We start from the raw sequence: 72,089 nt of genomic DNA, 5'->3' as shown, positions 1-72,089 counted from the left end.
CTGACCTATCTTCACTTAGTGTTTAAAATAATTTAGCACTTTTAATAAATACTGAAAAATGCTCATAATAGTAATTTTTGATTGCATTCATTGCTATTAGTTAGGGGGAGTTTATGATTCTTGATGAAAAATTAATTTTATGTTCAAATATCGATTAAAGATTAATTTAATTGTTTGAACATAATTATTTTTCAATATATGAGTTGCCTATACCACTAGAGAAGATTAATTTAGCATTTTGTGTGCTTAAAAATAAGATTTTAGCATTTTTGTGCAGAGGGAATCGATCCCCCCCATGAGGGAACCGATTCCCCCTTTGAATGGGAACCGATTCCCCCCACAGGGGAATCGATACCCCCTGGGGTTCTGTTAAAATCGGGCAGAACACCCCAAAACAAAATCCTCTTATTTTTCTTCTTGCTGCCGTTCCCTCTCAACTCTTTCCCTATCTCCATTCTTGCCTCAAATCAACGATATTAATCGGAATTCGAATCAAATATCATCTTCTAAACCTGTTGGAATCATTAAAATCGTGCAAACAACATCTAAATCCCCTCAATCTTCATCTTTCAAGGTAAATTTTTCTAAACTCTCTATTTCATTGATTTTGAACATAAGATTAGTTTTTATTAGTTCTAGGTTGAAATAGTGATCGGGCATTGATTGTTTAGTGATTAGAAACTAGATGTTACAACTAATTTCATCAAAAACACAAGAATTTTCCAAAATTTTTTAAATTTTCGAAATTAAAAAAAATGTTAATTTTTAAATTATTGTGTTTTGATTAAATTATGTTGTTGTTATGAAAACTATACATATATTGTTTCTCAAAACCATATTTTTCAAAAGTTTTTCAAAAATTTTGCCCATTAGGATTGATTTAGAGAACCTTGAAATATTGAGGACTCAATTGAGTTTTAGGATTAATTGAATTGCATACATTTGTTTTTAAAATTGCAGGTTATCCAATCTATTCTGATTTCCTTCACCATGTCCAATCCTAAACGTGCTAGGTCTTCATCTAGTCGTTCTAGTCGTCAACCAAATCCACCTCCAAATCCTCCTATTCCTCAAAATCCTATTCCAAATCTTGATCCTAACTTGACTATCCAAAATTCTTGTTTCAATCAACCGGGTCCTAAAGATTATCGTTATTGGTTTTACCAATATTTTGACTCGTATAAGATTAGGGAAGAACGTATCCCATATCTTCAAGCTATGATTGCTATTAACTTTAAATATCTCCCTATCTTGCACGAATGGAAATTTGATAAACTTTTTGAACTTGAACCCGTTGCATATCATCAACTTGTTCGTATCTTCTATTGTAATGCCGTTTGTATCAAAAATCGTGACAAAACCAAAACCATAGGAGTACGTTCCTACGTTCTAGGTCAATATTTCCATCTTGATCCGGCTTACATAGCCAATGCCTTAGGCTTGGATAATGAAGGTTTATCAAATGAAAAACAAGTTTTAGGCTCTCGATATAAACGAAATGACAGTGCAAGTGTTCTAGATCTTCATGAGCATTTTCTTCATCTCATGATCACTTGGTGGTTTCGATCATCCGGGGGTCGTTATTCTACTCTCAGAGATTTAGATCTTTGGTGGTTGCATTGTTTTGAACACAATATAAAAATAAACCTTTCCGATATTATCTTTGTTGAGATTGTTGAAACCGTTAACCTAGTGCCAAATAAGAAACTCTGTTCTTCACTAGTTTACGGTTGTATCCTTAGTAATCTCTTTTCTAAAGCCGAGCTTCGAGTTGGTCTAGATGCCTCCTTTCCTCTTAAGAAACAAATCAATCTTCTTTCTTTAACAAGAGCGGGATGGGTCAAAGATAAAGAAACCGGTGAATGGGTTTGATCTTCTGGAACTACTCCGAGATCTAGTTCTTCACAAGCTCCACTCGAAGCTGACGAAGATCCAGAGTTTGAACAATTAATGAGGGATATCGATAAAGCCGAAGATGAGCCTGAGCAACTCGAGGAGCACGCACAACAATCGACTCAAATGCCTCCATATTTTCAATCCTTTATGGAGACATTTGATTTCCGATATGCGACCATGGATTCGCGCTTTACTTCTATAGAGTCCCATTTATCCACAATGGGAGCTCAACAATTAGAAATTCTTCGGGAAATGCATGCAAATAATGAAGCAACCAACGCACGTATTAATGAACTCACTAACGAAATGGCCGCTATGCGAGCTCGTTTTCCTCCTCCTAATCCGGATATGTGATTATATATTTTGCTTTGAACTACAAACTTATTGTTTTAACATTTGAATATTTTGGAATGTTTGAATTTGTGGATTGTGAATTTGTTTGGATTTATGGATGGTGTGAACTTATATGTTTGGTGTGATTTATTCATTATTGCATCATTTCCATCATTATTAGCAATATGACCAATTTTGCCATATCACATTGTTTATGAATATTGATTATGGAACTAATGGCTAACGTTTCTCTTGATTGTGATCTTTGCAGCTTATGCATACATATACCTAATCAATTGGCTAAATGATTTTCACGTTTCTTTGAATCTTTTTAATTTAACAAATAAGGGGAGAAGTGTGTGTTTTTAAAATGATAAATGGGAGAAGTGTTAAAGTAAGGGGGAGTAATTTCAAAACTTGATTTCAAAATCTTAAAATTACTAAAATGTTTTGTTATATCAAAAGGGGGGAGATTATTGAAAACATTTTTATATTTCGATATAACAAATTAAGTTAAATGAATTTTAATATTTTCCAAATGATTTTCTAAGTATATTCGATATAATTATTCGAATATCAAAACATTACTCCAAATATTTCAAAAATCATTTTTAATCCTTACTTAAGTGTAAAATTAAGTTTTAATCTTAAAACAATTTCAAAATAATCTTTCAAAGTATTTCGAACCATTTCAAAGCCAAAAATTCCAGATTGCTCAGAGGGAACCGATTCCCCCCCCAAGAGGGTACCGATTCCCCCCTGAATGGTTTGGCTCCGAGATTCCCAGAATGCTCGAAGGGAACCGATTCCCCCATAGGGGGTACCGATTCCCCCTGTTCAACGGTCGAAATATTTGAATTTTACACTTAGGGAATCGATTCCCTATGAGGAGGATCCGATTTCCCCCACGCTCCAAGCATTTTTATTAAATGTTTTTACACTTAAACGGCTATATTATCTTCATTAATCATCCCTAACGTTTAGAAGTGATTCAAGGTGTATTTAAGCAAGCTTAGAAGCCATTGATCAAAAACAAGAAACATCAAGCAACTAGAATCAAGAGAGAATCAAAGAAAAAGCATCAAACCTCAAGTTTGAGCATTTCAAGCCTATTTTCATTCAATATTCATTTTGCTTTCAAGAACACATATTGTGCTCAATTGTATTCAACTTTGAGTGTTCTTTTCTTTGTTCTAGAATTGTGCAAACAATCTACCTTGTGAGGATTTCCTTGTAAGTTTGTAAATTTGTATTGTTCTCTTTGGGAAAGAGTTTTCTCAAGAATTTGGGGTATAATTCTTGAGGGTTTGTAAGGTTACTCTTTGTCCTCAAAAGAAAGACAAATTAGTGAATTTGTGGAAAATCCTTAGTGTGGATAGCTAAGGTAGTGGACGTAGACTTTGATTGAGAAAGTCGAACCACTCTAAATCGCTTTGCAAATCTTTTCAATTTTCTGCAAAAGTTTCCACCGAAATTTTAATTGCCAATTCACCCTCCTCTTGGCCGATTCCGTCGATCGATTAACTCAACAATTATACACTTTGATTTGATAAAAAAAATAGAATTTTCATTCTTTTTTAAAAGTAAATGTTTTGAGAAGTCAATGTGATACCTCGGACTCGTATCTAGGTTGGGTACGGTTTGGGGGTGTTACACCGACAATCCATATTCACCATTTGGCACTGGTGGCAAAGCGTAGTTACCATCACAATGTTGAGCCATGTTTGCTCGATTAAGGGTTGTTTGTTTATAGTATTCTCGTAATGTATGTTCAATTTCAGGATCGAAAGGCTCTAGATTTTGATTATTGTTGAGGGTCATACACCAGCAACACTATGCTAGAAAAAATATACCTACAAAAAAAATAAACAAAATTAATAAAACAACTCTAAAGTAAAACAATTGTTCCCTGACAATGATGCCAAAAACTTGATGCTAAGATGTTATAGCAATCACGCAAGTATACATATCGTTCAAGTAATAAAGTGAAAGCTATAAAAGCTTCGAATATCAAACCCATAGAGAGAGTATGTCACAAAAGAGTTGTTATTAGCAAAAGCAAATATAAGTAATGTGTATATAAGAAGGTAACAAAAAGACAAAAAAGTAATAAAGCATAATGATAAAAACATAGGAATATTATAGCGAGTAATGGAATGATCAGATTGATGGAACATAGAATGTTGTTATTAGGTAGCTAATAGAATGGTAATGTTGTGGCAATAAATTTATGAGTTATGCAACAATTAAAATTTTAATCCTTTCCCAAGAATTAAAAACTCAATCAAATGGAATTAACTCCCATCAATACCATAGATTAAACGGTTAACAAATCATAACACTCGGCATCATACATCTCTATATGATTAAGTTTACTCTCATAAACATCGATGTTGGAACGAAGGTATCATGCAATCTCAATATTTTTTATCTCTAAAAACAAACAAGATAAACATACATGAAGATGAAATTATCTCTAAAAACATTCATTAAAAGTCATCTCATAAAAATATTATTTAAAGCAAAATCATAAGGTATGCATTTCATCAAACACCTTATGTTCAAATACGAATAACAACAAGAAAAGAAATAATTCAAACATAAAAAATGTCTATGTTGAAAACATTTTGATATTTCGATATAACAAATTAAGTTAAATGAATTTTAAGATTTTCCAAATGATTTTCTAAGTATATTCGATATAATTATTCGAATATCAAAACATTACTCCAAAATATTTCAAAAATCATTTTTAATCCTTACTTAAGTGTAAAATTAAGTTTTAATCTTAAAACAATTTCAAAATAATCTTTCAAAGTATTTCGAACCATTTCAAAGCCAAAAATTCCAGACTTCTCAGAGGGAACCGATTCCCCCCAAGGGGTACCGATTCCCCCCTGAATGGTTTGGCTCCGAGATTTCCAGAATGCTCAGAGGGAACCGATTCCCCCATAGGGGGTACCGGTTCCCCCTGTTCAACGGTCAAAATATTTGAATTTTACACTTAGGGAACCGATTCCCCCACGCTCCAAGCTGTTTTATTAATTGTTTTCACACTAAAACGGCTATATGATCTTCACTAATCATCCCCAACATTCAGAAGTGATTCAAGGTGTATTTAAACAAGTTCTGAAGCCCTTTATCAACAAGAAATTATAGAGAAACAAGAGAGAAATCATCAAACACCAAGTTTGTGTAAATCAAGCCAATTTTCCTTTCAATATTCATTTTACTTTCAAGAACACCATTTGTGCTCATTTGTAATTATCTTTGAGTGTTCATTTCTTGTTCTAGAATTGTGCAAACATCTTACCTTGTGAGGTTTTCCTTGTAAGTTTGCAAATTTGTAATATTCTCTTTGGGAAAGAGTGTTCTCAAGAATTGGGGTATATTCTTGAGAGTGTTGTAAGGTTATCTCTTTGGCCTCAAAAGAAAGAACAAATTAGTGAATTTGTTGGAAAATCCTTAGTGTGGATAGCTAAGGTAGTGGACGTAGACTTTGATTGAGAAAGTCGAACCACTCTAAATCGCTGTGCAATTACTTTCAATTTTCTGCAAAAGCTACCACCAAATTTTTAATTTCCAATTCACCCCCTCTTGGCCAAATCCGTTAATCGATTAACTCAACAATTGGCATCAGAGCCTAACTCATTTGAAGGTTTAATCGCCTCTTGAGTTGATCCGGGAAGAGTTAAATCGATAAAGATGGTGTCCACTTCCGGTTCATTCTCCATGGAAGAATCCAGACCTATTGACGTGCCTCCACACATCAATGGAACAAATTATCGTCATTGGAAGAGGTGTATGATGATATTCATCAAAGCATTTGATATGGAAGCTTGGATGATAATCAAGAAAGGATATTCCTCTCCTACTAAGAAGGCAAAGAAGTGGAGTGTTCAAGAACGAAAGGAAGCTCAACAAAACTCAAAGGCTATGCACATGTTGTGTTGTTCAATTGATCCTAATGTATATAAAGGAGTTTCTTCTTGTTCAAGTGCCAAGGAAATGTGGGATAAGCTTGAGGAGATCTATAGAGACAAGGAAGAACAAGAACCAATAAAAGTGATGTCTCTATTAGCTCTCACAGAGCCAAAGGTATCTTATAACTCAAATATATCAAATTCAAAATCTTTTAATGAGTTACAAGATGCTTATGATAAATTATTTTCGGAGTTTGAGACCATGAACTCCAAATACAATAAATTGATTTCTAAATTTATTGCTAAAAATTATCTTCTTTTGAAAGCTAAAACAGACTTGGAAAATCAAAATGAAATGTTGAGAAAGGAGTTAGAGCTTTCAAAAATAAAATCTGAAAACTTTGAAAAAGAAATTTTTAAATTAAACAAACTTCTTCTAGAAATGAAAATGGATTTTGAAAATCAAAATGAAATCTTGAAGAAGGATTTAGAACTCTCAAAAATGAAATTTGAAAGTATTGAAAAAGAAAATTTCAATTTGAAAGATAAGCTTGAATGTTTAACAAGAGAAAAAGAAATCATTCTAAATAATTCATCTAGTTCAATAATGACAATATGTTCACATTGTCATTATCATGGTCATAAGGAACATACTTGTCCTTTAAAGAAAGTAAAACGATTTAAAATTAGACAAGTATGGGTTCCAAAAGGAGCAAGAGGCATTGAAACTAATGTTCAAGGATCCAAAGCAATTTGGATACCAAAATATACTTAAATGTCTCTTGTAGGTGTATGAGAGCAATTGTGATAAAGATGATGATATTTAAGATGCTCTAAGCCACACATAAAAAGGGAATGGGTAACCTCTAAACTTAATGTTTTTATTATTTGGTTGCTCATTTAGTTTATGCATGCATGAGGTTTTAAAATGTTGAATTATGCTTTATCTCATGTATGTTGAAAAATATTGTATGATGAACATGGTAAATTTTGGTAATGTTTTATAAACTCTAGTTCATCATATTAATTTTTGGTCAAAATTGTTTTTAAAAGGTAATTGATATCTCTTTAACAATTGATATCGATTTTTCAAGAACTTTGGTTTTGCAAATTTTTGACCTAATTTTTTTAATGTTTATATAGATTTTTTTGTTTAAATATTATAAAGTTTTAATGCATAACATTTTCAAAAACTTTATGCATGTTCTCTTAATCTATATAATTAACATTGCATAATGTTTTATATGTGAATGGATTAAAGCATAATCTATTGAGTATTAGTCAATTATGCGATAAAGGATTCAATGTCTTATTTGAAATTAATGGTTGTAAAGTCATTGACATTGCATCTAATCGGATTATGCTTATTGGTCATAGAATAGGGAACATTTACATGGTGCATTTAGATTCTTTTGATATGACTAATTTATGCCTAGTTGCTAAAGATGAACATGATAGTTGGTTATGGCATAGAAGACTAGGATATACTAGTATGAGTGTTTTGCAACGGCTAATTCAAGGTGATTTAGTTCGAGGGTTGCCTAAGCTTATATTTGATAATGATAAAATATGTGATGCTTGTGCTAAAGGAAAACAAAAGCGTGTTTCTTTTAAATCCATTAATGACGTATCAACTAGTAGAGTATTACAATTGATCCATGTAGATCTTTTTGGGCCAACTAGGACTACTAGCTTGGGTGGAAAACAATATGCATTTGTCTTGGTAGATGACTATTCTAGATATACTTGGGTTCTATTTTTAAGTACTAAAGATGAAGCATTAGAACAGTTCATCACATTTTCAAAAATAATCCAAAATGAAAAGGGTTACTCTATAACTAGTGTTAGGAGTGATCATGGCACTGAATTTGAAAATCTTTGGATTTATTGAATTTTGTAATTCTAATGGTATTAGTCATAATTTTTCAGGACCTAGAACCCCTCAACAAAAATGGAGTTGTTGAGAGGAAAATCGAACTTTAGAAGAAATGGCTAGAACCATGCTTTGTGAAAATAATTTGCCAAAATATTTTTGGGCGGAAGCCACAAATACCGCTTGTTATGTTGTAAATCGAGTAATGATTAGGCCAATTTTAAAGAAAATCTTGGATTTATTAAATTTTGTAATTCTAATGGTATTAGTCATAATTTTTCAGCACCTAGAACCCCTCAACAAAATGGAGTTGTTGAGAGGAAAAATCGAACATTAGTTGAAAGGCCTAGTAATAAATCTACTATAGGTACTAGATGGGTATTTAGGAATAAGCTTGATAAGAGTGGTAATATAGTGAGAAACAAGGCTAGACTTGTTGCTCAAGGGTATACTCAAGAAGAGGGCATAGACTATGATGAAACATATGCTCCCGTAGCTAGGATGGAAGCAATTAGAATGTTATTAGCATTTGCATGTTTTCATGAATTTAAATTATATCAAATGGATGTTAAAAGTGCATTTTTAAATGGTTTTATAAAAGAATAAGTGTATGTGGAACAACCTCCAGGTTTTGAAGATTCAAATTTTCCAGATCATGTTCTTAAATTGACAAAAACTCTTTATGGTTTAAAACAAGCTCCTAGAGCTTGGTATGAAAGATTGTCAAATTTTTTAAATGAAAAATGTTTTTCAAAAGGAAAGGTTGACACTACATTGTTTTTAAAGCATAAAGGTAAAGATTTATTAGTAGTTCAAATTTATGTTGATGATAATATTTGGTTCTACTAATGATGTTCTTTGCCAAGAATTTTCTAAGCTAATGCAAAGTGAGTTTGAGATGAGCATGATGGGGGAGCTCTCATTTTTCTTGGGACTCCAAATCAAGCAAAGAGAAGATGGCATCTTCATTAATCAAGCTAAGTACGTCAAAGATATGCTCAAGAAGTTTGGACTGGAAAATGGGAAACCTCATGACACTCCAATGAGCTCTTCAACAAAGCTTGACTTAGATGAAGGAGGTAAATGTGTAGATGTTAAATTATATAGGTCAATGATTGGCTCTTTGCTTTATCTAACTGCAAGTAGACCGGACATTATGTTTAGTGTTTGCTTATGTGCTAGATTTCAATCATGTCCTAAGGAATCACATTTACTAGCTGTTAAGAGAATCTTTAGATACCTTAAGGACACTCCTAGTTTAGGACTTTGGTATCCTAGAGACTCTAGCTTTAGCTTGCATGCTTTTTCTGATGCGGATTATGGAGGATGTAAATTAGATAGGAAAAGCACCTCCGGTACTTGCCAATTCCTTGGAAATATGCTGATTTCTTGGTTTTCAAAGAAACAAAATTGTGTTGCATTATCTACCACTGAAGCGGAATATATTTCAGTCGGTAGTTGTTGTGCACAAGTTTTATGGATGAAACAACAACTTTTTGATTATGGAATTGAAGTATGTACTATTCCTATCAAGTGTGACAATACTAGTGCTATTTGTCTCACTAAAAATCCCATCCAACACTCTAGAACTAAACACATTGAAATTAGACATCACTTCATTACAGACCATGTCACTAAGGAAGATGTAGTTCTAGAATTTGTTGATACTTTGCATCAATTAGCGGATATTTTTACAAAACCCTTAGATAAGGAAAGGTTTTGGACACTTAGGAGAGAATTAGGTTTAACTGACCTATCTTCACTTAGTGTTTAAAATAATTCAGCACTTTTAATAAATACTGAAAAAAGCTCATAATAATTTTTGATTGCATTCATTGCTATTAGTTAGGGGGAGTTTATGATTCTTGATGAAAAATTAACTTTATGTTCAAATATTGATTAAAGATTAATTTAATTATTTGAACATAATTAATTTTAAATATATGAGTTGCCTATACCACTAGAGAAGATTAATTTAGCATTTTATGTGCTTAAAAGTCGGATTTTAGCATTTTGGTGCAGAGGGAATCGATCCCCCCACATGAGGGAACCGATTCCTCCTTTGAAGGGGAACTGATTCCCCCCACAGGGGAATCGATACCCCCCTGGGGTTCTGTTAAAATTGGGCAGAACACCCCAAAATTCCCAAAACCCTTCTTCAAGCCATTTCTCACCCTCAAACACTAAAATCTCCATTCTTGCCTCAAATCATTGATTTTAATCGGAATTCACTTCAAATGTCATCTCCTAAACTTGAAATCATCATTAAAATCGTGCAAACAACATCTAAATCCCCTCAATCTTCATCTTTCAAGGTAAATTTTTCTAAACTCTCTATTTCATTGATTTTGAACATAGGATTAGTTTTAATTAGTTCTAGGTTGAAATAGTGATCGGGCATTGATTGATTAGTGATTAGAAACTAGATGTTACAACTAATTTCATCAAAAACACAAGAATTTTCCAAAATTTTTTAAATTTTCGAAATAAAAAAAATGTTATTTTTCAAATTATTGTGTTTTGATTAAATTATGTTGTTGTTATGAAAACTATACATATATTGTTTCTCAAAACCATATTTTTCAAAAGTTTTTCAAAAACTTTGCCCATTAAGATTGATTTAGAGAACCTTGAAATATAGAGGACTCAATTGAGTTTTGGGATTAATTGAATTGCATACATTTGTTTTTAAAATTGCAGGTTATCCGATCTATTCCGATTTCCTTCACCATGTCTAATCCTAAACGTGCTAGGTCTTCATCTAGTCGTTCTAGTCGTCAACCAAATCCACCTCCAAATCCTCATCCTATTCCTCAAAATCCTATTCCAAATCTTGATCCTAACTTGACTATCCAAAATTCTTGTTTCAATCAACCGGGTCCTAAAGATTATCGTTATTGGTTTTACCAATATTTTGACTCTTATAAGATTAGGGAAGAACGTATCCCATCTCTTCAAGCTATGGTTGCTATTAACTTTAAATATCTCCCTATCTTGCACGAATGGAAATTTGATAAACATTTTGAACTTGAACCCGTTGTCTATCATCAACTTGTTCGTATCTTCTACTGTAATGCCGTTTGTATCAAAAATCGTGACAAAACCAAAACCATAGGAGTACGTTCCTACCTCCTAGGTCAATATTTCCATCTTGATCCGGCTTACATAGCCAATGCCTTAGGCTTGGATAATGAAGGTTTATCAAATGAAAAACAAGTTTTAGGCTCACGATATAAAAGAAATGATAGTGCAAGTGTTCTAGATCTTCATGAGCATTTTCTTCATCTCATGATCACTTGGTGGTTTCGACCATCCGGGGGTCGTTATTCTACTCTCAGAGCTTTAGACCTTTGGTGGTTGCATTGTTTTGAACACAACATAAAAATAAACCTTTCCGAGATTATCTTTGCTGAGATCGTTGAAACCGTTAACCTAGTGCCAAATAAGCAACTCTGTTCTTCACTAGTTTACGGTTGTATCCTTAGTAATCTTTTTTCTAAAGCCGAGCTTTGAGTTGGTCTAGATGCCGCTTTTCCTCTTAAGAAACAAATCAATCTTCTTTCTTTAACAAGAGCGGGATGGGTCAAAAATAAAGAAACCGGTGAATGGGTTCGATCTTCTGCAACTACTCCGGGAGCTAGTTCTTCACAAGCTCCACCCGAAGCTGACGAAGATCTCGAGCTTGAGCAATTAATGCGAGACATTGATGATGTTGAAGATGAACCTGAGCAGCCCGAGGAGCAGCCCGAAGAGCAAACACAACAATCGACTCAAATGCCTCCATATTTTCAATCTTTTATGGAGACATTTGATTACCGATATGCGACCATGGATTCGCGCTTTACTTCTATAGAGTCTCATTTATCCACAATGGGAGCTCAACAATTATAAATTCTTCGGGAAATGCATGCAAATAATGAAGCAACCAACGTACGTATTAATGACCTCACTAACGAAATGGCCGCTATGCGAGCTCGTTTTCCTCCTCCTGATCCGGATATGTGATTCAATGTTTTACTTTGAACTCCAAACTTATTGTTTTAACATTTTGAATATTTTGGAATGTTTGAATTTGTGGATTGTGAATTTCTTTGGATTTATGGATGGTGTGAACTTATATGTTTGGTGTGATTTATTCATTATTGCATCATTTACATCATTATTAGCAATATGACCAATTTTACCATATCACATTGTTTATGAATATTGATTATGGAAGTAATGGCTAACGTTTCTCTTGATTGTGATCTTAGCAGCTTATGCATACATATACCTAATCAATTGGCTAAATGATTTTCACGTTTCTTTGAATCTTTTTGATTTAACAAAAAGGGGGAGAAGTGTGTGTTTTTAAAATGATAAATGGGAGAAGTGTTAAAGTAAGGGGGAGTAATTTCAAAACTTGATTTCAAAATCTTAAAATTACTAAAATGTTTTGTTATATCAAAAAGGGGGAGATTGTTGAAAACATTTTGATATTTCGATATAACAAATTAAGTTAAATGAATTTTAAGATTTTTCAAATGATTTTCTAAGTATATTCGATATAATTATTCGAATATCAAAACATTACTCGAAATATTTCAAAAATCATTTTTAATCCTTACTTAAGTGTAAAATTAAGTTTTAATCTTAAAACAATTTCAAAATAATCTTTCAAAGTATTTCGAACCATTTCAAAGCCAAAAATTCCAGATTGCTCAGAAGGAACCTATTCCCCCCAAGGGGTACCGATTCCCCCTGAATGGTTTGGCTCCGAGATTTCCAGAATGCTCGGAGGGAACCGATTCCCCCATAGGGGGTACCGATTCCCCCCTGTTCAACGGTCGAAATATTTGAATTTTACACTTAGGGAACCGATCCCCTATGAGGGGGAACCGATTCCCCCCACGCTCCAAGTTGTTTTATTAATTGTTTTCACACTAAAACGGCTATATGATCTTCACTAATCATCTCCAACGTTCAGAAGTGATTCAAGGTGTATTTAAACAAGTTCTGAAGCCCTTGATCAACAAGAAATTATAGAGAAACAAGAGAGAAAGCATCAAACACCAAGTTTGTGCAAATCAAGCATATTTTCCTTTCAATATTCATTTTGCTTTCAAGAACACCATTTGTGCTCATTTGTAATTATCTTTGAGTGTTCTTTTCTTGTTCTAGAATTGTGCAAACATCTTACCTTGTGAGGTTTTCCTTGTATGTTTGCAAATTTGTAATCTTCTCTTTGGGAAAGAGTGTTCTCAAGAATTGGGGTATATTCTTGAGAGTGTTGTAAGGTTATCTCTTTGGCCTAAAAAAAAGAACAAATTAGTGAATTTGCTGGAAAATCCTTAGTGTGTATAGCTAAGGTAGTGGACGTAGACTTTGATTGAGAAAGTCGAACCACTCTAAATCGCTGTGCAATTACTTTCAATTTTCTGCAAAAGCTTCCACCAAATTTTTAATTGCCAATTCACCCCCCCTCTTGGCCAAATCCGTCAATCGATTAACTCAACAGTCTCCCTTTCTCAAGGCAAAAATACTAAGGAAAACTTGAATCCCAATCGATCGTCACTATTGTATGGTTGCTTCACGCTGCTGGTACACACCCTGATGAATGGTTTAGGCAGCCATAGTGATGGTGGGAGAGAAAAATAAAATGCGCCAGTTTTTTTATTGATCCCCAAGTGTGTAGAAAAATGTTGTATTTATATCCCATCAAAGACAACTTTCCATCAATAAGAAAATCCTCATTTTTATGATAATTCCTTTTTTAAAATTCAAGTTACAACCCTTATCTCGCACCAGCTATTAACAATTGTCAATTTCTAAAATTTCTCAAGCTACCTGGTGACTAAAAAATGTTGCAACATCGTCTCGATAATTCATTCCAGCATCAGTGCTCAGCGACGGCAGTAGCATTAACAATGTCATAGCATCAATATATCAATTTTTAGTAAAAACATCAAAATCAACCAAATACCACTAATTCACTCCCAATATGCAAATGATGTAAAAATATGCTAAAATCAATCTAAATATGATTCTAAAAATGCTAGACTGCAAACTTAACCTAAGTAAAAAGGATCTAAAATATAACTCTTTTGAAGAGTTATCAATCACCACGAACCACCATCGAGCATTTTGAACTTGGCTACATAACCACTAGAACCACCAAGGATCTTCTAAGCACTCGAAAATCTCACTAGATGGAATAAATTCCAACTCTCTAAATGTGGAAATGCTTTGAATGTTTTTGGTGCTTAAGGACTTTGGCTATGTCTCATATTTATAGTGTGGTTTGGACATCAAAAAACCACTCAAATTTTATCCCATATTCCACGTCCATAAAAAATGGCCAAATGTGGAAAGGTGCAAGGGAAGTGGCTATGAACCACTTTAATGGGCAGCAATTTACATTAACTTCTTAATATATATATTGATGTGTAAACACATCAGATACCATCAAATTTTAGGTGATGTATTGTTTATACCACTGAACTTTTAATTTTGACAATTATAGAACTAAAATTTGATTTTCGTTTCAATTATACCATTGAATCGTTAAATCGTTAACGGTGTGATGATGCAAAATCGAAAGTTTCGTGATATGAATGATACATCTCTTAAAGTTTGATTGTATTTGGTGTAGTTTACCCTATATTGATTTGTTGTGATGGAGCGAGGATAAGACAAAAATTAGAATTACCATGGATGATGAGACATGCATGTGTAAGATCTTGTAGTTGCTCTATCCCTAACTATTTCATATCATTGTTTGTATTTAAATATTATGTAAAGATTGCATGAACTAAGCGGCCTCTGTGATAAAAGAATTGTTGTTATTCCTTAAAGACCCATGTTCGAGCACTATAGATGACAAGGGTGTGAGCGTTCAATGTCGAAAAGTTGAGAGTTATCATTGAATAAATATTACCTTGTACTTACCCCAGATTAATCAAAAAAACAATTATGTAAAGATTTTTTTTAATATTTAAATTATATTTTAATGTACCAACTAAAGGGTGGCAATGACTTAATATTATCTTTTGAAGTGATGATAATTGGAATGATATCACATATATGTGAGAATTCAAAGGACAAATATTTCATAATTTTTTCATAAAATTGATTTATATTTATTTAAGTGATACTTATAAATATATTATATGAAATAGGTCATAAGATTGGTACAACGAAAATTAAGGGCCAATGATGGCATATAGATGATCATAGTTTAAAAGATTCATGATACTGATAATTTTAAGTTTTATATCCACAACAAATGTAATTCATGAATAAAAATACAAATGTTGATGAGCTAAATGTTGGAGGAGCATTTTATATGTGTCCTGTCCAATTAACATCCTTCATTTAGATACTATATTTTAAAATTGAAGTGATATTATTTTTTGAAAAAAAATGTAATTCTAATTCTAATTTTAATCCTATATAGAATTCTAGGAAAGAAAGAAGAGTACTTTTAGTCACAGTGGAGGAACCAAATGGGGGTAGAAGGGGATATGACCCGCCCCAAATTTTATGATTTAATTATATTTTAAGCCCTTAAAAGTTTTAAAATCGATAAAATTAAGTCTAAACCCCTCCTAATTTTTTTTGGTTTAATTATTTTTTAAAACATAATCAATTTTAAAGTTAAATAAAATTAAGTCTTTCCCCAAATATCTCTATTTTAATTATTTTTAGTAAACGATAGTTTTGAAATTAGTAAAATTAAGCTCAAATCTTCTATTTTCTGTGGAATATTTATTTTATTTTTATTTGTTATTTCCATCATTACCCCCACGTTTCCACTTTCAGCCTAAGCTAGGGTTTGGGATGACTTTTGGGCTCCTAAATTAATTGAAAATAAATTATTGGCTTGTAATCTGTAACGTGTTGGGTTTTGCATGGAAATCGACTTAAAAGAGCAGATATTGGGTTTATTATAACATAAAAACGCATCCCTAATTCACGCTCAAAGTGGGTTCCCTAACCTAATTTTGCTACTAGAATTCTACTTTGGTTAAACCCTAAAAGTGTACTTGAAAGCTAGAGTTTTGAAGATGCCACATCCTATATATAGAATCATATTTTACACATTATAATTATAATTGGTTAAACCTAAATTTATTATTTAATGAATAAAAATTATATAAATTTAGTTTTTTAAAACATACTATTCATAAAGTTTTTAGTAAAAAATTATTGTTTTTATTAAATTTCATTCAATATTAATATTTTTTTTGTTACAAAAAAACTTAGGTCGGGGTGGCTTCTTCAACCTAGAGTCATGGCATACCTAAGACCCAAGTAGGATTTACATTTGACTTTACAAATTGTCCACCAAGAGTGATGATGGTGAGATTAGAACTTGACATTACTAGTTCAAATCATGAATCTCAACTACTTGTGTCAACACTCGTTACCATATTAATATTTTTTAAACAATATGAATCTAAGTCTAATTTGGGAAAAACATTTTTTATTTAACCTTGAAAATGAGACAATAAAGGTTAATGTGGTAAATCTAGAAGGTTAAAGAGAAATAAGTTCTATTATTTTTTAATTTTGTTATTATAATAAAAGGAAAAATAATGAATAAAGGAAGATACCAGACGTATGGGGCTTTCACTTTCATCTTTTGTGTCTTTTTTTTTTACTCCTCAAAACACCTACCACTCACTGTCATTCCAAGCAAACTCCTACAAGCAACCCACACATTTTCCCCTTTCCTTTTTTTTTATTATTATTTATTGGAAAATTCATCAAAGGTCCCTATACTTTTAAAAATAAACCCAACCAATGTTTTTTTTGTCATTAACTGTTACGATGTTGACATGACAATTTACTGTACTGAAGTGGCAATCCACATTGCTGACATGGTAATTCACTTTACTAACATAGTGGTCCACGATGTTGATGTGACAGTCCACAGTGATTGATAACGTGACAGATGACATGACAGGTGGGTTAAATTGGTAATTCAAATTTGACAAATGGCTTACCACGTTAGCACCGTTAACCGCCATGTAAGTACCGTGAACTGCCAATGCCAGCACCGAAATAGTCAAAAATGAAAAAACGTTGGTCAAAGGATCACATTGAGTTTATTTTCTTATTTAGAGGGTCACTGTTGAAAACATTTTGATATTTCGATATAACAAATTAAGTTAAATGAATTTTAAGATTTTCCAAATGATTTTCTAAGTATATTCGATATAATTATTTGAATATCAAAACATTACTCCAAATATTTCTAAAATCATTTTTAATCCTTACTTAAGTGTAAAATTAAGTTTTAATCTTAAAACAATTTCAAAATAATCTTTCAAAGTATTTCGAACCATTTCAAAGCCAAAAATTCCAGATTGCTCAGAGGGAACCGATTCCCCCCAAGTGGGTACCGATTCCCCCCTGAATGGTTTGGCTCCGGGATTTCCAAAATGCTCGGAGGGAACCGATTCCCCTATAGGGGGTACCGATTCCCCCCTGTTCAATGGTCGAAATATTTGAATTTTACACTTAAGGAACCGATCCCCTATGAGGGGGAACTGATTCCCCCCACGCTCCAAGCTGTTTTATTAATTGTTTTCACACTAAAACGACTATATGATCTTCACTAATCATCCCCAACGTTCAGAAGTGATTCAAGGTGTATTTAAACAAGTTTTGAAGCCCTTGATCAAAAAAAATCATAGAGAAACAAGAGAGAAAGCATCAAACACCAAGTTTATGCAAATCAAGCCAATTTTCCTTTCAATATTCATTTTGCTTTCAAGAACACAATTTGTGCTCATTTATAATTATCTTTGAGTGTTCTTTTCTTGTTCTAGAATTGTGCAAACATCTTACCTTGTGAGGTTTTCCTTGTAAGTTTGCAAATTTGTAATCTTCTCTTTGGGAAAGAGTGTTCTCAAGAATTGGGGTATATTCTTGAGAGTGTTGTAAGGTTATATCTTTGGCCTCAAAAGAAAGAACAAATGAGTGAATTTGTTGGAAAATCCTTAGTGTGGATAGCTAAGGTAGTGGACGTAGACTTTGATTGAGAAAGTCAAACCACTCTAAATCGCTATGCAATTACTTTCAATTTTCTGCAAAAGCTTCCACCAAATTTTTAATTGCCAATTCACCCCCCTCTTGGCCAAATCCGTCAATCGATTAACTCAACAATTGGTATCAGAGCCTAACTCATTTGAAGGTTTAATCGCCTCTTGAGTCGATTCGGGAAGAGTTATATCGATTATCAAAGTCATCAATGGCCTCCGCTTCAAACTTCGACTCCAGTCTCGATTCGATGCCTGTCAACAAGCCTCCTTTCTTCAATGGAGCTAACTATGTCTATTGGAAGAATAGAATGATGTACTTCATTCAAGCAAGTGACATGGGAGCATGGAATGCTGTAGAAGAAGGATACATCAAACCTCTCACTCATCCAAGGTTGTGGAGTGAAGGAGAGACAAGAATGTTCCAGCTCAACTCCAAAGCCATCCATATCATTTTTTATGCTCTTTGACCAGATGAATACGGAAGAGTTTCATCGTGTACAACCGCCAAAGAAATATGGGACAAACTTCAAGTCACTCATGAAGGTACCGATGAGGTAAAGAAATCTAAAATTAGTATTCTAACGCATAGCTATGAAAATTTCAGGATGAAACCAAATGAAGATATCAAAGCTATGACGGATAGATTTTCAACGATTGTCAATGGTCTCAAATCATATGGAGAGATCATTTCAAATGAAAAGCTTGTGAGGAAGTTAGTCTACTCCATCCCAAAATCGTGGCAATCAAAGAAGACGACAATTATCGAGTCTAAGGACTTAACGTCCTTAACTCTTGAAGAGCTAATTGGGTCACTCCTCACTCATAAAATGATGCTCGAAGATGAGGTGGACTTCGACAAAATTGACGAGACACCAAAGGAGAATGAGAAGAAGAAAAACATTGCAGTTGCTCTCAAATCCACAAAAGATGAGAGTGATTCGAATAACGATGAAGATGACGAGGAAATGGCATTGTTTGCCAAACGGTTCAGAAAAATGATGAGACCTTATCGAGGAAGAAAATTCAAACGAAATGAATGCCTCAAAAATGAATCGAAAGAGAAGGACCCAATCATTTGCTACGAATGCAAAAATCCAGGGCATGTTAAATATGATTGCCCATAATTGAAGAAAAAGGGTCAATCAAAGAATAAGCACAAGGCTCATGTGGCTACATGGAGCGATGAAGAAAGTTCCGATGAAGAGGAACAAGAAGTAGCTAACTTGTGCTTGATGGCATTTGGGGAAGATTCTGAGGTAACCTCTAACTCATCCGATTTTGATGATTTATCCTATGATGAGTTATTAGAGGAATATAATGGGTTGGCTTCGGATTATGAGAAATTATTTTTAAAATATAAAAACGATGTTTCAAAATTGAAAAATGAAAACAAACTCATATCCAAAACCAACAACGATCTTGAAAGTAAAATCAAAGATTTGAAAATCAAACTAGAAAAGTTTGAAAAGAAAAATTTAGATTTGCAAAATTTACTTTCAAAGATCAATGATGATCATCAAAAGAAAATTGATGATCTTAAAACTTCTTTTGATAAATTTGGAACAAAAAATTTTGAAAAAGGTGGAAATTCAAAATCCAACTTTGTTAGAAAAAGTTTTAGAAACTACAATCATAGAGGTCTCCAAAGAACCTCTAATGGAAAAATCGTTAGAAGTATGTGGGTTCCTAAAGAACTCATTACTACTAAAGATAAAAATATCCTACACAAATGGATACCTAAGGGGACTAGGATTTTGGAAACTAATGAATATGGACCCAAAAGAATTTGGGTACCAAAAATCAAAAATTAATCTATGTTTGTAGGGAAAGGAGCATTGCTACAAGGCACGGGAAACAAATTCAAATTCATGGTACCTTGATAGTGGATGCTCAAGACACATGACCGAAGACAAAAGCCGGTACATTGAGCTTAACGCCAAAAATGGAGGAGAAGTGACTTTTGGAGACAATTCAAAAGGTCACATTGAAGGTATTGGTACAATAGGTAATACCTCTTCCATACAAATTAAGAATGTTTTATATGTGAATGGATTAAAGCATAATCTATTGAGTATTAGTCAATTATACGATAAAGGATTCAATGTCTTATTTGAAATTAATGGTTGTAAAGTCATTGACATTGCATCTAATCGGATTATGCTTATTGGTCATAGAATAGGGAACATTTACATGGTGCATTTAGATTCTTTTGATATGACTAATTTATGCCTAGTTGCTAAAGATGAACATGATAGTTGGTTATGGCATAGGAGACTAGGACATGCTAGTATGAGTGTTTTGCAACGGCTAATTCAAGGTGATTTAGTTCGAGGGTTGCCTAAGCTTATATTTGATAATGATAAAATCTGTGATGCTTGTGCTAAAGGAAAACAAAAGCGTGTTTCTTTTAAATCCATTAATGACGTATCAACTAGTAGAGTATTACAATTGATCCATGTAGATCTTTTTGGGCCAACTAGGACTACTAGCTTGGGTGGAAAACAATATGCATTTGTCTTGGTAGATGACTATTCTAGATATACTTGGGTTCTATTTTTAAGTAATAAAGATGAAGCATTAGAACAGTTCATCATATTTTCAAAAACAATCCAAAATGAAAAGGGTTACTCTATAACTAGTGTTAGGAGTGATCATGGCACTGAATTTGAAAATCTTGGATTTATTAAATTTTGTAATTCTAATGGTATTAGTCATAATTTTTCACCACCTAGAACCCCTCAACAAAATGGAGTTGTTGAGAGGAAAAATCGAACTTTAGAAGAAATGGCTAGAACCATGCTTTGTGAAAATAATTTGCCAAAATATTTTTGGGCGGAAGCCATAAATACTGCTTGTTATGTTGTTAATCGAGTAATGATTAGGCCAATTTTAAAGAAAACTCCATATGAAATTTTCAAAAATAAAAAGCCTAACATTAGCTATTTTCATCCTTTTGGATGTAAATGTTTTGTTTTAAACAACGGTAAAGAAAACCTTGGCAAATTTGATGCTAAAAGTGATGAAGGAATTTTTCTGGGTTACTCCTTAAATTCTAAAGCTTATCGAGTATTTAATAAAAGAACTTTAGTTGTAGAAGAGTCTATACATGTTGTTTTCGATGATAATCCCCTTCCAAGGAAGGATTCTTGTGTGAATGATAATGTAGGTATTATAAATACAAATGATGTTAGACATGAAGTTGGAGAACCATCATCAAAGGAAGAAACGAAAAATGAGGAAACTCATGATCCTCTTGAGAATCCAATCATTGAAGAAAGGGAAGTATCTTATCCAAGAGAGTACAACTATGTCAAGGGTGGTGAGATTATAGGTGATCCATCCAAAGGGGTAACAACTCGATCTTCTCTTAGAAATATTTGTAATTATGTTGCATTTATTTCATGCATAGTGCCTAAGAATATTAAAGAAGCATTAAATGATGAACATTGGATTATGGCTATGCAAGAAGAATTAAATCAATTTGAGAGAAGTAAAGTATGGACATTAGTTGAAAGGCCTAGTAATAAATCTACTATAGGTACTAGATGGGTATTTAGGAATAAGCTTGATGAGAGTGGTAATATAGTGAGAAACAAGGCTAGACTTGTTGCTCAAGGGTATACTCAAGAAGAGGGCATAGACTATGATGAAACATATGCTCCCGTAGCTAGGATGGAAGCAATTAGAATGTTATTAGCATTTGCATGTTTTCATGAATTTAAATTATATCAAATGGATGTTAAAAGTGCATTTTTAAATGGTTTTATAAAAGAATAAGTGTATGTGGAACAACCTCCAGGTTTTGAAGATTCAAATTTTCTAGATCATGTTCTTAAATTGACAAAAACTCTTTATGGTTTAAAACAAGCTCCTAGAGCTTGGTATGAAAGATTGTCAAATTTTTTAATTGAAAAATGTTTTTCAAAAGGAAAGGTTGACACTACATTGTTTTTAAAGCATAAAGGTAAATATTTATTAGTAGTTCAAATTTATGTTGATGATAATATTTGGTTCTACTAATGATGTTCTTTGCCAAGAATTTTCTAAGCTAATGCAAAGTGAGTTTGAGATGAGCATGATGGGGGAGCTCTCATTTTTCTTGGGACTCCAAATCAAGCAAAGAGAAGATGGCATCTTCATTAATCAAGCTAAGTACGTCAAAGATATGCTCAAGAAGTTTGGACTGGAAAATGGGAAACCTCATGACACTCCAATGAGCTCTTCAACAAAGCTTGACTTAGATGAAGGAGGTAAATGTGTAGATGTTAAATTATATAGGTCAATGATTGGCTCTTTGCTTTATCTAACTGCAAGTAGACCGGACATTATGTTTAGTGTTTGCTTATGTGCTAGATTTCAATCATGTCCTAAGGAATCACATTTACTAGTTGTTAAGAGAATCTTTAGATACCTTAAGGACACTCCTAGTTTAGGACTTTGGTATCCTAGAGACTCTAGCTTTAGCTTGCATGCTTTTTCTGATGCGGATTATGGAGGATGTAAATTAGATAGGAAAAGCACCTCCGGTACTTGCCAATTCCTTGGAAATATGCTGATTTCTTGGTTTTCAAAGAAACAAAATTGTGTTGCATTATCTACCACTGAAGCGGAATATATTTCAGCCGGTAGTTGTTGTGCATAAGTTTTATTGATGAAACAACAACTTTTTGATTATGGAATTGAAGTAGGTACTATTCCTATCAAGTGTGACAATACTAGTGCTATTTGTCTCACTAAAAATCCCATCCAACACTCTAGAACTAAACACATTGAAATTAGACATCACTTCATTACAGACCATGTCACTAAGGAAGATGTAGTTCTAGAATTTGTTGATACTTTGCATCAATTAGCGGATATTTTTACAAAACCCTTAGATAAGGAAAGGTTTTGGACACTTAGGAGAGAATTAGGTTTAACTGACCTATCTTCACTTAGTGTTTAAAATAATTCATCACTTTTAATAAATACTGAAAAATGCTCATAATAATTTTTGATTGCATTCATTGCTATTAGTTAGGGGGAGTTTATGATTCTTGATGAAAAATTAATTTTATGTTCAAATATCGATTAAAGATTAATTTAATTATTTGAACATAATTATTTTTCAATATATGAGTTTCCTACACCACTAGAGAAGATAAATTTAGCATTTTGTGTGCTTAAAAATCGGATTTTAGCATTTTGGTGCAGAGGGAATCGATCCCCCCATGAGGGAACCGATTCCCCCTTTGAAGAGGAACTGATTCCCCCCACAGGGGAATCGATACCCCCCTGGGGTTCTGTTAAAATCGGGCAGAACACCCCAAAACCCCAAAACTCTTCCGCCGTTCTCTCTCAATTTCTCAAATCTCCATTTTTGCCTCAAATCAAAGATATTAATCGGAATTCGAATCAAATATCATCCTCTAAACCTGTTGGAATCATTAAAATCGTGCAAACAACATCTAAATCCCCTCAATCTTCATCTTTCAAGGTAAATTTTTCTAAACTCTCTATTCCATTGATTTTGAACATAGGATTAGTTTTAATTAGTTCTAGGTTGAAATAGTGATCGAGCATTGATTGATTAGTGATTAGAAACTAGATGTTACAACTAATTTCATCAAAAACACAAGAATTTTCCAAAATTTTTTAAATTTTCGAAATAAAAAAAATTGTTATTTTTCAAATTATTGTGTTTTGATTAAATTATGTTGTTGTTATGAAAACTATACATATATTGTTTCTCAAAACCATATTTTTCAAAAGTTTTTCAAAAACTTTGCCCATTAGGATTGATTTAGAGAACCTTGAAATATTGAGGACTCAATTGAGTTTTGGGATTAATTGAATTGCATACATTTGTTTTTAAAATTACAGGTTATCCAATCTATTCCGATTTCCTTCACCATGTCTAATCCTAAACGTGCTAGGTCTTCATCTAGTCGTCAACCAAATCCTCCTCCAAATCCTCCTCCTATTCCTCAAAATCCTATTCCAAATCTTGATCCTAACTTGACTATCCAAAATTCTTGTTTCAATCAACCGGGTCCTAAAGATTATCGTTATTGGTTTTACCAATATTTTGACTCGTATAAGATTAGGAAAGAACGTATCCCATCTCTTCAGGCTATGGTTGCTATTAACTTTAAATATCTCCCTATCTTGCACGAATGGAAATTTGATAAACTTTTCGAACTTGAACCCGTTGTCTATCATCAACTTGTTCTTATCTTCTACTGTAATGCCGTTTGTATCAAAAATTGTGACAAAACCAAAACCATAGGAGTACATTCCTACCTCCTAGGTCAATATTTCCATCTTGATCCGGATTACATAGCCAATGCCTTAGGCTTGGATAATGAAGGTTTATCAAATGAAAAACAAGTTTTAGGCTCACGGTTTAAACGAAATGATAGTGCAAGTGTTCTAGATCTTCATGAGTGTTTTCTTCATCTCATGATCACTTGGTGGTTTCGACCATCCGGGGGTCGTTATTCTACTCTCAGAGCTTTAGACCTTTGGTGGTTGCATTGTTTTGAACACAACATAAAAATAAACCTTTCCGAGATTATCTTTGCTGAGATCGTTGAAACCGTTAACCTAGTGCCAAATAAGAAACTCTGTTCTTTACTAGTTTACGGTTGTATCCTTAGTAATCTCTTTTCTAAAGCCGAGCTTCGAGTTGGTCTAGATGCCGCTTTTCCTCTTAAGAAACAAATCAATCTTCTTTCTTTAACAAGAGCGGGATGGGTCAAAAATAAAGAAACCGATGAATGGGTTCAATCTTCTGCAACTACTCCGGGAGCTAGTTCTTCATAAGCTCCACCCGAAGCTGACGAAGATCTCGAGCTTGAGCAATTAATGCGAGACATCGATGAAGCTGAAGATGAACCTGAGCAGCCCGAGGAGCAGCCCGAAGAGCAAACACAACAATCGACTCAAATGCCTTCATATTTTCAATCTTTTATGGAGACATTTGATTACCGATATGCGACCATGGATTCGCGCTTTACTTCTATAGAGTCTCATTTATCCACAATGGGAGCTCAACAATTAGAAATTCTTCGGGAAATGCGTGCAAATAATAAAGTAACCAACGCACGTATTAATGACCTCACTAACGAAATGGCCGCTATGCGAGCTCGTTTTCCTCCTCCTGATCTGGATATGTGATTAAATGTTTTCCAAACTTATTGTTTTAACATTTTGAATATTTTGGAATGTTTGAATTTGTGGATTGTGAATTTGTTTGGATTTATGGATGGTGTGAACTTATATGTTTGGTGTGATTTATTCATTATTGCATCATTTACATCATTATTAGCAATATGACCAATTTTACCATATCACATTGTTTATGAATATTGATTATGGAACTAATGGCTAACGTTTCTCTTGATTGTGATCTTAGCAGCTTATGCATACATATACATAATAAATTGGCTAAATGTTTTTTTTACGTTTCTTTGAATCTTTTTGATTTAACAAAAAGGGGGAGAAGTGTGTGTTTTAAGTGTGTTTTAAAATGATAAATGGGAGAAGTGTTAAAGTAAGGGGGAGTAATTTCAAAACTTGATTTCAAAATCTTAAAATTACTAAAATGTTTTGTTATATCAAAAAGGGGGAGATTGTTGAAAATATTTTGATATTTCGATATAACAAATTAAGTTAAATGAATTTTAAGATTTTCCAAATGATTTTCTAAGTATATTCGATATAATTATTCGAATATCAAAACATTACTCCAAATATTTCTAAAATCATTTTTAATCCTTACTTAAGTGTAAAATTAAGTTTTAATCTTAAAACAATTTCAAAATAATCTTTCAAAGTATTTCGAACCATTTCAAAGCCAAAAATTCCAGATTTCTCATAGGGAACCGATTCCCCCCCAAGGGGGTACCGATTCCCCCTGAATGGTTTGGCTCCGGGATTTCCAGAATGCTCGGAGGGAACCGATTCCCCCATAGGGGGTACCGATTCCCCCCCTGTTCAACGGTCGAAATATTTGAATTTTACACTTAGGGAACCGATCCCCTATGAGGGGGAACCGATTCCCCCCACGCTCCAAGCTGTTTTATTAATTGTTTTCACACTAAAACGGCTATATGATCTTCACTAATCATCCCCAATGTTCAAAAGTGATTCAAGGTGTATTTAAACAAGTTCTGAAGCCCTTGATCAAAACAAAATCATAGAGAAACAAGAGAGAAAGCATCAAACACCAAGTTTGTGCAAATCAAGCCAATTTTCCTTTCAATATTCATTTTGCTTTCAAGAACACCATTTGTGCTCATTTGTAATTATCTTTGAGTGTTCTTTTCTTGTTCTAGAATTGTGCAAACATCTTACCTTGTGAGGTTTTCCTTGTAAGTTTGCAAATTTGTAATCTTCTCTTTGGGAAAGAGTGTTCTCAAGAATTGGGGTATATTCTTGAGAGTGTTGTAAGGTTATCTCTTTGGCCTCAAAAGAAAGAACAAATGAGTGAATTTGTTGGAAAATCCTTAGTGTGGATAGCTAAGGTAGTGGACGTAGACTTTGATTGAGAAAGTCGAACCACTCTAAATCGCTGTTCAATTACTTTTAATTTTCTGCAAAAGCTTCCACCAAATTTTTAATTTCCAATTCACCCCCCTCTTGGCCAAATCCGTCAATCGATTAACTCAACAGTCACATTGAGAGATAAATAATACAATTGCCACATTGGTTTTTTCAAAAGTACAAGGACTTTTGATGCATTTTTGCCTTATTTATTTAATGTTTTTTATTCATAATTATATTGAATTATAAATTAATTGTTATGTTTTAATTTGATATTTAAAATTATATAATTTTTAAATTTTGATTTTGACTTAAAAATAATAAAAATTATTAAATTAAGCTTAATTATTAACTTATATTTTTTATTTGATTAACCATATATTATCTGAATCAAAATTAATTTTTTAAAATACATAAATTAAAATTAATGAAATTGGAACACATAAATTAATCCTACAAACTATTAAAGAAATTAATGATAAAATTTCACCCTTTTTAATCTTCCTTGAGAATGAGACTAATTGAATAATAATTGCTTGTTTAAAAATGAAAAAGATGTTTAATAAAGTACAACACTTGTCTTTTTTGCATAGAATGCTGTCTTTGCCTTTAACCAAAGAATTGGTATAGTGTTCAAAACTTTCAACTGTTGAGAAATATATAAAGTTAAGGGTAGATTATATCTTTAGTAACCCAACTATCACTTTTATTCTATTATAGTCATCAAACTATTTTTCATTTTAAAATCATATCTAACGTTATATTTTAGATTTTCATTATTAAAAATAAGAGCAATACTGATGTATAATCATAGGATAATGCGACGAAATCATTGAATTTTGTTTTTTAAAAAAAGCCATGTCAACAGTTCCATTAATTTTTTTAACAACAGATGTTCAAAATGAAACCAAAACATAACATTAAGTGCGATTTTAAAACAAAAAATAGTTGGTAACTAAAATGAAACAAAAATGATTGTCGGATACTAAATGTGTAGTTTACTCAAAAATTAAAAAAATATCCCAGAAGTGGCATTAGAAGAGCCCTGAAAGAGAAGGTATCTCTTGGTGGGTCCCATTGGACCACTCTTAATTTGTCAGTCTTTACAAGGATAATCTCATTAAGTACTCAAACTGTAGTGTTGCTCTTTGAATAAAGGCTTAACCTTTGCTTCCATCACTGAAAATTCCACATCTAAAAATTCATCTTTTTCTTCCTCTATAAATTCCGACATTTGGTCAGATTCCATTTCCTAAAGAAAATGATTCACCGGGATATGGATATCGATGAGTGGGTTCTTCTACCTGACGACGACAGATTCCTCGACATCAATAAAGATGTCGAGAAACAAATCCAGAGAGGAAAACGAGTTTCGGATATGAATCTCGTTTTTCGCGCGAATTATTTCAACAAAGAAGAGCCTCCACCTAAGCAAATCGTTTCGAGGATCCTCAAGGTTCCGGAAAATGATCCGGGGAAGATGGTCGAGAAGATCAAAGAGGCCGGCACCGAATCGGTCGAAGGCGATCGAGAAGTGAAGACACAGGTTTCGTTTAGGAAACCCAGTTACAACAATGAATCCGTCGACATGACCAACAAAATGGACTCGCCGAGGTCCACTACTAAAGGAGCCATCCCTCAACTCGATGCAGCAGGTACGTTTAATTTCGATGAAAAAGATGATGAATTTTTGCAGAACATGAGTTCTCCGAGACTGAGCAATTCGTTCGAAAAGAAAGCCGGCGCCAACTGGGAAGAGAACTCCGGTCCCGGTGGCCTCTGGAAATGGAGCCTGACCGGAATCGGAGCAATCTGTTCGTTCGGTGTCGCTGCTGCTACCTTTTGCATCATCATCGTCGGAACTCAACAGAGGCAAAAGCAACACAAGCAGAACCAGAAACTGCTGTTCCAGCGTTACACCGATGACAAGGTAATCAAATTACATGACAGAATGTATGTAAATTTCATGTCTTTAACTGCTCTGATAAGGATATAAAGCATGTTGATGTGAACATCTTTGTCTCCGTTATTACTACCTATACAATGCAAAATAATTATTGAAAAAGATGCCCATTTTATCGTCATTTTAGGAGTCCAAATCCAAAAGCAACACCATTTCTTACAAATTACAGCAGATGGGTTCCCCATCATTAAGCAAATATTGTGGTTCAAGCAACTTCAATTAGTTGAGGTTGAAGACAGGGATGGATCGAGAGAGGGGCTATCGCTTACCTTAAAACTTAAAATTTCAATACGTTTTAGATATTTTTCTTAAGATTTATAAATCCATCTCCTAATATAAAATTTTATATCCGTCCCTAATTACAGAGGATGAAACAAGTGGTTCATCATACGACAAAACTCAATGAAGCAATCTCTGCAGCTAGAGGGGTTCCTATCACCAGAGCTCACATAACATTTGGTGGTTACTATGATGGTATTTGAAGGTATTGTCCCGTGGAGAATTTGGACCGTCCATCTGGTTGGTCAACGGTTCTAAATATATACAATTAATCTAAATTGGGTCTCTCTGTTTGTGTTTGTATATATATACCTGAAAATTCTATAATTTTGGTGTGTTAATTTGGTCAATAATGAAAGTATAGTTTTCATACTGTGGGAGTTTATGTTGGTGAAATGTCTACAAATTCAGCACTTGCTAAAGTGTATATATATGATCAAAGTCAGGAATATTTGAGGGAAATAAATGTAGAAATATTTTTATTATATTTATTTAGTGATTTCTTCTCTTGAATAGTTTCTGCCATGCCTGAAATTGAAAGAAAATTAAAATATGCAATAACTGATTTTGGAACTAGGAAGGATACAAAGAAATTGAATAGAAAAATACTGAATCAAAGGTCAACGGACTATTTTTGTTTTAAAAATAGCATAATTTGAAAATAGATGAAAGTGTTATAAATATTAAAATATTATAGAAATAACATTTAATCTTTAAATTATATATTTTTTTATTTAATCCCAAAATACTTTTTGGTTCATATTAATTCTAAAACTCGACAATTTTTTTAGTCGAACTTGAAACCTTTAAGGTCTGATGACATCGTACTTTTGAGATTATGCAACGTTATTTAGAAACTTAAAATAATTATATAAAATGTATAAATCAAATAATATAAAAAAATTATAAAATATATTTAAGAAAAATTAAGAGTGATGATATGGTATAATCTTATTTATATTATGTAATCAAACTTTAACAAATTAAAAATTTTAAATTAAAGATTAAGTTAAAAAAACAACTATGAAATTCTAAACTAATGTGAACAAAAAAAAAACTAAATTAAAAAATTCAAATTCAATAATTAAATGTTATCTTATCCCTATTAAAATTTAAATCCCGTGACACATTTCAAAGATAATTTAATTTAATTTAATTGACCCATGTGAAGCTTTTTTTATTGGGATGATCCTAACAAAAGCAACCTAATAGTCATTGAGGTTTTTTTCTTCTTTCAAAATTTAAATTTATTTATTTTGGTTTTCCTCCCAATTCTCAAGGTTTTATCCTAATTAATCCGGATTAAGCCACGTCACAAATATAGTTTTAGTGGGTAAATTTCTCAGCAATAGTTTTCTACATACAAAAGGACTCGAACTAGCAATATGCTTAAACGATATAATGTATTATTGCATTTTCGTTTAAAATTTATTTTAAGGTCCAGTATTTGAAAGGGATATAATGTATTATTTCATTTCCACTTAAAATTTAGATTTGAAAATTAAAAATAATATTATGTGTATAAAATAAACATATATCATAATATATATATATAGTTAATCTCGAGGGATACTTATCCACATTTCAATGAATAATAACTTGATCCATACTCCATCTTTTTTATTAATTTCAATTTCGTAACAAAAAGACAGTTTCTTTCCTTGGTTGAATTTTAATAAAATGGAAATCATGTGCAGCCCAAAAAATGGACCAACTCAAAATGCACCAAATTAGCTGTCAAATGAGATACCTATAATAATTTTATCTCCTTATTAAATGCAAATGGAGATATTTTAACACAATGAAAAGGAAAAGAAAATGACAGAATGCACACCTAAAACGATCCAAACATGTCCCAGTTCCAGCAATTTTGAATAGTATATATATATATATATATATATATATATATATTCTGCATAATTATAAAAGAAGAAAAAGAATGAGTGATATGGGTTTCACTAGAAGTCCAATGATGTGATTGGGGTTTCTTGGAAGAATGTGTTTGATACCATGAATCTTGGCACAGCCTGCATATTGATGCAAGTTTGGTTTTGGCTTTTGAATTGGAATCTTGAATTTGCCACCTCTGTTTACTGATTTGTGGTTTGGTCACATAATGTTTGTTCAAACTTTGATTAGCATTATGCTATTTTGGATCCTTTCATCTGTTTCCTCTCCTTCTCAAAGAAATCATAGTTTGGTTAAGTACAGGGGTATAAAAGAACATAGGATCAATGAAACTGTTCGTGGTATAACATTCATTTATTAAGTGACATAAATAAATATTATTAATAACTTTTTATGTTTATTTAATAAATAAACAAATACAAATAGAGGTATGCTTGATTCTTTTATGTTAATGAATAAGCTCATTTACACAATTTTCTTTTTCCATTTATCTTTGGCTTAATTAGAAAATAAGTACTCAAACTATATATTTTCCCTAAATAGGTGACCAAACTTTTTTCGATTTATCCAGGTGACTAATGTGGTGCCCTGACCGTGAGGGTCGTTAAAAAATCCCATTAAAAGACATGTGTCACATTGTGATAATTTTGAAAATATTATTTTAAAAACATTTTTTTAAATAACCCCACCACAACACCCTTCGCCCCCTTCAAATTTCTAATCTACATTAATTGAACAACAAATCAATCAAGGATAAAGCCCCCCCCCAAATCTCTAAAATACCACTATTAAGGTTTATTTCCATATTAAGGGCTATTTTTAGAGATTGGATATTTGGGATTTTAGGGATTAGGAATTTGGGAATTTTGAGGTTTGAGATGATATCAATGGTGATGGTTGTTGGGATTTTTGGAAGCTCGAATCGACAACCTAAACGGTTTGCAAAGAGGGGTCGGAACGGTTTTGTGTTTAGGGAGTAAGGGGATTGAAAGATAGAGAATTACACAGCAATTTACAGTGGTTCGACTTTCTCAACCAAAGTCTACGTCCACTACCTTAGCTCCTCACCAAAGATTTTCCAACAAATTCACTAATTTGTTCTTTCTTTTGAGGATAAAGAGTAACCTTACAAACTCCCTAGTTTTTCCGGGATAAACTAGAACCTTTCCCTAGCTTTTACACGGGCTAAGCTAGAACCTTTCCCCTTTACAAAAGGATAAAAGATGTAAACAAGAAAACCTCTCTAAGGTAGGTGTTTACAAGATTTAAACTCACAAGAACAAAATATATACAAGAGAAAGATGAAATAAGAATAAAAAAACTCTTCTTGTGTTTGATTGCTTGGATGGTTGTTCTCTTTCTTCTTCAAGTGTCCTTAGCTTGTATTTATAGCTTGAAATGTGTTTGAAGTCGTATATAGCTCTTGGGGATGTTTTGGAGCCATTTGGAGATGAGAATCCATTAATAAAACAACTTGGAGCATGGGGGGAATCGGTACCCCTCATAGGGAATCGGTTCCCTAAGTGTAAAATTCAAATATTTCGACCGTTGACCAAGGGGAATCGGTACCCCTTGATTTAACAACTTTGATTTAACAAATGATTTTTCAAAAGACTCTAATCTTTAAAGTTCAAAATAACTTTGGAGAGTAAGTAGTAAATTTTACATTTTAAAAATCATTTGAAAAATCAAGGCTCCCCTCAATAAATGCATTCCAAATAAAATTATGCTTTTAGGATCTTGACACTTAAACAAAATTGAATTTCAACAAAGAATAACAAACATGTTAGTAGCACATGAAATTCAATACATCCAAGTCTAAAATACTTTATGCAATATCAATTATTGAAATTAAGTGCATATGGATAAAGTTTTCCAAAAATGTTATGCATTTGAAAATTTTGATATCAATTGTTAGAGATATACCAATTGTTAGAGAGATATCATTTGCATTAAACCCAATTTTGACCAAAATTTTATTATAATGAACTAAAAATTCTTAAAAATTAATATAACTTTAAAATGTTCATCATAATCATCTTTTCAACATACATGAGATTAAAACAATGATACATAATCATTTAAAACCAAAACTCATGCATGCTTAAAATCAAATGAGCAACCAAATAACCAAAATTAAAAATATTAAGCTTAGAGGTTACCCATTACTTTTTCATGTGTGGCTAGAGCATCTTGAATATCATCACTTTAATCACCATTGCTCCCACACACCTATAAGAGACATTTAAGTAGATTTTGGTATCCAAATTGCTTTGGATCCTTGGACGTTAGTTTCAATGCCCCTTGTTCCTTTTGGAACCCATACTTGCCTAATTTTAAAGCGTTTTCCTTTCTTCAGAGGACAAGTATGTTCCAAATGACCATGATAATAACAATGTGAGCATATTGTCATTATTGAACTAAATGAATTATTTAAAATGATTTCTTTTTCTTTTGTTAAGCATTCAAGCTTAACTTTTAAATCAAAATTTTGTTTTTCAAAACTATCAATATTTATTTTTGAAAGCTCTAAATCTTTTTTCAAAATTTCATTTTGGCTTTCAAAATCTATTTTTGTTTTCAAAAGAAAATCGTTTTCAATTTTAGATTTTGAAATCATTTTCTTATATTTAGAGTTCATGGTCTCAAACTCCGAATATAACCTATTAAAAGCATCTTTTAACTCATCAAACGTATATGAATTAAATTCATTTGAGTTAGAAGATACCTCAGGCTCTTCATAAGCCATTAGAGACACCACCTTTGTTTGTTCTTCTTTCTTGTTTCCATGGATTTCCTCAAGCTTATTCCAAAGCTCCTTGGCACTTGAACATGAAGAAACCCCTTCATAGATTTCATGACCAAATGCACAAAACAGCATGTGCATGGCCTTGGCATTAAGTTGAGCTTTCTTCCGTTTTTTGTCACTCCTCTTCTTCTCCTTATTCTTTGGAGAAGAGTAGCCATTCTCGATTATCTCCCATGCATCAAGATCATTGGATTGGATGAATATTTTCATTAATTACTTCCAATGATGATAGTTGACTCCATTGAAGTATGGAGGTTTGTCGGTTAGCAGGGAGTCTTCCATGTGGAACAAGCCGGAGGTGGAAGTCAATAAGTAATGTAGGAGTTCAAATCCTAACAATTATAGATAGAGAAGATTAGATTAAAAGAATCGCTCTCACAATAGACCTTTACAAAATCTAATCTAGAGTAATCAAATCAATAGATTAAATACTATTAATTAATTAAAAACAACATAAACACCTTTTAAAACCAACAAAAAATCTAGGATGAAAAACTCACACACCAAAATTAGATGTGTGATGCGAATCTAATCGAATTAGAAAGGTCGAAACCTTGAAATTGAGACAACAAAAAAGCATTCAAAAATTTCATCTACTTTAAACATATCATTCATGGTAAATATCCCCTTTATTATTTCATTCTCATTTATATAGAATAAATATAATGGTTGCAATACGTTCCAATGGTTGCAGACATCCCGATGCAAAACAATTTAAAGGATTCAGATTTTTTAAAATTTAAAGGGTAAGTTATACATTTAGTACTTAAATTATCACTTTTGATCCATTTTAGTACTTAAAATTTCATTTTTTTAAAATCACAACGTTTATTTTTTGTTTCATTTTAGTACCTCGTCGTTAAAAATTTAACACTGCTTCTGTTATGGGTAAATTATATCACTCGTCACTCAACTATCTTCTCACTCCTATTTTGGTAAAAAGTTTAAAAAGTTTTCAATTTAACTACCCAACTTTTAAATTGCTCCTATTTTAATCAATCTAATTTATTTTATTAATATTTTTTATGGCATGACATTTTTATTATTATTTTATTAATATATAATTAAAACTAAAAAATAAATTTGAAAGTTATAGTGATTAAATTAGGAGTAATTTGAAAGTTAAGTAATTAAATTAAAAAAAATTAAACTTTAGTAATCAAAATAGGAGTGAAAATATAGTTGACTGACGAATTATGCAATTTACCCATAAAAAAGGTGTCATGTGCAAATCACCCATTAAATTTTTAAGGGCGATATACTAAAACGAAACAAAAACTAAACATTAAATATGATTTTGAAAAAACTGAAAGTTCAGGTACTAAAACGAACTAAAATTAATAGCTTAGATACTAAATGCTTAGTTTACCCAAATTTAAATTAAAGTATTATGATTTTTTGAGTGAAGAAAATAAATATAAAAAAATTCTAGGTATAATTGGAGAGTTTAATTTACATTTAAACTATAAATAAACATTTTTCGTTCATCTCTTTTCTTTTTTGTATTTATTGATTGGCTGCTGCATTAATTTTAATGTTGGTTATCGATCGTCGGTATTTTTTATTGTCTTTTTCTTTTCTACGTCAAATCTCTATTTTTTTATTTTCAATAAGTTTGTCTGTATGGCACGTTTTCATCTGCCTTCATGACCATTTTCTTATGTTTTTTGGCATTTTTTTTATTGTTTGGCTGTTTTTTCAATTATCTTGTTTCTAATGGTTGATTTGATATTGTCACGATTGATCAATATGACACTTATCTGATATCTTGTTTATCTACCCTGCATTGGAACCTCGGATTAGATTTGGATATCCGATTTGAGTTCGTGGATAGCTTTTCACGTCGCTTGAATTTGATTTGTGGTTTGTTGGTGGTCTTTCAATAGCTTGATTTCCTTTTGTGGTTTGTTTGCCGAAGCGATCAGATATATTTGTATTTATCTTTGTTCGAGTTTCTTGACTAGATTTTTAATCTCTTCTTGTATGTTCCTTATGTGATCTTAATTTGCTAGTTTTGTTTCAATTATTATAGGAAAAATTTCTAATTATGTGCTTATTTTACGATTGTGATTGTAAATCTTTATTGTAATGTGAAATATTTTCTATTTTAAATAAACTTAGTTACTTCTATAAAAAAAATAAAAAATAAACATAGAATAATAAATATCCAAAAAAATATTATCTAAACTAATAAAAGAAATTTAAAATGCATTTATATTCAGGAACTACAAATTTCTCAAATTTAAATTTTTTAGAGCAAGTAAATTCATAATATTTGACAATTAAATCATTAAAAATATAATTAATTATAAAATACAAAACGAACAAAATATATAATTAAATCTAAGTAGAATAAATACATATAATTTATATAAAATAAAACTGAAATATAAAGGTAAATTATAAATTTAATCATTAAATTTTTTTATGCTCTCTCCTATTTATTTATTGCACTTTTATTTTTTTAAATTTAATCACTGCCTATTTATTTATTGCACTTTTATTTTTTTAAATTTAATCACTTAACTTTGTACTTTACCATTTTCTGTCAATTTATCATTTTCTCAGTAACTTTGTGATTAATTGGCTTATTTTAATATCAAAACAAGCCACATATGATTCATATTTAATAAAATAAAAATTAATGTTTTAGGGTCAAAATTACTTGAAAATTTTGGGCCAATAATCTAGGCGTCAAAATTATTTGGCTCAATAGGGCACTTAAAAACTTATTTTGCAATATGTGACATTTGCTATAATAGTGGACAAACTCGCCACCTCGAAGTGGTGAGTTTGTTTGGAAATTATTTTTTAATGGACCCAATGACATGGGTCTCGCGAGGAAAATTATTATAATATTTCTTAAGAAACTCGCTACCTCCACGTGAGGAGTTTAAATAAAAATATTATTTTTTATAATTAAAATAATATATATTTTTAATTAAAAAATAGGAACTCATCACCTCCACATGACGAGTTTCATTTAAATTTGAAAAGTATAGTCGTTGGATAATAAGTAGATTTAAACGATCTTAAAGTCTAATTGAGTTGAACTCGTCATCTCAAGGTGACAAGTTCTACTCAACTAGCTGTTTACTACCGTTGAGTTTCATTTTTTTAGTATAAATAGTTGTTTAGGGTTTAAGTTTTTTTATTTTAATTTGTTGAGAGAAAAATTGTCGTGTGAGAAAAGAAATTGAGTTTTTAAGAATTTGTGCAAATATTTGATGTAAGTTATTTTTTAAATTATTTTATTTTCTTATATTGTTAAATGTTTGATTTGTAATATTAATTTTGTTAATATTTTTGTGTAGATTTAAAATTATCTACCATATAAGAAATGTTACGTCTTGATGTTGTTCATATTTCCTCGCTTGAAGTCAGTCCAATAAACATTACTAATTGTAATGTTATTGCAAGAAAAAGAAAGAACCATTCGCCATACAAGAATGAAAAGTGATGAGCCACATTAATGGACTATTACTTATCTACAACAATCCAAATTATATGGTATCACATTTCTTCATAGTTTTAAGGTGATGTATGCATTGATTTTGGGGTTGATTGAACATTGGAGATATGAAACTCATAAGTTTCATTTTTCTAGTGGAGAAGTGACAATTACTCTAGAAGATGTTTCTTACTAACTCGGTGTCTATGTTGTGATATTGGTGAGACGTAATGTTTACAATGTAGCTAATATTTACGAGCGATTGTTGGGCAAAACGCCACCACTAAATGTCGTGGATGGATTACGAATATGGATGGCATGGTTAGAGAGCGACTTTAAAGTGAATGATCATTCTACCAAGCAAGAAGTCATCCATGCAGTTTGAGTATATCTTCTCTAATTGATTGGAGGGATATTGTTACTGTATAAATTTGAGAATTTTGTGCACACTCGGTATCTTCCTATATTGAAAAATTTTAGTGGGTGTCGTGCATATAGTTAGGATTCTACGATTCTGGTATTTTATATCGTAAACTTTGCAAGACTATGATCATGATAAGGGTCAAAAAGTGGATGTAGCAGGTTGTCTAATCCTATCACAATCATGGATGTGGTATCACATTTCATTTTTTACACTTATTACATCTGGTCCAATTGAGTTTCCTCTTGTTGCAAGGTGATTTCATTAATTTAAATTTTAGATGATGTACCCTAATTTTGTCCGGGTAATTCAAATCTAGAGCAAATGACACTTAACTTTGCCAACGTTCATATGGTGGCATAAAGTTGATTCGAATAGTGAATAAAGTTGAAATCGTTGAATCATACGAATGAATAATTTCGCATGCTTTGATAGATGGCCGGCAATTTACAAATTTTAACGCATTAAAGCTCAAATGTCCATTTACCTTTCGTTGTCAATCTAAATTCCCATACCCTTACCCAATTTTTCACATTCCATACCGATTCACAATCCATTACATTTAACCCAAATTCACACTTAGCCCAAATGACCATTTACATATGCATTACCCAATTAACCCAACAATTCAAATCCAATACGCTCAACCCAATCAAATAAAGTACCCCCAACATCAAATTTGGCCCAATACCCATCAAGATAATCTTGAGCCCACACGCTATTTTGTGAAAAAAACCCTAATTCAAGGGTCCTCAAGCAGCCTTCGCTTTGTGCCAATCTCCACATCAGCTTTCAGAAGCCCTTGTGCACCACTGACATATTCTAGCAGTGGTCCCTCTCAACCGAATTCAATCGAGCCTACATACTAGAGAAGTACTTATCCCAAGCACGTGCTCCTCCATGCCAGTTATGTCATTCCAGAAGCTCCTCCTCATGCCTCCAGCTGGTCGTGTATAACCAAAAAGATTCCCTAGGGCCCTCATCAGGAGGATTGCATGCACAACAAACAAAAAAACAGAAATAAAATGAGTTTTAATTTGTTTTTATATTGAAGATCAAAACCTTAGGAAAAGTAGAAAGCTAACCTAAAACCAACCTATCAATCTTGACACTTGTTAAATGAATATAACTTTGAAAATTTAAAGAGTAGTTGATTATCATGATATTCAATGAACTCATGTTTTGTGATTTTCTTCAATTTTGATCCTAAATTAAAAGGCACTATTTTATAAAATTCTTTCATTCATTTGAATTCTAAAATAGAAGAAAGAGGAAAAATATTTTCAAACAGGATAATCTTCTGAGAATGAAGGAGGCTCTTGAAGCCGATGAAACTTATTCTACCTCAAATGGAAATAAAACAACAAATAAATGTCAAAGCAAGAAGAATAAGCGATGCAAGAGAAATAAAGACATTCTTCGATTTTCGAGCAATAAAACTAGAAAAATCAAAAGGCTCAACAATAATTTTCTCACTCTTCGCCGTGAAATCATCAATAATGAACTAAGAAGTAGAAGATGGTTTAATGAGATGGGGAATGATATTTTGAGATTTATTAGTATCTCAGTCTGTGGAAAAGATCCAAAGCATTTTTTATAGAAGAATTGATCACTTATTGAGTTTCCATCTAGTTTTGATGCTTCACAGAAAGAGGCCCTCAAACTATTTGATCATAATAGAAAAATAAGATGAAAGAACATTTGATGACACTTTTACTTTTCCAAATTGACAAAAAAAACATGAAAATGACACCATTCGAAGGTAAAAAAATTTTAAACCCACTTTGGGGCATTTCCAAAAGCATAGATCATGTTGAGATAGCAAGATTCAAATCAATAAGACATTTAAAATTGAGCTTCCCGATTTGGAGTGTCAGGGGAAAAATATGAATACAAGAAGAGCTTACCTAGATAGACAAATAATTTATACCTCAGTTGATAGATGGGCCCTGAAAGATAATTTCGATTGAGCACTTGAATCAGATACAAACATGGCATCCAACCATATGCCTGAATGCAACAAGAATTCAAGAGAGAAAACGTTTCTTCTATGACTTTAATAAAGAGACCAGAAGACAGAAAAAACAATATTACACAAGATGATCAGATTGCTCCCCAGAATATGCAAACTTGAGCTGACAATTTCCCAGACATCAAGGTCAAGCTATTCAAGAGTAATCAAGTGAAGGAAGGTTAAGCTCCTCATGTTAAAGCCATCACAATATTGATGATAAACAGTTCTGCAGACAAGACATTCATACATTACATTACATTCATATTTTCATATAAAAATGCATAATCATTGTAGATCTTCCAAGAAAAAGAGAAAGAAAAGAAAACCATAATTTAAATGGAGGGAATACATTCAGAATAACAAAACTCTAGAATTAATAAGCCCAATTCACAGAACAATCATTACTTTGAACAAACATTTCCAAGCAACATGATCTTTTCAATTGATTTTTTAAATCCTTCGAGTCATCAGTAAGTCTTTCGAGCATGGTGTTTAAATCCTTCGGGTCATCCGTGAGTCTTTCGAGTAGGGTGATAAGTCCTTCGGGCCACCTATAAGACCTTCGGGCATGATGTTTTCAAATGATATTCTTGAAAAGAAATAAAATATTCCCAAGCAAGTGCAAATCCTTCGGGTCATCTATAAGTCTTTCGAGCAGGGTGATAAGTCCTTCAGGCTATCTATAAGTCCTTTAGGTATGATGTTTTCACATGATATTCTTAAAAAGAAAGAAAGCATTCCCAAGCAAGAGCAAATCCTTCGAGTCACCAGTAAGTCTTTCGAGCAAGATGATTAAATCCTTCAAGTCACTAGTATGTCTTTCGAACATGGTGATTAAGTCCTTTGGGCCATCCATAAGACTCTCGAGTAGGATGTTTGAATGACAGATACAACATTAACATAACAAAATGAAGCATCGTCAAGGAAATAAAGCAATGAGTTTTCCAAACAGCAGACATTTCAGAAAGTTGGCAAGGATTTGGATCCATGGCTTCACATTAAACAAGAAAGATTTCAGCAAAGAATTAATCCACATCTTCAGTTTTGAAGGAAAACTCATCAAAGAATTCAAGGCCTTCGTATCTTTACCTTTAGGTATTTTAAATTCAATTTTCACTAAAACATGATAACTTTTTGCATATTTGATTCCATCACAGAATGAGTTGGATCAGTATAAATATTTTGCTCAATTTCATAACAGAGGGAATTGCATCAACATCAATATTTCGATTGATTCCATAATATAGGGAGTTGAGTCAACATCAACATTTAACTTGATTCCATAACAGAGAGAGTTGGGTCAACATCAATATTCTGTTCGTTTCCATCACATAGGGGGTTGGAACAACATCGATATTACTTTTAGTTAAAAAAAAGAAACAAAAAGAGAAAAAAAAACAATAAAAAGAGAAATAACAATAACTAACATAAATAAATCCTCAAATGTACTAATTAGGGGCAACTGCATCTTTGTAGGTTCAACATGTGTGAGATCGAGGCAAACCAAGTGAGAGAGGTTCAGATACAAGGGAGCAGATCAATAGCTTGAATAGACTAGCATATGTGAAATAGGAGTTTTTAGAGGCACTAAGGCAAGTTGTTCAATTGAAACTGGGGAAAATCATTTGAAAAGACAAATTACTAGAAGATCGAAGTTATGGGTGCCAAAGTTGGAACTACAATCAGATCAGACAAAATTAGGCTATCTTTTATCTTTGCTTCATTATTGTTTCACAACAATGAGAAAAGAGGGACAATTGTTGTACCCTAATTTTTTCCAGGTATTTCAAGTGTAGAGCAAATGACGCTTAAGTTTGTGGGCGTTCATATGGTGGCGTAAAGTTGATTCGAATGGTAAATGAAGTTGAAATCATGGAATCATGAGAATAGATAATTTCATATGCTTTAATGGATGGTCGACAATTTCCAAATTTTAACCCATTAAAGCTCAAATGTTCATTTACCTTCATTGTCAATCTAAATTTCCATACCCCATACCTAATTTTGCGCATTCCATACCCATTCACATTGAAAATCCAACAAGAACCATCTTCAAATTCCATTACATTTAACCCAAATTCACACTTAGCCCAAATAACCATTTACATATGCATTACCCAATTAACCCAACGATTCAAATCCAATACACTCAACCCAAACAAATAAAATACCCCAACATCAAATGTGACCCAATACTCGTCAAGCTAATCTTAAGCCCACATGCTATTTTGTGGAAAAAAACTCTAGGTCAGGGGTCCTCAAGCAGCCATCCTCAAGCAACCTCCGCTTTATGCCAATCTCCACATCAGCTTCTAGAAGCCCTTGTGCACCACTGGCATATTCCAACAGTGGTCCCTCTCAACCAAATTCAATCGAGCCTCCATACTAATGAAGTAGCGGTCTCAAGCATCTGCTCCTCCATGCCAGCTGTGTCATTCCAGAAGCTCCTCCTCATGCCTACAGCCGGCCGTGGATAACCGAAAAGATTCCCTCGAGCCCTCATCAGGAGGATTGCATGCACAAAAAAAATAGAAATAAAATGAGCTTCAATTTGTTTTTATATTTTGAGAATATTTTGTAACAAAATGGGTTATAAAAACCCAAATAATCGATTGTAATGGGGTTCTTCTTCTCCATATTTTTTTGATTTGATAGAAGCAATATAAAGATGTCATTTTTCCCACTATTTTTTCGAGCAATAACAGAGAAAAAAAGCATTTACAAAGCATTTTTTTATTTTATTTTTTTTATTTTTCAACAACCAAATACCAAACCATACTATTTTTTCAATTTTTTTCTTTCGAACAAACCAAACAAGAAAAATGAAAAGAAGAAAGAAAAGGGGTTTTACCCTATCGTACAAATCTTTCGTCGGTGATCAGGGCTTCATTTGGCGTTAGAGATCGTTTTGTGCAAAACTGAGCCCATATTTGCGTTCCCCACGTCAAAATGATTTGGCTGATATAGTTTGGGGCCCAATGACCACCGACGACAACGACAATGCAGTGGCCAACACGATGGTTGACGACAGAGCTCTCGCTGATTTCTAGGTTTGAAGATAGAGGGCAGAGAGAATTGAAAGGGTAGAGAGAGAAGATGAAATAGAAAAAGAAAGAAAAAGAAAAAGGGAATTTTATAAGCTGATCCAGACGACGTCGTTTTGCCCCAATCCCATACGTTTTGATCCTGATGATCTAACCATGCATGCCGCCATCATTGTTTTCTACAATGTTCATTTTGGTCACCTCTTATTACTTAATTAATATTGATTTTTGTCCTTATTTTACTATTTACCAATTTTATGTTTCAATACTAACATTTAGGTTTATTTTTTTCAGGTACCTACACTTTAGTCGTGTTTTTACATTTGGTCTATGTTTTATTTATTTAATTTCATTCTTGATTTTACAATTTTTCAAGTTAGTCACCAATTTTAATTCACATAATTATTTAATATTTAACCACTAAGTATTCAATAAATTTTCAATTTAGTCTTGTATTTTAATTAATTTACTTAATTACAATTTAGTCATTAATTTCTTTATTTTATTTTAATTTAGTCTTTATTTTTAATTATTTCACTAACTTCAATATTTTATTTTCATTTTAGGTTATTCGAATAAGGTTTCCTACATTCCATTTGTTTATTTTAAATCGTTCTTCTTATTTAATTTACTAACTTTGTTTATTTTATTTTCCTAATTTATTTTTTCTTTAAATTATTTTCTTTAATTAGAACATTTAATTAACATTCTAATTTTATTTTTTATTTCTTTTCAGGTGCATGCATTAAGGTAATTTCTTATATTATTATAAATTTATTTTAATTCATTTAAATTTTAGCATGTTAATTTTTAAAATTTTCCTATTTATCCTTTAAACATAATTTCTTTACACATTAGTCCTTAGATTTTAAAATAGGGGAATTGTCAATTTGGTCCTTTCTTTCATGACCAAGGATTAAAATTAATTTTCTGATTAAAATAATTAATCATGTTAATAATTAGAGCCTTATATTTTAGTTTTAGTCCCTAAAATTTATACTTTTCATATTTTAGCCCTTGAACTTTAATTAGAATTTCAGTTTGACATAATTGATTAGGTTAACAATTAGAACCTTCACCCTAGGTTTAATTTCACTTTAGCTCTAATATTAGGGGATGATTTGATTTGGGCTTTTGCATGAAAATGCCCGATTCATCAAATCAATTATCTGATTTCATAATTGGTTAATAAAAATGGTAAGATTAATATTAAAAACCTCATTAGTCTCTTAGATTCTTTAATATTCATAATTTGACACTTTAGGCTAGGAAATTCTTTAATAAACTCATCTAACTTAATTAGGTTTTAAACTTGTTTATTGATTGCATTTATTTTTCAAACATAAGGCAATGTTCACTTATTTAGGAAATCAATAGTATAGTCCCCGCCATTTCTCTCTGGGCAACCAATGATGTTCAGTTTTAGAGGTAAAGACCCCATGAGAGTGTTAACAGTACTCAGGTTACTCTTGTAGTATAACGATCACCTTATTGTCATAATTCTTAGAATATGTCTCAACAAGTGCCAAGACACTTCAGTTATTAACTGGGCACATATTCCCTTAGTACTCATGAGGAGTAAGTTAGCCAGTGTATATTCCGATGCATTAGTTCCAAAATTTTACCCCATATTCTTAAGGTACTGCATATATGTTAGTGAGTTCTGAGTCTCAAGGTATAGTGAACCATTCGACGTCATCAGGATGTCTTTTTGCATGAATAGTTAGTAAATCAACTAAGTGAGCCAAGCCTCATCAGTGATATCTTTGTGTTCATATATGAGTGTGGGCTATATATAACATATAACAGTCGTCATTGTCATATAGTACCGAGGATTTAGTGCTTCAGACTAAAGGAGATCAAGTACATTAAGCTACTCTTGACTACCATTAGCTGTCATCGAATAGCTCAGTAGTAGTAAGCGATAGTGCGTATCAGACGTAGAATCTTATGATCCTTAGTCAGGGTGAGATAATGAAAGATCTTTTCTTTGTGAGTTGTGCTCTTCGAGAGAGTAAGATATTGCTAATTTCTCTAGACAAGTGGACGAATTCCAGTTATAAGCACCTTATATGCTCAATCAGGTGAGTAGAGCGTATATAAGTCACAAAGTAAATGAGAATCAACTAGGTAGTGTGGTTAAATATTAAATCAGAGTTGCACAACAGAAGTGTAGAGTAGAGTTAGGAAGTTAAAACTTGTCTTCATATCTTTAGTAGTTGGTATCGAAACAATATTGGCAAGTGCCATAAGATCTTTGGGTATAGTACGATAAATTACCTATATTCGGCAAGTAAAAGAGGATATTGAGTTACGTAGAAAATTAACTCGATTGAGTAAGGTTACGCAGAGAATGATTTAGCGATGGTAGTGAATCACAGAGTAGTATCATCCCAGGGAAACACTTTGAGAGTTCAGTATCAGATAACAATAGTGTGATTTCTTTGGTGTCATGCTTCTCGAATGTTTTGATTAAGGGTCGACGTAAGTAGTGCTCTTAGGAGAATCATAAATTGATTTTGTGAGTTTCAAACAACATGTCAGGTTGCAAGGTCTTCTTCTTCGAGGATAAGATCAGATAAAACCTTAGTGTTTAACCACAGAGTAAGTTTCTTTATGTCCAAGTAAATTTTGATGATGAAATTTCTTTTAAGGAATGGAGAGTTGTAACACTCGAAATTCTAGAATAGTAGTTTTAGGTTTACCCGAGAGGTAAGTAAACCCCTTGAATTTTATAATTCAAGTCGTTGGGCTTAATTGGGTTGAATTGGGCCCAATTAGTCTTAAAGATGAATTTTTTCATACTAAACGATGAAGAGGGACAACAGTGTAATTAGCCCATTTTTAAAAAAAAATGAAGACTTTTATATATTCTTCTATTTTCTTCTCTTCACTTTCTTCATTCTCATTTTCCTCCTCCCATTTTCCACTCCAAGTTTCATAGCAAAGGTAAGAACTTGAGCCTAATTTCATGCTTCAAATTCATCCTTAATTCCTCTAGCAGCATCTATTAATATTTGAAAACGTTAGGTTCTTTGGGTGTAAGAAAATTTGGGGGTTTTATTATCCAAGTCATGGTAGAGGATGATTGTAAGCTAGAGGGGCTATATTTTGGGATTCAATCATCAAGGTAGTGTATTTCTAATCCTTTGGAGTATTAAGCTTTCATAAATCTCAAGAAATTGATAAGATTTGGTAGTTGAGCATTTTTGGTTTCACATTTGATTTATGCCATAGATGATAAATTTGTTGTAAAACATGTGTTTTATGATACTTTAAGACCTTAAATAACTACCCACAACATTAATTCATAATTTAGAATCAAGCCATGTCCTTTGGAATGATTTTTGGTGTTTTTCTGAGCCTAAAATAACCATTTTAGGGTTTAAGTATCGATATTAGGATAAACAATATCGATATTAGATGAATTGGGGTAAAAAATTAGGGATTTTTGGTAGGAAGTATCGAAACTCAAGGTAACAATATCGATATTGAGCCCCAATTTTAGCGACATAATACATTTTTGGTACAAATACTTATAGGAGTATCGATACTTGACCCTAGGGTATTAATACTATAGGTAGAGTATCAATACTACCCACCTCGAATGATCAGATTCAACCTATTTAAGGCCCATAAGAGCTAGGGATAGCCCATAAGGATGTAATTTAGTCTGTGAGGAACGTAAATGGCCAAATGGGCCCAGAGATACTCGTGGGAGTGGGTGCAACCAGAGTAACCATAGTAGGCGTAATGCATCCAATTACCTTCAATGAACACGTAATAGACATCTATGGATGAAGGGTCAGTGCACAGTGGGTACTGACTAGAAGTATGACTAAATAATAAAATTATGAAATAGTAGTTTCGTATACCGTAAGAACGACCGAGAGTGTTGGACGTGTAATTATTCCTTTAATTCGTGGGCGAATTGAGGGAAAATGTAGTAATAGGGAAAAGAGTATCGCCACACAAAAATGAACTATTGTCAAATATCGGGATAGCAGTGTCACAACCAGTAACTAACAAGCATAGTAATAGTCGTGAAGTCCCGAAACGTGTAGATATTTCCCTATAGTCATAAATTGACTAAAATACCCTTAAGTAGTAAATAACCAGATCAGGACAGATTATTAGTAGTAACATATTAATAAACCCTCATATAACGTTCTAGATGAGATAACGATCAAGATATCAGCTAGAGAAAATAATAAACGAGATTAGTAATAACCCAAAATAGCTAGAAATAGTAACAATTAGGATATCATAAAACTAGCCTTTGTGTGACACTTGGGAAACAACCAGGATACCCGAGTTACTTTAGTAGTAGGGCGATTATCTTGTTTGTTAGTAAGTTCAGGTATGTACCAGTTAGTGCCACGACACTTCTTTTGCCAGTTGGTAGGATGTATGTTTCCGATGTAGCTCTGACTCTCACCCCATATATCTGAGGGTCTGAGTGTACATCTCTGATACAATTTTGGATATCACCCTAGTACCCAAGGGTATTCCGATAGGCTAGAGGGGTGTGTGAGCTCTGAAATATAAAACCCTCAATCGCACCATGATATCAACCATAACTTGTGTGTTGAATAGTAGTATCAACATTGCGTTCAGATAATGCATAATAGAGTCAACATTGCAATCAGATAATGCATAGTAGAGTCAGTATTGCATTCAAATAATGCACAATAGAGTCAATATTTTATTTTGATAATACATAACAGAGTTTGTGTTGCATTCAGATAAGGCACACGAGTGTCAGTGTCGCATTTAGGTAATGTGTAACAGATACATACATTAGGGTTAGAGACCCATTTAGAGGTGTACTCATGACTAAGTCCTTAGCAGATAATTTAGGGAAGCACGAGACCCCTATTTCATATATAGGACATCTAAGCCTTAAGTAGGTAGCACTTGATCTAGGTCATGCATGTACCTACTACTTAGTACCATTTTTTAGCATGCTTGTTTTTATGAAATTCTTATGCTGCTCTAGATTAGCGATTATACTATTTGGCTTTGTAAGCTTAGTCTTTGGATGTTTTCCGTTGGCAGGTCAGTGGCTTGAGCAGTTCGTGGGGCACCTTCGCAGTAGAACTTCCAGAATTCCCTTTCAGAGTAATGTATCATAGCTTAGTGGGCATATATATTCAGAGAATCTTACTTATGTATTCATATTATTAAACTCATAGTTTATATTATTTGATTTAAACTATGCGTCATGGTGCTTCGGTTTTATAAAATGTTTTATATCAGTTATTTATGTTTTAATTATGGTACCATTCAGAAATGATTGAAAAGAAAACGAAATAGGTTTTGAAAATCAAGGGTTGTCTCGGTAGCCCAATGTTGCACTTTAGTTCCATTCATGTTTAGGGTGTTACACGTACCCCGAGATGAGACTCGCTAGGTCATAAAATTAATTTGAGTATATTTTACAGATTTAATGATTAGTAAATTAGAAGTTAGTAATTAAAATTTTATCTAGGCCAAAATAATACGAGTTGTACCCGGAGAAGGGTCGTCACAAGGCCATTAATTCGAATTAATGATAATAATAATAATAATAACTTAATTAAAATAACTGAAAGTAATAATTCCAATTTGAAATGAATAAAAAGGGACTCTTAGTGACCTAAATGTAAAAACACGACTAATCTAAGAGGACTAAAGTACGATTCTCCCCTAAAGTTGGGCTATGAAGGTCATTTTTTGTTTCATTTCATTTTTACCCTAACACCAAAGCAGGTTATTTTCTCTCAACTTTCTCTTTCTCCATCTGCTCCCCCGAGAAACTAAAACCACCAACCAAACTCTAGCCATTGTACATCGGTGGCTATTTCTCCCTCTGACCACCACCAGTGATGGCCAGGAAACTCAAGTGATGCCAAAGTAAACCCAAAAGGCCCCTAAAGCCTTCAATTTACATCTTCAAGCTTGGATCTGAGATCAAAATAGCCTAAAAAGCTCATAAACACCCTCTAAAACCACCTTGAATCTTCAGTTCTCCAAATTACAACGACACTAAACAATGACTGTTTGTGCTCCCCTTTTGTTCTAACTCTTAAACGGGCCCCCAAATCTAACATTCAAGAATCTAAAGGCCTCGAAAGCCCCATAACTCTAACTTATCGACTCTGATGATTGAAGTTCTGACGAGGAACTCAAATGGTGACAGTCTAAAAACTAAAGTAAAACCTAATCTCTTTCCTTTCCTTCTATTTTGTTTTTTTTCTCTTTCAATCGCTACACGTGCACAAAACCGAAACTGAGTAATGGGGAGGATGAAAGCTGAAAATACCTTCAATTTTTTTTTATTTCGTTTGGGTGGTTGTTGCTTAAAAATTACATTTGATTTTCTTCGAGTTTTTATATCCCGATTAGAAGATGTTAATCATATAAACAAAAGGGTAAACTACTTCAAATACCACTCGCCTTTAGGCTCGAGCTCGTTTATGCCACCATCGTTTCAATTTTGTCAATTCTAACACTAACGTTTAAGTTTAACTACAATTATGCCACTCCACCGTTAATGGCTTAACGAGATAATGACATGGCACCTTCACGCCGTGACGTTGCTAACGTGGGTCCCTCACCAAAACGACATCGTTTTGGCATGACTATGTTGGTGCAAAAAAACCTCAAAACAACTTAATTTTGTTTGAGAAAATTTAATAAATAATGCATTTGAAGGGATTTGAACCCATAACCTTTTGAAATAAAAATTAATACTTAACCACTATGCCAACTTAAATTTTTTAATATAATTCTATAAACATAATATACATAACATGAGTCAACATTCATTAAAAAAAACCATGAAATTATTAAAATTCCCAAAAAAAACACCTTAAATTTCATAAAATCTCAAAAAACTCCTAAATTTCTTAAAAATTCCAAAAGAAAATCAAAAACAAGCCCGAGCCTAAAGATGAGTGGTATTTGAAGTAGTTTACCCTAATTTTTAAGTATACTCATTATAGTTTATTTTATTATAATATATATTATATTCAAAATATGATAATTTAATCATGATGAAAACTATTAATATCAAATTGTTTACTTTTGAATGCACATAATAAATTTTATTTGACTTATTTCAAATATTTTTAACCAGTTAAATATATATAATTTGATTATCGACCCAAAAAATAAACTTTTAAGATATTGATCTTAATTGCACTAATTAGAAAAATGTTCTTAACCACTTATTTATGAAGTTTACATAATAATCTGGAACTTTCAGTAAACTAATGTAATTCAACTTAAAAAATCATTCTGCAAATTTCCAAAAATAAAAGGAGTAAAAATTATACCTCATTTTAAACAATTTTGGTTCATGGACTAAATTGCACATTTTGTAAAACTGGGCAGAAAACAGATTCCAAACAGCACACTGTTTTCGACTTAAAACACGAGAGTAACCCTCCTAATGATAGAAAAATTAAACCTAATCACTTATAATATTTTACCAATAATTTTAAGACATTAAAATTAAATTAGAATAATTAAAACAACATAAAAATTCAAGATTTTTCATGTTATTTAATATACTTTAAACACAAACACATTGATGTCACTTCTGTTATTGACTCCAAATGAGCATTTAGAACATGCTTCATATGGAATTAAATCAATTACACAAGTTCATTGTATCAAACTGTTCAAATATATTATATTATTGATTCCTAATTTTTTTTTGGATTTTTAGGAACTTAGGAGTTTTTTGAGATTTCTTAAATTTAAGGTGTTTTTTTTGGGAATTTTAATAATTTAATGGAGTTTTTTAGAAAGTAATTTTTGGAATATTGACTCACGTTATATATATTATGTTTATAAAATTATATTAAAAAAATTTAAGTTGGCATAGTGATTAATTATTAACTTTTATTTCAAAAGGTTATGGGTTTAAATCCTTTTAAATGCATTATTTATTAATTTTTTTTAAATAAAACTACATCATTTTAATGAAGGAGCCATATTACTTTGAAATAAATGTGCCACAGCCTAAAAGTGATTGGTATTTAAAGTAGTTTATCCTAAACAAAAATCAAAACCTATTCCTATTTATTATTATTATTATTATTTTGCTTGTATGGTGGTGGCGAGGATTAAACGGTCGATTTGGTGCTACTGTGGTCGATTCGGTGTCTCACGTGGCCACGAGAGAGGGGTGACCATGGTCCAGTCACGCGTCTAATATGGTTTCTTGGGAGCGCGTGGGAAGCGGAGAGGAGCGCGTGATTTTCATGCTCACCAGCTGGAGACAACGAGTCTTCTGTAAGGTTCGACAGCGTGAGTTGAAGGGTTTCACAAACACTAAGTTAGGGGATCTAAACCGTCGGTTGAAGAGAAAACCAACGACTGCAGAATAATAGCGCTAGGGTTATTATTTTAAAACCTCACTTTTGTTGGACGTTCTTACCGTGCTATTGGGCTTCTCAACTAGGTCACTTTGGGTCTGGATTTATGGTTTTTTTTTTTTAATTTTTTTTGGGTATTTGCAAAATGTATGTGTAATGGATTGGACATTATTATGTTAATGGATTTTGATGAAAAAATTGGTGATTACATCTATCTACCCATCATGTTTCTTATGTCTCTCAAGTCCACCATTACATTCGTTGACTACCAATTCTGAAATTGAAATCCCTAACTCCATCATTTCCTTCTTAGAAATCTCTAACCTCTCTTCTCTTGTTGTCATGATATGATATGATGACTCTTCTCTTGTGTGCATGATATAATATGATGCCTGTTGTACAACTAATTCTTTCTTAACGTGCTATTTCAATAATTGATATTTCTAGTATTTCAACTAATTTTATTTATGTTCGATTAAAGAATAATTAATTTTTGGATAAGAGTTTAGTGATTTAGGGTATGTTCGTTTTACGTAAAACATTTTTCTTAAAACGTTTTCTTATCTTCTAGTATTCGGTTGGAAGAAAACTAGTTGGTCGATGTAAAACATTTTCTTGGTCAACGGAATTTTTTATATTTTCTGGAAAATGACTTATGGTCTGATTTTCCGTAAGTCATCTTCTGAACTTTTCACTTCAAAGAAGAAATACTCAAAATAATTTTATTTTATGAATTTAATATTAATAAAATATTTTAATATCATTTTAATTAAAATATTAATTATTAAAAATTTAAAATATATTATTAATATTTCTAATAATATAATATATATATAATATTTTTAATATTATAATAAAATACTCAATTATATTATAATAATATAAGATCTTATATTTTTATTTTAATAAATATAATAAATTATTAATAAAATTTATATTATTTATTAATTTTATTGAAATAATATTATTAAATTATTAAAATCTATAATATTATGTATATATTTAATATTAATATAATAATCTAATAATATTTTAATAAAGATATTTAAAATATATGAATTAATATAATATAATACTATTAATTTAATAAATAATTAGCATAATTTATAATATTTTTATTTAAATAAAATGTACTAATATTAATATTTTTATTAATAAAATTATAGAGATAATATTTAATAATAAATAAATAAAATTATTTTAATATTTTAAAAATAATAATATTAAGTTTTATGATAAATAACATTATTTATTGCATTTAATATTTTTAATAAATAATGTTTAAAAAATTCATCAACTAGTGGAAAATGGTTTACATAATCTCTACCAAATACCGTAAAATGTTTTTCAAAAAATATAATTTATTTTACAGAAAATGTTTTCTGAAAAATGTTTTAATGAAACAAACAGACCCTTAAATGGAATAAATGAAGAAATTATAAACTTTAGTAAAGAGGTGAAAGTTGGGTGCTAAAGAGAAAAGAAAGAGAATTAAATGGCTGGAAATTAATTGGACCATGATGATATTCAAGAGGTAGAAAGATAAATTGACTAAGTTTATAATTTTACCAGTTTTAAGTTGATAAATAAGCTACTAACTTGTCATGTCTCACAATTTAGTCCAATTAAAATAGACATAGGAGTATTGGAAAAGCCATCTTGCCGTCTTCAACGTTGCCAAAACTCCATTGTTACATGTGAAGCCTTTAAATCCTAAATTTGCTCTCTAAAAATTGAATGTCTTCATCTCACCCAAATAGAAAAGTAAACACATATTTAGAATGTCAATTTGAGAATACTTATGGCAATGGAAAATGATTTGCCACCCGATAATAATGCTAAACACTCAAAAATTGATTTAAAATTATGATTGAAAAAATGATTTTTAACTTAACCTCAGAAGTTCAAATTTTTAACTTTTACTGTGAAAAATACTTTTGAGGTTAAATTATATTTTTATCATCAAATAATATATTTTTAATTTACAACATAATGCTTAAAATGAATATTTTATCTTTCTAAAATCACTTTTAAAAATAATCCCAAACATTTCAATAAACTGCACTTTTAAACGTACTTTTTACAACACTTTTCAAAATCACTTTTCAAAAGTAATATCAAATTGACCTAATAAGTTTTTTTTATTGGTAATGTCAATTTCAAATTTCTGGTAAGTTGATTCTAAACCTTAAATTGAATCTAAGTTAGGATTCATGACAGAATCAAATGGAATTTACTTAAATTAATCATATGAAATGTTACATTCTTGTTGATTAAGTGTTCTTCTAACTTCTTAGAGTTTGAGTAATCTCTGGAAGTCATCACTCCAAAAAGAAAAATTAAGATTCCTGGGAGTGCTTAAATCAAGTTAAACTGAGTTACTTCGGTTAAGGTGTGTATAATCCCTTTTTGTTTGTGATATATGTATTTTTAGCCTTCACCATGCAGGTGATATTTCTGTGCATTATTGGCTCAATCAGAGCACCAAATAATAACAACTATGTATTGATAGTATTGATATGATTTCTTTGAAATATGTTATATTCATCTATATGTTTATGTGATTCTGAGATATGTCTCAGACCTAAACCAAACCTATGAGATTATATATGTGTATTGGGAGCTATAAGCTCAAGAATGTTATTGATAATTTATGTTATTGATTTGTTATGTGCATGGTTATCTTGTCGATATCATGATATGATTAACATGTCATAAAATTCACGTCGCTTGCACGACTATTATAGGATTTTGATCTTTTTAATAACGATGAGATGATACTTTAGTTAGACTTATGTTCATAACAGTGGCAGAGCTTCTGACCATTATTAATTATATGCTATTTGTATTATTTTAGAAACTCTACTTGTAGAGATAACGGATGGATGGGCAGTTAAGGCCTTAAGGGCTTACTAACATGCTTCTTAAATAAAGCATGGTTAAGTGAAGTCTTTTAATTTATCAGTAAGAGTCAGTTTGGTGATAAATATAACCTCCACGATCGAGTTATAACGTCTAGGGAGCGTGTGGGGTATTACAAACTGCCCAAAGTAAAGATTGATCACTTCCTAAAGTTCATGATAGATTTCATATATTCTGACACTTACCCTTAGAATTTCTCAACCCCCTTTTACCAGTCTTGTATCGTACTCAACAGTGGTAAACAGTTTGGTCTTGATTAAACATGTCTCAAGTATAAGATTTTGTGTATATAAAAAATTCTTGTTAAGAGACTTGTCCATTAAAATTAAGTATGCCACATGAATATATTCAAATTAGTCAAAAAGAACCCTAAAGAATAGAGAGAACAACCAAAAAAACTCCCAATAAAATTATCAAACTAAAGGTCACAGGTTCGAGCACCAGCGACTGCAACTAGGGTGATTGAGCGTTCATTGTCAAATGTTTGAGAGTATTTAGAACATATACTACTTTATAATCAACATAACTTAATAAACAAAAGGGTAAACTATGTCAATAGTCTCTTTTGTTTTCGGTTTGACCGACTTTGGTCATCGGTTTTTTAATTAAGTGTGCTTGGTCCCTTACATTATCGGTTTGTTTGGTTTAAGTCACTCGGCCGTTAACTTCCGTTAACCCATTAACGGAAATCTGAGTGGAAATTAAAAAAATAAAGAAAATTAAAAAACAAACTCACGTGTAAGACTTCTTCTTCTTGGGGGACTAAATAAGGAGGTATATTGTATATTAGAAGTGAAGATGGATCAAGCAGACCTGCTTTTGGTTGCTACTGCTTCTGATTGTCAGCAACGGAGAATCAGTTTCTCTATTGTGGATCTGATCTCCATGGCCACCGTCGCTGGCAGCTTCTTCTTCGTCTTCTACCGATAATCTTTCATATGTTGCGTTGGCAAACGTTGCTGCAATGATCATAACAGGCCCTGCTGTCACAACTGAACCGACGAAACTTTCACCTACGACTTGCCCTTGACCACCAGTTAGGTATATAGTAAGCCTTTTCGTGCTCGGTGGTACCAGTCCAGAAAGAAAAGCTTAAGTCAAAGACAAGATTTCGAACCTCCCTTGGAGAACAACACCGCTCCGGGTGTTGCCAGTTGTCTAAGTGTAACGTTTGTGATCGAGTCACTGCCACTAAGCACACAGACACCGCATGGCCATCTTCGGATGAATTGAGTTATGCTTCCATCTACATCAATGCCATTCGCAAGTCGCTACTTCCATGACGTGACTACGGAGCGCGTTAGAGCCATCCCCAATGACAAATATGGGTGGTTTAGGCTTACTCTTGGAGCCCGGAGCTCGGCCTCTAGGTATTCGATTACTAATCTCAATAGCCCCCTCTTTTGGTTTGTAACGCCTCGAATCCCGGGTTAGTAGTTCGGGTAAAGCCCATATTTAGTGACCAAAAGACCTATTATTACATTCTGGACCAAATTAAGTTGAAGGTAGGCTTGAGTTCGGCCCAAGAGTTTAAGCTTTAGGGATTATTTTAATTTGAGATAAGAAGAGAGGGACTAAAAGTGCAATTTACTTGTTGCTTTAAAAGCTGAAAACCCCCTTCCTATTATATGTTTTAAGCGAATTGTTCCCCCTAAAACACTCACTAGACACTCTTCCTTTTATCTCATATTTCTTCTTCTTCTTCTTTCTCCAAGTGAAGATTTCAAAGATTTCAAGCCTTGTTGAGTTTAGTTAAGGTAAGCTTGGTAATCTACAATCAAATAGCTTCATTTTAAGCCCCATTTTTCAAGTTTTACACTTAGGTTCTAAAAATGGGTTTTAGGGAGGTTTGAGAGAATATATGGATTCTAGCTCGTTTTTTTTTTGTATATTCAAGTTATAGGATGTATTTTAACTTTAATCCAACCACTTAGTTAAGCTAGTAATTTCTTTTCTTACCTTTGAATAGTGAAAGAAGTGGAGAAAGTTCAATAGCAAGGAGAAAAGAGAAATTGCCTCATGAGTGATTTGAGGGCATTTCTAGCAGCCAAGAATTCAAGGTAACACATTTACAACTTCTTCATATCACTTGTGAGTTATTAGAAATGCATTCTAGCTTCAGAGATTAAGTTGAAGCACGTTGAGAAATTTCATGGAAATTCTATGTCTTAGTGTTATGGCATGTTTCAAAGCCTTCTTTATGACCCCAAATGTCAAATAAAACATTTAAGCACTAATTGGGTCCTCAATGGGACCTTTTGGGTAGATGGATAAGTATTTTCATGCCAAAGCATTGTACTCTGTAGCGATGATATCGATACCATAAGAAATATCGATATTGTTCATCTTTCAGGAAAAAACTAGGCAATGCTAAAAAAAAGTAGTATCGATCATTCATAGAGTATTGATACCTAGGGTAGAAGTATCGATACTCCCCACAGAGGTATCGATACTGGGTTATTTTTCAAAAATATCGATACTGGTATCGATACTCAGGTAAGTATTGATACCCTAGCACAAAGTATCGATACTCACCTAGAGTATCGATACTACTCTACCCAATTAGCCTACATCAGTCTGGGGGTATCGATACTAGCAGATGGATATCAATACCAAAGGTTTAGTACCGATATTGAAAGGTCAATATCGGTAATTCTAAACATTTTTTGATAATTAATCCAAGGATTAAGGGATCAGATTTGAGGTACCCTATATACTCAGATTAACAGCAAATAAGACTCCAAGTGATAATTGTAATTTATATCAGAATAATAGAAACAACAATTGCCAGGATTAAATAAAACTAGCCTTGTTTGTAAACTCGGAAATGATCGGACACTCGGGTCACTTTAGTAAATGACTAGTATCGAACAATAAATTAGTTCAAATATCCTTAGGTAGTGCGCGAGGATCTTTAAACTGACTAACTAGGGCCCAGGCCCGACACTCATGAGGGGTGGTTAGTTGAGGGGTTTGTTGAACTATGTTTTGATATAACAATTTAAGGCAAAATGGTTTTTGGACTTGAATTGAATTTACAAATGTTTTTGGACTTAATTGAATTTATTAAATTTTTAAAAGGAAATCCATGGAACAAGAAAGAAGAACCAATAAAGGTGGTGTCTCTAATGGCTCATGAAGAGCCCGAGGTATCTTCTAACTTAATTGAATTTAATTCATATACGTTTGATGAGTTACAAGATGTTTTTAATAGGTTATATTCGGAGTTTGAGACCATGAACTCCAAATATAAGAAAATGATTTCAAAATTTAAAATCGAAAATGATTTTCTTTTGAAAAAAAAAATAGATTTTGAAAGCCAAAATGAAATTTTGAAAAAGGATTTAGAGCTTTCAAAAATAAAAATTGAAAGTTTTGAAAAAGAAAATTTTGATTTAAAAGTTAAGCTTGAATGCTTAACAAAAGAAAAAGAAATCAATTTAAATAATTCATTTAGTTCAATAATGACAATATGCTCACATTGTCATTATCATGGTCACAAGGAACATACTTGTCCTTTGAAGAAAGGAAAACGTTTTAAAATTAGGCAAGTATGGGTTCCGAAAGGAACACGAGGCATTGAAACTAACGTTGAAGGATTGAAAGCAATTTGGATACCAAAATCGAAATAAATGTCTCTTGTAGGTGTGTGAGAGCAATGATGATGAAAGCGATGATATTCAAGATGCTCTAGCCATGTTTTTAATTTTAGTTATTTGGTTGCTCATAGGATTTATGCATGAATGAGTTTTGATTTTAAATGATTATGCATTGTTTTCAATCTCATGTATGTTAAAAAAATGGTTATGATGAACATTTTAAATTTTTAATGATTTTTTTTTTATTTTTAGTTCATCATAATAAAATTTTGGTCAAAATTGGTTTTAATGAAAATGACATCTCTCTAACAATTGATATCAATTTTTCAAAAACTTTGATTTTACAAATTTTAAATTTTTGACCTAAATTTGAATGTTTATGCATGTTTAAATGAAAATGATATCTCTCTAACAATTGATATCAAAATTTTCAAAATGCATAACATTTTTGGAAAACTTTATGCATATGCACTTAATTTTAACAAATGGTATTGATATCAAATTTCAACAATTGGTATTGCATAAAGTATTTTAGTCTTGGATATATTGAATTTCATGTGCTACTAACACATTTGTTATTCTTTGTAGAAATTCAATTTCTTTTTAAGTGTCAAGTTCTTAAAGCTAAATTTTGATTGGAATGCATTTATTGAGGGGGAGCTTTGATTTTTCAAATGATTTTTAAATGTCCACTTACTCTCCAAAGTTTTTTGAACTTAAAAGATCGAATTATTTTTTATAACAAAAAGGGGGAGAAGTTTGGTTTGAAAAAATTCAATTTCTAAATGAAAAAGGGGAGGTTAACATTTTCATATATTTTCCAACAATTGTTAACAATTGAATCTTTTTCATTAAACAATTATTAAGGGGGAGTTTTGCCAAAAAAAAAATTTCAAATGTTTTGTTATATCAAAAAGGGGGAGATTGTTGAACTATGTTTTGATATAACAATTTAAGGCAAAATGGTTTTTGGACTTGAATTGAATTTACAAAATATTTTTGGACTTAATTGAATTTATTCAAATTTTTAAAAGGTTTCAAAAATAATTCAAAGTCCATTAAATTTGGATGTGAGCCAAAATGCAAAGGGTGTCAAAGTGCATCCATGCACCCCTGCAGTGCATCCATGTATCCCTGCAGTGCATCCATGCACCTGCACTAGTGCATCGATGCACCATGCAGTGCATCCATGCACTCAAACACCGAATGCAATTAGTGCATCGATGCATCTTTCTGTGCATCGATGCATCTTGGTTGTGCATCGATGCATCTTGGCTGTGCATCGATGCATCCTACTGTGCATCCATGCACGAAGGCTGCAACGACTAGTTTATTGAATTTAATGAAGGGGTATCGATGCACCATGATAGTGAACCGATGCACCATGTTATGGGCAGCCGTTTTAGTAGAAAAATCATCCCCAAACGGCTCCAAAACATCCCCAACGGCTATATACAACATCAAACACATTCCAAGCTATAAATACAAGCTAAGGACACTTGAAGAAGAAAGAGAACAACCATCCAAGCAATCAAACACAAGAGAAGAGTTTTTTATTCTTATTTCAACTTTCTCTTGTAAATATTTTGTTCTTGTGAGCTTAATTATTGTAAACACTACCTTAGAGAGGTTTTCTTTTACATTTCTTATCCTTTTGTAAAGGGAAAGGTTCTAGCTAATCCCGTGTAAAAGCTAGGGAAAGGTTCTAGTTTAGCCCGGAAAAACTAGCGGGTTTGTAAGGTTACTCTTTATCCTCAAAAGAAAGAACAAATTAGTGAATTTGTTGGAAAATCCTTGGTGAGGAGCTAAGGTAGTGGACGTAGACTTTGGTTAAGAAAGTTGAACCACTATAAATCGTTGTGCAATTCTCTATCTTTAATCTCCTTACTCCTAAACATAAAACCATTCCGACCCCTCTTTGCAAACCGTTCCGATTGTCGATTCGAGCTTCCGAAAATCCCAACAGTGTGTCCGATGTAGAGATTTCGGGCCTCATCCTCGATAGAGTAGAGTATGCGTGAGCTCCGAGATGTAGAACCCTGAGACGCACCATGATGTCTACCATAGAGTAAAAGTGCAGTATATGAGTATACTCACTATTGTATGAGTATGCTCACTATTGCATTTACTAGTTAGCTTGAGCATTTAATGAACACTTTTAGTAATGGCTTAGTTATTAGTGTGGCATTGGGCTAGTTAGCTCAGTGTTTGAAATTTGTTTCCTTACGCAGGTTAGTAGAGGAGCAGTCGAGGATCTTTTGTGTAGCAGTGACCCAAACCGAGTTGTATGCAGAGTACGCCTTGAGGTTATTCTGTTAGAGGGCACGTACATTTGTAGACCCCTTTTTGTATATTCGAGTAGTAACTTATTTTGAACAATGGTTTGTATATTTTGATTTATCTGAATTGGGAGCTCTTGATTAAACTATTTTACATAATTATGGTTGATTTATTTATTATGAGTATTTTCAAAAAACCATTTTAATGAAGAAATTAAAGAAATTTTTTGTTAGCCACTCAGGTGGATCTGTGGTCTTCTAATCTGTCGATTGTGTTTCGTACTAGTTTAGGGTGTTACATGGTTCATTGCTGGTGTCCCTATGATCGTCTTCGTCATCCGCGTTGCCTATGTTTTTGCCCTATGTCATTGATTGAAATCTCTAGATCACATTTGTTCAAGGTAGTTGAATTGCCGGCATGGTCCATAGCTTGTAGATTCACTTAACTAGCCCACCATAGCAAATTGAACTCGAAGCTCGAGTAAACTAAACCAAACACAACAAAAAAGTACTTGGTCGATGTTTTCACTTCGTCCAAACAATTTCCATTAAAAAGGATGCCATGGGTTCAAGCTGAAGAATTTTGTTTTATTTTTTAATTGTTATGGATTTCAGCTAAAAGAAGAAGAAGAAGAAGAAATAAAGTGATTTATTTTGAATTTTTTACTTTTTAATTGTAAACTCATACTTTCGTTAATGGGTTAACGGAAGTTAACGAATTAATAACGTAAGGGACCAAACAATTACGTAAATTATTTTCCGAAAAACCAATTACAGTCTATCAAAATATCCTTAATTAGAAAATCGGAGACTAAAATCAGTCATATGAAAACAAAGGAGACTATGACATAGTTTACCCAAAAAAGGAGTAAACTACATAAATAACCACATAACTATGGGCCTGGTGGCGAAATGATTACCATTTTTAAAATTGTGGCAGATATACCATTTAAATATTTAAATGGATTCAAAATGGCCACACGACGTTAACATTTAACGAAGGTGTTTACGTGGTAGTTAAAAATGGTATAATTAGGGCACGGGTCCTTGTAAAGTTACATATTTGCGGTGCTAGCACCCTGTTTTTTTCTTCCATTTGGTCACTACTTTTATATGATTTGTTTCCTTGGATTTTCATTTAATCCAATTTGATCCTGATTTTGTTTTAATTTGTCTAATGTCTTAACTTAAGCATTAACTTTAAAAAAATTTTATTCTAGTCATGTATTAAATTTGTAGATTAAATCCCCTAAATTTTAGAATTAATTAATTTGATCGCCAAGATTACTTCAATTCTTACTTTTTAATTAGGTCTTAATTTCAATTTAATACAGAAAAATGTTGTTTAATCGAGTACCTGCATACCGGTACCCGGTTTATTATATATATATATATATCTATATATATATTATTATATTTTTTTTATTAAATTTTTATTTATAATTCTCAAATTATTTCACTTTTTCATTTTAATTTCCTAATTTCCTAAATTTGTCACATAACATTTTAAATTCTTAAATTCTTAATTATTTCATAGTAACATTCTAAATATTTTTAAAATAATTATTTTAACTTCGAAACATTTGATATTTAATTATATTTTATTTTACTTTTTAATATTTTTTTCAATTATGTAATTTGATTTTTTAAACTTTATGTGTGAATTATATAATGTAACCTTTAAAATTTAAATTTTAGATTTTTCTATATATATTTTTAAATAATATAATTCTAAAATAAAAAAATTATAAATCGGTTACCCATGACCCGAAAATACAGGTAATCGGATGTAATGGGTCGAGACACGGTCCAAAATTTTGCTAATCGATATTTCAGATACTCAAAAACAAAGGTACCAAATTTTGAACACCCCTAGTGATAGACTTTGAAGGAGTAAAGAGAGTGACTAAACTGTAAAACGTACAAAAGATAAGGACTCAAGCGAATAAAAATGAATTCAAACATACTTTCACAATCATCTTCTTCCTCTCCTATACATACTTTGATATACATGAGTTCGCAGCTTATGCTGGGGAGTGCTCGGTGAAGTCAGATAATTTTTTTTTAATTATGAAATTATTAATGTGAGGGAGATATAATTGACATAATATAGTTAAAATAATATGATATAATTAATTTTCATATTATTAAGTTAATTGAGAATATGACAACACTTAAATCTTAAAATAAATCTAATAGTTTATTTATAATTGATTAAGATTTTATATTTTTAACTAAATTTATTGTTTTCATATTTATTTTTTAATGATTATATATATGAAATCATTAAAAATAACTTAATATTCAAATTATAAATATATATAATTAATGATAATATATATATATTATAGTTAATATTCAAATTATAATCATAGGACTATGACATGTGTCATAATTTGATTAGAGAAATAAATTTATTAAATTAAATTGAAATTAGAACCTAATTAAAAATTCAGAATTAAGTTAATCTCGGTTATCAAATTGATTAATTCTAAAATCTAGGGGATTTAATCTACAAATTTAATACATGACTAGAATAAAAGATTTTAAAGTTAATGAACACCCCCAACTCGTATCCGACCCAGATCCGAGTCTAGGTATCACATTGACTTTTCAAACGCTTTTCTTTACAAATTGGTAAACTTGCAATTTAAGAAAGTATTTACTTACATTAATTTAAAACCAAATAGGTTTACAAAACTTATAAGAGCATTTTCAATTCAAATCTATTAATACATGCCAACTATATTTACTATAACAAATGCATATAATTTAAACACATTTCTGATCTGAACTGTAAAAAGGAGAATCTGACATGTCATACTCCTCTTAGCTTCTTCTTGTTTTCGGAACTTACGTGAAACACTCACACGCTAAGTCTATGACTTAGTGAGGCATAAATAATACATTATGCATACTTCATGTTATGTCATTTCTAATTCCTATTATGCATACTTCATGTAATTGTAATACACTATAAAATATTATGCATCAAAACACAAATACAGATACATATCATTTCATTATCCTTATTATTACTCTTATCATCATCATTTAAATCCCTTTATCATATTACTCTTTCCTCTTACCATATACACATCATGTAACAATTATATAACTATACCAAAAAAAATCCCTTTATCATATTACTTTCTCTTACCATATATACACATCATGTAACAATTATATAACTATACCAAAAAACCAACCTGTCATCATGTAATTTCTGTGACACATTTCACATTACCAAACATACATATCACATATAGTGTATTTGTTATTATTCTTTGTTAGCCTATGTACACATGTGAGAACTATAGATATGTGAGTCTATTGAGGTTGTATACTATGCTGTCACCACAGCTCGTATGGGGTCCCACTAGGGGTATGAATGTCCCGAAGGACCACATGTCCCGAAGGACACTATGTCCAGAAGGACCACTATGTCCCGAAGGACCACGTAGAACCCTCGACTCTTAGCATGCCAAACTATACCTCTAGCCCTCATGACATATAACAAGGGCATTATGATTTATCATTTCATATATTCACATGTACATATCACTATTCATGATTCATATGCATATCACGTAGCTTATAACACTTCTCTTGAATTCATATGACATGTATATCACTACCATATATGTTCAATATGTTTCCATAAATCACATATACCACATAATATTTTATATCCTTTCTTATATGTTCACAATATCATATATAGTTCATATCTTTCATACAATTCCATAGTTTAGTATTGCCTAACTTAACTTATCTATATCATCATGTGTTCACATATTATAGACACTTAAACATGTATCATATAAACATATATCTTATAATACATACAAAAACATATCAACACGTATAACCATGCCTACATACAAATCATGTCATTCATATGCTTATGTTCATGACTTCATGTATTAAACTTATAGGAAATGAACTTATCGCAAGTCCAATTTCTATGTAATCCTATATCCAAATAAGATGCACTCACCTGGCCTCATAGTCAATACTGATCTCATCCTCTTCTCGATGTCTCTTACGTATCAACGTCCAAACTTGCACTTGATGGATATTACACAATCACATGGATCCATATCAGTATTCTAATCTTTTCATTCCTTAAACTAAAAGAAAGGTGATTTCATCTTTATTTAAAGTAGGCATCGGTACACTCTGTAGTGTATCGATGATCCCTTAATGTTTGTATCGATGCATTACCTATGCATAGGTACACAAATTACATTTGATGTTTTCATTTAAGGCGGTGCATCGAAACACACTTCCTGGGCATTGATACACACTGAATAATTTCGGAAATTTACCCTTGATGCATCGGTACATGTTGAATGTATACCGATAACACTAGCCCAGAATTACATTTCAAGCACGAAATTTACCTTATTTCACTTCAAACACTTTATTTCATTCCTTCACGTAGACTTAACTCATCTCTTACTTAAACTCATTAATACTCAATTACCATATCTTAAACCTCAAAATCCTATCCATATGAAATTCAAGAATTAAACTCAATTTTCAACATGTTCCAAATTCAATTCTAATGCTTTAGAATTCTTAATTCTTCTTATGACAAGTCAAAAAATCTCATCAAAACTCTAAAAACCAAAACCATATCAAAATCCATCTTTAAAACTCATTTACAAATCCCATCCTAATTCACTCATCTTATGTTTTAAGCTTATATAAGCTTTCCTTAAGCTATAACACCCAATTACTCCACCCCAACCTATAAATTCAAGGAATTAACAAGCTGAAATCAACTTACCTTTGCTTTGGCTCTCACGGTGAAGAGAAAGAAGAAGAAGAAGAAGAAGAAGAAGGGAGAGTTCTCTAGAAACTTTTCCCTCATTTCCCACATTTATATAGCCTACAAAAAGAAAGATAAAAATATTTCTTGTCAAATGACCATTTTACCCTTCTTTCTTTCAATCTTTACTAAACCATCATCAAAATATTTCTAATTAAGTCCCTAAACTTTTAACTTATTTCAAAATTAAACACAAAACTTTCAAAATTCACATTTTAGTCACTAACCCTGTTTTAGGATATTACAAATCTCCACTCCTTTTAAGAAAATTCGTCGTTGAATTTTCACTGAACATATCTTCTAATGTTCTCATATTACCTCATTTACTTAATCTTTGCTTCCTTTATTTCTTCAACTACTTTTTTCCTTTATGCATTCATTTATTGTCGCTTATCATATATACAACAAGCAGTAACCTTGATCATTTCCATTCAGAATCATGAATCAATTGCTTCATTATTAATCTCTAGTTTCCTAACCACAATAACCAAATTCTTATTTCATCACCATCTGACCCAGAACACAACCTTAAATCTTCTTCAAATGTGATTAAATATACTAATCATATTTTTCCTTTCATGTTCACATACTCTTATCCTATCACCTATACTCATCTCTGAGTACAAATCTTCATTTCATCCTCGTAATTTTGATAACCCACTCTACTTATACAGAAATTCATTCTTTATCATCCTTTGTACTTGTATTCTTTCTTTAAAACTTTTTTTAAAACATAAATACCATCCCTTGCCTACATCATATATATATGATCAAAATACACACCACATCCAGAGTCATATCATACTTTATTAACTTAACTTTATCTTTCCTTCAAATCTTATAACTCTATCACCTTTACTCTTATAACTTAAAACACTTTATATTTCATTCCTTCACATCGACATAACTCATCTACTCTTACTTAAACTCATTAATACTCAATTATCACCTCTTAAACCTCAAAATCCTATCATCCATATAAAATTCAAGAATTAAACTCAATTTTCAACATGTTCCAAATTCAATTCTAATGCTTTAGACTTCTTAATTCTTCTTATGACAAGTCAAAAATCTCATCAAAACTCTAAACCATATCAAAATTCATCTTTAAAACTCATTTTACAAATCCCATCCTAATTCACTCATCTTATTGTTTTAAGCTTATATAAGCTTTCCTTGAGCTTATATAACACCCAATTACTCCAACCCAACCTATAAATTCAAGGAATTAACAAGTTGAAATCAACTTACCTTTGCTTTGGCTCTCACTATGAAGAGAAGGAAGAGGAAGAAGAAGAAGAAGGGAGAGTTCTCTAGAAACTTTTCCCTCATTTCCCACATTTATATAGCCTACAAAAAGAAAGATAAAAATATTTCTTGTCAAATGACCATTTTACCCTTCTTTCTTTCAATCTTTACTAAACCATCCATCACAAAATGTTTCCAATTAAGTCCTTAAACTTTTAACTTATTTCAAAATTAAACACAAAAATTTTAAAATTCATATTTTAGTCACTAGCCCTGTTTTAGGATATTACAGTTAATGCTCAAATTAAGGCATTAGAAAAATTAAAAACAAAATCAGGATTATATTGGATTAAATGAAAACCCAAGGAAACAAATCATATACAAGTAACGACCAAAATGGAAGAAAACAAAGCAGGGTGTCAGGTTCGCAAATATGTAACTTTACAAGTACTCGAGCCCTAATTATACCAAATTTTTAATTGCGTCGTAAACACCTCCGTTAAATATTAACGTCATGCAACCATTTTGAACCATTTAAATAGTTCAGTGGTATATTTGTCACAATTGAATCCTTTTTTTTGGTAAACTTTATTGATAGTCCCTTTTGTTATCGGTCTGATCGACTTTGGTCACCGAAAAAATTAAGGGGAAATGGTACCTTACATTATCAGTCCGTCTAGTTTAAGTCCCTATGCTATTAATTTTGTTAATCCCTTTTTATTGTAAGTCCCTTTTGTTAAAGTCACTAACATGGCCGATGGACAAAAATCGAACGGACCAATAACGTTAGGAACTTAAATCGGACGAACTGATGGCGTTAGTGACCATTTTCCTGGTTATTAGAAAAAAACCAAAGTGTGCCTTGAGAGACCCTCTTCCTATATAGTTCATAAAAAAGATGGATCGAAAGATAACGGATGAAATTAATTATCTTCTTAAAACCTTTATATTATTATATATTTTAAAAAAAGCCATAATATCCATAATATCTGGTGGTGGAACTGCTTGATTCTGAAACTTTTGGGTAGAACAATTGGCTTTCGCGTTATGGACGAGAGAATCAGGAAAATGTGGATGCCCAAGGCTGAATACGAGTTAATAGACGTAGGGGAATGACACTACCTGGCTAAGTTTTCATCTCTAGAGGATCTCTGTTTTGCCCTGGAGGAAGGGCCTTGGATCGTATATGGACATTACTTAACAGTCTGCAAATGGTTCCCAGAATTTCACCCATCGTCTACGACGATTGACTCCACGACGATCTGGCCATCTGGGTTCATTTTCCCAATTTACGGGTCCAATATTATAACGAACGTATGCTATTTGCAATGGGAAATACCCTTGGTCGTGCTCTCAATTTCGATAGTAACACAAGCTTAGCGCCCAAGGGGAGATTTGCTCGCTTTGTGTTGAAATTGAGTTTGGCCATCATTTAGTGTCGAAGATTGAAGTAGATGATGTCTGGTATCAAATAGAATATGAGGATTTGCCAAATATTTACTTTAATTGTGGCATGTTTGGCCATAAGGACTGCACTTTGATTATTGCTCTTACAACTGCTGGTGCGTAGAAAGAAGGTAGAACATCCGGGGGGAAGATGGCAAGAACACAACCGGAGTAACTGAGGTTTGTGAACCGCTGGTAGAAAGCTCCAAATCTTCCTCCGCTGATTTTGGACCTTAGATGATTGCCCAACGCCGGAAATCTAGGAAGAACTCCAGGAATCTCGAGGATTATGCAGGGAAAGTAAGGAATCATGGGAGAGAAAAAGGTGGGTCAAGCTTCCTCAAGTAAGCTAAACCCACTTGACAAAATCCTACCCTCGTTATTAATGAGCATCATCGTTTGGAATTGTAGAGGTGCCAGTAGTAGAGAGTTTATCTGTAATGCGAAGGATGTTATTAGTGTTAGTCGGACAAAAATTTATGCTCTAGTGGAACCAAGAATTTCTGGAAGAGTCGCTGACCGTGTAACTAGGAAACTCACCCTTCCGCAGTTTCATATTGTTGATCCGGTTGGCTTCTCAGGGGGCATATAGGTTACTTGTGACGATTAACAGGTTTCACTTGTCTTTGTCCATTCATCTCTGCAGGTTGTTCACTGTATTGTCACCATAGAGAATGAAGCCCCTTTTTTATTGTCCATTATTTACGCTAGCCCCACCTTGGAATCTCGTAGACGACTTGGTCTAATCTCGTTGTGTTTGAAGGTCCAGTCTCTATTTTGTGGCTTATTATAGGTGATTTTAATGATGTGCTACTCTCATCGAAAAAGTTTGGGGGTAGCTGCCCTCTCCTCTTAGATGTCAGTTGTTTCATGACATGATAGCCAAATGTAATCTGATGGACCTGAGGTTCCAAGGTCCTTCCTTCATATGGTGAAACATGAGGAAAGGTCTGAATAGAATTCAAGCAAGGTTAGATAGAGCTCTAACCACCCCAAGCTGGCGTACTTGCTTTCCCGAAGCCCTCGTTACTCACCTTCCTCGACTTCACTCAGACCATTGCCCTTTGTTAAACCAGCTTCGCCCTATGATGGGGGTAAATAGGGGAAATCGCCCTTTCCATTTCCAAGCTATGTGGTTGAAGAAAGCAGGATTCCGTGATTTTTTTTTTTTTTTGTAATTCTTGGAGCTCCCTGAACAATGGTTTTGTGGAAAACACTATGAACTTCCCAGTAGCTCTCTCCAAATGGAACAAGGATGTCTTTGGAAACATTTTTTGTCAGAAAAAACGCCTTCGCGCGAGAATCCATGGTATTCAAAACCTATCAGCTAATATCATTCTCACCAATTTGATCTCTTAGAGGAAAGTTTGATTGCGCAGTATAGCATTCTTCTTGAGCAGGGGGAAACTCTTTGGGCTCAAAAGTCAAGAGTACAATGGCTGCAATAAGGGGACCGTAACTCTCACTTCTTCCATCTCTCAACCATAGTACTAAATTGCGGCTGCAACACAGCGTAACAATCGTATAGTAACGATTTTTAAGGTTAACGCGACGCAATATCGGCGCAACGTGATAAGGGACCGCATCATGATTGTTGCGGTCAAAAAACGTTACGTAATACTGCAACACGCTATAAATTACGCCGTAACACAACAATAAACTTTAAATTATCTGGAATATAAAATTACATGGATGAATTGTTCTAATTTAATTCTTAAAACTGGATTATAAATATATATCATTAATAATATCGTAATAGTTATGTTTAAAATTAGTTACTTAAATTTGAATTAATTAAATTATTTATTAATGTTATTTTAAAATTAAATTAATTTAAATTTAAATTGAATTTTCTTATATATAAAATTGACGTGATTAATTTTAAATTAATTTTTTATATTAACATTAAGTATCATAATATATTTTTATTTATTATTATATAAATTTTGTATAAGAGAGGAATTCACTCTATAATACTATAATAGTATATGTATTTTATCTATTTACTATGAAACTATAAAATTTTATCTAATTTATAATATAAATAATAAATAAATAAATAATATTATAAATAAAATAAAAGGAATATATTCCTTGACAAAATAAAATAAAAAAAGGATGGTGTATGCGTGTAGAGGCAGAGGCGCAAAACTGTAAATAATTGATAGACATGATTACATAATTTGGGATCTGACTAATGCAAATAAATAAATAATATTATAAATAAATTAAAAAATGAATATATTCTTTGATAGTGTGTGTAAGAGACAGAAAAAAAGTAATAGTTTATGTGATGATGATGATGATGATGATGATGACGATGATGATGATGATGATGACGTGATGATGGTGGTGGTTATGATGATCATGGTAGTGATAATGAAGGTATATACCAACCAAAATATGGACATATTTTATTCTACTATTTTTCATTGAGATCAAGGTACATCCAGATATCCTTACAATGATAATTCAGGTTTGTATAGAACAAATGCATCACAAAATATAAGAGATGATGATGATAGAACTCATAGGAGGATGGAAGAACACTTTTATGATTCATTTTCAAGTTCATCATTATATAGTTTAGCTACAAATGATAATGAAATTAGTGAATCATCTCATGGTTCTCATTCTTACCAAACAAATTCATGTTATCCACCTTACCTTGAACAAAATCCAAGTTATGGATTTTTTTGTCATCATTTATCATACGTGTTTCCTACCAATGATGTATCTTATGATGCACATAATATGATGTCTTCTTCACATGAAATAGGAAGGAATCAAAACCAAGACAATGACGAAGATGAAATTGCTTTAGATCCGCCACGCAATTCATTTTGGTGGTGAATTGTAAGATATATATTTTTTTATATTTGTAGTTATATATTTTTCTTTCTTTCTAAGTTATGTAAAATGAACATTTTTATGTTACAATATAAAAAATTTGATATGATTTTAATGATATTATTTATATGTTATTCATTAACATTATAATTGTTATTACTCATTATTCAGTATGATAACACTTTTATGGTTTATATTTGTTTTTAATAAATTTTTATCTATGAAATTAAATTTTTGTTTTCAAAATAAAATATTAAAAGAATATATTAATATTAGTATATTAAAAGACAACTGTAAAATGTATAAATATGATATTTTAGACGTATTGTGATTTTTGAGAAAGAGATCACGCCCGTGAAAGCCGCAACACGTTACGTAGCATCCGCAACATCCATAATCGCGATACCGCAACCGCATCCGTGACAAAATCCGAACTGTAATTTTATACTATGCTCTCAACTATCACTCGGAGACGGAGAAATAAGATTGAAATGCTGAAAGATTTAAATGGTAATTGGGTTACTGAACTTGACTCCCTAAACAGTTGGTCACGGGTTTTTTTCGGGATCTCTTTGTTGCTAATGATATCCCTCGTCTATCTCTCTCAAATTTAGATCGCCCAAAGTTAAGCCCCGAGATTTGTAAGATTCTGGTTAGAGACATTACTAAGGAGGAAATCAAACAAATTTTATGCTCTATGAAACCTTGGAAGGCCCCAGGTCCTTATGGGTTCCAGGCGGGGTTTTATCAGGAATTCTGGGATACACTCTACCCTGCCCTTATTTCTTTATTTCGTGGAGCTTTGGATACGGGCTCATTCCCCGTTGCATTGAATGTAACTCTACTCGTCCTTATTCCGAAATTGCAGAATCCAGAGATGATATAGCAATTTTGCCCTATAAGTTTGTGTGATGTGGCTTACAAGCTTATTACTAAAGTCTTGGTTAATAGACTACGACCATTTTTGGAAGATTTGGTAGCTCCGGTTTAGGCAAGTTTTATCCCAGGTCAGTAGGTATCAGATAATATTTTCCTAGCTTAAGAGATGATACATAAAATAAGGAGATTTAGGGGGAAGAATGGTATTTTAGCTATTAAGATTGACCTTGCACTACAACAAAACTGTTCTATAGCGACGTTTTGATCTTTGTTGGTTGGAACTTCTTTCCTTCTCCTTCTTCTTTAACTAAGTTCGGGATTCAACTCTTCCTTTTCTTATTGCAAAGAAACTGATTCTAGCTGTATTAATTTTTGTTTGTTTTAGTTAGAGTGTAGTTACTGAACAATCGAGTATGGAAAACATGGCCGAGGTTGCTGCAAATAATGCGATTTTTTCCCCTTCAAGGATTCAATTTCCTTGAGATTTCAAGGTTTTACTGTTACTGATATGTCAATATTACAATTCTATCTTTATCAATCTTTTCAGAATCACCCAAATGAAACCTCCAAAAATGTGTTCGATTTTGGGGCGTTTGTTGGAGACTTGATTGTTGAGGAAGATACCTTCTATCTTTATCAATCTTTCAGAATCACCCAAATGAAACCTCCAAAAATGTGTTCGATTTTGGGGGCGTTTGTTGGAGACTTGATTGTTGAGGAGATACAGCGAGTTCTTTTCAGGGTTTTAATTCTTAGAAACTCTTAAATATAAAAACAAAATTCTTTATTTTAGGATGATTGAGATTTAATTTTCTTGTTTATAGTGATGATATATCGTGGAGGGGCTCAACGGATTGGAAGAATGCAAGATTTGTATTGCTAATGTATAGATTTGTTGTATACTTTGGATAACTTTGCTAGTGTTTTTGGGTTAAGATTTGATGTTTTGTGGTGGAATTTCATTTTGCAGTCCCATAGAGTTGATTTAGCATATTCTTTTGTAGTAGTTTATTTTTGTAACCTGAAAGGATTTGTTTTTCTGCAATTGTTTCTGGATTTTCCAGGCATATGTGCAGATATAGCAGTGTCAAAGCATGAATACTGGTCGGCATTTGCTCCTCTTAAATTTGAAGTTGTTGTTTCTGCTGGACAAAAGGCTAAAGAGGAAGCATGGGATAGAGGCTAGTTCAATTTT

The 72,089-nt window shown here is 32.2% G+C and overlaps 1 protein-coding gene and 1 pseudogene across 1 annotated transcript; one reads left to right on the top strand and one right to left on the bottom strand.

Moving 5' to 3' along the window:
* Positions 1–27,756: 27,756 nt before the first annotated feature.
* Positions 27,757–29,191, top strand: LOC120189730. The gene is made up of 2 exons (XM_039192935.1): positions 27,757–28,509; positions 28,908–29,191. Exons 1-2 carry the CDS (start codon positions 27,841–27,843, stop codon positions 29,022–29,024), a joined length of 786 nt encoding a protein of 261 aa, XP_039048866.1. The 5' UTR covers positions 27,757–27,840; the 3' UTR covers positions 29,025–29,191.
* A 25,210-nt stretch (positions 29,192–54,401) lies between these two features.
* Positions 54,402–60,061, bottom strand: LOC120189830 (annotated as a pseudogene).
* Between the last annotated feature and the right edge of the window lie 12,028 nt (positions 60,062–72,089).

The sequence above is a fragment of the Hibiscus syriacus genome, unplaced genomic scaffold, assembly GCF_006381635.1.
Source record: "Hibiscus syriacus cultivar Baekdansim isolate YM2019G1 unplaced genomic scaffold, ASM638163v2 tig00116959_pilon, whole genome shotgun sequence".
NCBI lineage: Eukaryota > Viridiplantae > Streptophyta > Magnoliopsida > Malvales > Malvaceae > Hibiscus > Hibiscus syriacus.
Note: the sequence above shows the minus strand (reverse complement) of the source record. Positions and strands in the feature narration are given on the sequence as shown.

Coding starts and splice junctions, on each gene's coding strand:
- LOC120189730 (XM_039192935.1), top strand. CDS start 27,841: ATGATTCACCGGGATATGGATATCGATGAGTGGGTTCTTCTACCTGAC. Junction 28,510..28,907: donor AGCGTTACACCGATGACAAG/GTAATCAAATTA, acceptor CCCTAATTACAG/AGGATGAAACAAGTGGTTCA.